Raw genomic sequence first — 72089 nt, forward strand, 5'->3', positions numbered from 1 at the left:
GTATTTTCAAGGGGCTTTGAACCAGTCTGGGAATACTATATCCTAATCCCTTAGTACTTGAGAGAGACTAGGATAGGATTTCAACGACTAAAAAGGGTGTTTTTATCAATATAGTGGGTTGTCAACATCGTTGAGTGAGAGCATATACCTTGGTATCTCATTCTGTTAGGTTCCTTTGACTAGAGATAGCGGGAACACTTTAGGGAAACCCTATCGAGTAAGTAAAGATTGGATAGCTTAAATCTACCTGAGAGATAAGTTTAGCATCATAAAATCAATCCCTACTATTCATTCTAGTAGAAACTTGTCGTGTGAGGATTATCTACTTATCTTTTATTTGTTATTTATTTACTGTTTTTACCATTTTTCATTGCCTGGACATTACAACATTTTCAACACTAAACATATGTTCTTGCCACTGCATTTCCATTTGCTACACCATCAGACCATTCATATACATCCACCTTCATACACTTTTCATTTGTCGTGACATTTGTATATATCAAGACTAACTATACTTATATAGAATAGTGCATTGCTTTGGTTAGACTTTTGTAATTTTGCCCAATCCCTGTGGAGACGATACTCATCACTTTATTACTTAACGATTGTGTATACTTGCACATTATTTACGTATAATTTTATAGTACTCACAACACCCAACAACAATCGACCTTACTTACAAAATTAAAATGGTTTCAAATCAAAAAGAGCTTGTTGGTCTTGATGTTGTTTTAATTTACAATTGGAAGGAAGAATCGGTCTGTGGCAATTCGACTTCTTGTGAACACACTTACCGGCGGTCCGCTAATGAAAATTGAGATCGAATTCGATTCTTGACGAGACAATATAATCCATGTTGGGCCTTTCCAGTGTTTAATTCTCTTTGTTCAACGACAATAGCTATGGTTAGCCCATTCAAGAATCGACTTTTGAAGACTGACTTGGGAAGATCAACTACTAGAGTTAAAGACAAGTTAAAATGGGTTGGGCATTGTAGATTGTAACCGACATGAATCCTCGAGCAAATATCCATTTTTGATGATCTATGTAATTGAAGCAAAGCTAGCTTGAGGTGTTTTCTCATTGATATTTTCTCAATCTTATTTACATTAAAGTATTTTTCCTTGATTTTAGTTTTCATTTTTGTACATTTCTTTACTTTATCCCATTTTCGCCAAACCCACATTTTTACTTATTTTTCTTGCAGTTGCCTGGACTAAAATCGACACGAATTTGCATAAAAAATTACTGAGTACCTAGGGATCAACCCTATTTCATTATACCATTCTCAATTTTATTTATTTTATTTTGAAGAGGATTTATTTTATTTTGACGAGTAAAACAATACTTGTCAAAATTGGCGTCGTTGTCGGGTACTTCAACAAATTACTGATCTATTTTTTTTTAATTTATGACCTGGAGAAATCTGAGAAATCTAGTAGAACTTGACTCGAAAATTGAAGTGAGAGCACATAGAACCCACAGCCAAAAGCTTTGACAATAGAAGCAACAACGAGAATAAAGCGAGCAACAATCAAATCTGGAATCCATCTCTGAGACACCATCTCGCTCTCAGTCCCACGAAGAATCGATGGCTGATTCCACTCTAACTACTCTAATAGTAACTCCAACGCTAGAACCAGAACCAATATTGAACCAAACAATCAAAGAGTAAGCCACAACACTCGTCGTTAAGCAACCACTTTACATCACTTTTCCTAATGGCAAGACTCATTTTCAAATAAAGACGAGATTAACCCATCTCCTTCCCACTTATCACGACCTTACTAATAAGATTATGCATAAACACCTCATGAAATTTCACATGGTTTGCAGTAGCATGATGCTCAGGGAGTTTTAGAGGATCAAATAAAACTTAGAGAATTTCCTTTTTCCTTAGTCGAATCAGCTAAGAAATGGTTATTTTATTTACAACCAAATTCCATTACTACTTAGGCTAATTTATCTCGTGTTTTCCTTGATAGGTTTTTTCCAGCGATGAAAATGAGTGAACTAAGGAGAAGCATTTTGGGAATTCAATAAAATGAAGGAGATACCCTCTACAATTATTGGGAGAGGTTTAACAAATTATGCGGTAGTTGTCTGTAGCATGGCTTATCTGAACAAATACTCCTTCAGTATCTTTATGAAAGAATCCTTCCAATGGATAAAAAAAGTAGATGCCGCCAGTGGCAGCATTCTCTTCAACATCACCCCGGATGTAGCAAGAACGTTAATCTCTATTATGGCTACCAATTTATAGTAATTTGGCTCCTCAAGTGACCCCAGCCGACGGGTTTACGAAGTAAGTGTTGTTTCAATTGAAAGAAAATTAGATAAATTAAATGACATAATTAATTCACTCATTTCAAGAAATATTGGACTCACAAAAGTTTGTGGTGTTTGTACAATGTCGGATCACCTGAAAGACCATTGCCCAATGCTACAAGAGGAATTCGATGCACAAGTGAATGCCCTAGGAAACTTTTCAGGACCTCCCCAAAGAGCCTATAACCCTTATGGAAACACCTTTAATCCGGGATGGAGAGACCATCCCAATCTGAGTTATGAAAAATAATCAAAGTATCAACCCGATTTATCAATCGAGACCTCCTCCATTTCCTATCCAAAAGCCACAAAATTCCTCCATTGAAACAATTATTGAAAATTATCCTTGTCCCAAGAGAAATTATAAACTCAAACACAAATCTCTTTTCAAGAGATAAAAAAAAAGCTAATTGGCTTAAGCAGTTGGGCACCTAGAATCTCAAGGCCAATTACCATAAAAAACATAGCAAATCCAAGGGAAACGTCAGCGTGATAACTCTCCAAAGGGGTACCATCATTTCTCCTGAACCTTCGAAGGATAGTGATGCAACACCCAAGAAGAAAAAGGAAGCTGAAATGCAGTCACCTAACTCATATAATCATGCCTCATCTTCTTCTTTTTCTTCTCCTTACGAAATTTTACCTCATTTTCCTTCTAGATTAATGAAAAAAGACAAGAAAACATAGGAGAAAGAAATTTTATGTAACACCCATAGCCCGTATATATCTCGAAATATGAGCTAAAAATGTCACATCAACTTTATAAGCATTCACATAATCTAAATGCTTAAAATTTTATTTTATTTTAAAACTTTCCTATTTTAAATTTTAAAACTACTTCAATAATCACATAAAATAATGCAATAGTATTTAAATGTTGAAAATGATTCTTATTTCAGGCACCAAGTAGGTAATTTGGTGTTATTTCATAAACTACTTAAAATTGCCTAACACTGCTTATCTTCAAAATTATCTAAAATATAATAATATCTCTAATCTATTTATTCATAAATATGGATATAACTAATTTAGTCAAAATAAAATTACCCTAGTTTATTATTACAGACCATATTAAATAAATTTGATAAACAGACTAACACATATTATATACATACCACTAATAGTCAAAAGTAACATAAAAATGTCTTACTGATACAGATAATATATATATGATCTCCAAAACGATGCTCGGGAGGCTCCTCATAGCACGTCCTACTCTTTATCCGAACCTATGCATGAAAATCATCACACGCTAAGTATAACTTAGCGAGGCAATATAAACTCAAAGTGAGATAAAACATAATAAATGTCATAAGTACATTAAAACATTTAAAAATAATTCAAATAGTATCTTAAAACATTCAAACCTATTTATTCAAGCCATCCTTTCATCAGGAACTTGAAAATAATCATCTTATGATTTTATCAAAAATCATAAAATTCAATATCAGACAGAATAATCATGTAACATTTATTTCTATTCATATACTTTTCAGAACTTTCATACGTTATTTTCATATCCCAAAGTATATTTAAGAGATTGCAAGGTACGTAGTCAGAAGAGTGTGCGCAATAATCACTTCAGTGCTATCATCAAATCAGAGTATGCACTCTAAGTGCAATCACCATCGGTGCTACACATAATGTACACAAATGTATCAAATCAGAATTAGAGGCACTCCACCTCATGGCATGCCAATTGTACCTATGACTCTCAATGCAACATACAATGGGATTTTACATCATATCATAACCATTTAATGATCAACATGTCAAATTCAGAATCATTTTAATTAATTATCATAAAACATAAACTTGGGCATTTCATACCCTAAATCATTCCTAAAACTTTATACAAATATTATAGAAATAATCCATAATTAAAAATAATAATTTTTACTTTGAAATAATATGATATTGACTTATCACAAGTCGTCCTTGATCAGAATAATTAAATAAATAAACTGCACTCACCTTTGCCTCACTACCGAACCTTTATACAATATTCTTACTCATCGGTTTTTTTCTTCCTCTCGAGTCTTTTGGATTGTTAGATTTTTCGTAGTCTTGGAGAGCAATGTTGTTTCGTCCTAGGCTTGTTCAAGAATTGAAAATATGTTTAATTTCTTAATTATTCTAGTATTTATCATCCTTAACGAATGGATTAATAATAATATAATTGAATTTAAAATTCCATTAATGAGAAATCCCAAAATTGTCATTAATGAAACTTGATAATTATAATATTCCATTGTAATATCTTCCATTAAAATAATCCTTAGTCAAAGATGAATCAACTTGCCATTGACTTTCTACTTTGGCCATGTAATTTTTGAAAAATTTATTTTAGCACTAAACTTTCCACTGTTCGGCTAAATCTAAAATATTACACTGATCTGTGTTAAATTTATCTGATCTAAAATATGAAAATAATATTTCCAGCACTTATCTAGCATCCTTATTTTTTTTTTTGTAAAATTTCGATTTGATTTGACTATCTGATTTATGTACTAAACTTTATCGCTTTATAGCTTTTAACACAAATCTCGTACCGCAAATCTGATTACCCAAAAATTCTTGTTTTAGGCTAAACTATACATATTCAGGCTAAAATATATAACTTTTTAAAATTATATTTTTGGTCCCTAAACTTTTATAAAGTTTATACTTTAGCAATTAAACTTTCAAACTTATGTTTTAGTCATTAACCAAAATTAGGGGTATTACTATTCTTCCCTCTTAAAAAAATTTGTCCTCGAATTTTCCATACGGATCTACATCCTGGAGCAAAAAGATGAGGAAATTTTTTTTTCATATCTTATTCTCGTTCCCACGTTGTTTCCTCAACTTTATGATTCCGCCAAAGAACATTCACCAGTGGAATCGTTTTTTTTCTCAGTTCTTTAACTTTGTAAGCTAAAATTGTACTATTTCCTTCTCATATGATAGATTCGACTGAATCTCAATTTCATCCGATATAATAACATGTGAAAGATCTGGTCGATAATTTCGAAGCATCGATACATGAAACACATTATGAATTTTATCCATCTCCAAAGGTAAAGCTAACTGATAAGATACCGGATCAACTCCCTTTACAATCTCATATAGGTTGATGAATCTTATACTCAAATTTTCCTTGTGCCCGAATCTCAGAACTTTTTTTCCATGGTGAAACTTTAAGAAATATTTTGTCACCCTCTTGATATTTAATCTATTTTCTCTTTAAATAAGCATAAAATTTTTGGTTGTCAGTAGCTATTTTGAGATTATCCTTAATTACTTTCACTTTGTCTTCCACTTCCTTGATCATATATGGACCAATTATATCTCAATCTGTTAGTTCATACAAGTTCAATGGCATCCGACATTTTATTCCATATAATGCTTCAAAAGGAGCCATCTTGATACTCGAATGATAACTGTTGTTATAAGCAAACTCCGCTAAAGGCAAATACTTTTCCCATTATCCTTTGAAATCAATAAAACACGCCTTTAGCATGTATTCAAGTATCTAGATGGTTTGTTTAGATTGACCATATGTTTGAGGATGACAAGTTGGGCTGAAGTTCAGTCGAGTTCCCAATGCTTCATGCAGAGACTTCCAAAATCTCGAAGTAAACCTTAGGCCTCTATTCGAAACTATTAAGACATATACTCCATGAAGTCGTACTATCTCTCTGATATATAATTCAACATACTTATCCATCGAGTAATCCTCTCGAACTAGAATAAAGTGTGTTATTTTAGTTAATCTATCCATAATCACCTAGATAGAGTCTTTCTTACTGCGTTTCAAAGGTAAATCTGTCACGAAATCAATGGTAACTCGTTCCTATTTTTACTAAGGAATGGAAATAGGTTGCAACAACCCATATGGAACTCGATGTTATGCTTTTACCTTCAGATAGGTTAAACATTTAGATACAAACTCAATTATGGCCCTTTTCATACCTTCCTACCTAAAACGGCTCTTCAGATCTTGATACATTTAAATTCCTCCCGTATGCATAGTCAAAGGACTATAATGAGCATTGGAAATAATTTATTTTTCAAATGTTCATTATCAAGTATACAAACTCGACCCCGATAATCTAAACCTCTATCAAACTTGATTTCAAATTCTGTCTTTTTACCTTTCTTCACCTGTTTAGTTTTTTCTATACATTTTTTTATATTTTCTTTGAAGATCTTTGATTCGATCTAATAGTGCAGGTTTCAACCTCAATTATGCAACAAGTGCACCACCATTCTTCATTGATAATGGAGCATCCAAAGCTTGTAAAGCATAAAACATCTTTTGGCTAAGTGTGTCAGCTACCACAATAGCCTTTCCAAGATGATAATTAATAATCACGTCATAGTCTTTTAGAAGCTCAATCCATCTTCTTTGCCTTAGATTCAATTCTTTCTGAGTAAGCAAATATTTCAAAATTTTATTATCTGTATAAATATAGCATCGCTCACCATATAAATAGTGGCACCAAATCTTCAAAGCAAACACCACAATTGCCTTAGGTTTTCAGGTCGTAAAATCATTTCCAAGCTTGTATGATGATCAAACTTTCTAGAAATGCTTTCATGATGTTTCGGCCTAAACCCTAATTTAGGTAAGTTTGTGTTTTGATGAAATTTGATTAGCGGTTTTATTGTATATATTTTAAAATACTGAATCGAAGTTGAATTCAAGCTCGAATCTAACTGAAACTGAATAAAAATCATGAAAACCCTAGTCTTGGATTTTTAAAGCATTCAACATTTGGGTTTTAAATTAGGAATAATTGTGTAAAAAATCCCATGGATTAGAAATGATATATGGAAGGTTCTACAGGCTTTAGAAAATTATATGGGTCAATTTGAATTTTTTTGAAAGTTAGGGGACCTATTTGAAAATTATGGAAAAAGTTGTGGGTTAATGTGTATATGTGTAATAGTTGATGTATTATGCCTGAAATTAATGTTTGAGTGTTGAAATTAATGTTAGAATGTGAAATTGGATTATTTTGGAAATTTGGTAAAAGTTGATATTCAAATCATAAATATGGAAAGTTTGGAGGTTAAGTGAAAATTTTATGTGGAATTTGGATAAAATGGAATTTGAATGGTAAATTAAAAATTGTTAAGGTCAAAATTTATGTTGTGACATGGAATTAGTATTGAATGAGCATCAGAAGATTTTAGGAATTTATTTTCTAATGTGTGCCTATGTTAGTAAGATTCTAACATGTGGTTTGAATTTGTATATGTTTTGTAATGATGCTCATTTAGATTCTGTGCTTGAAATCAAGATTAAACATTATTAAAGATAAGGAGAAGCTTAAGGAAGAAGTGTGAATCTATAAGGAAGGTTTGCAAGCTAAGTACACCATGTGAGTGCAAATTTAATTTGTACTTATGTTATCGAACAAACATTGGCTTGCGATTAGCCAGTGACAGAGTTAATGGTAAGGAGTGACTCCTAAAATGTTATTTGATTTTTGATGCATGCACATATGTGAATTTGGTGGCTAATAGAATTAGTGACAAGATGAAAATGCAAATTGGTGAAGTCTGTTTAGAAATTTGGTTCTCGACAGTAAGTTTAGAAAATCACCATAAATTATAAAAAATTTATTAGTGGATGATTTTTATAACTTTTATTCTTATGTCAGTTTAGTTTTGTTTAGAACAAACGGAAACTGATTTTGAGGTATATACAAAAAAGATATTAATTTTTAACCGAGGATAGAACAAAAAATGGATTAGCAGATTCTGCTCAAAACATATTATGTTTGTCAACTTTTAAAATTTTCTATAAATTGTACAAATTGAAGTAGAATAAGTGCCTTATATTGTTAGATTTTTATTCAAGTATGGTTTCCATTGGTATAGACGAAATAATTTATACGTGTGTAAATTAATATAAAATAATATTTCTTTGAAGGTAGTGCAAACTGCAAGAATATAAAATTGTGTTAAAAATTTGGGATAGAACAAAATCAAAAGCAAGGGATCAAGCTAAAGCTTAGTGAGGCTTATATTTTGACTTGTATATAATTTTAAAGTGAGTGCAATCATGCATAACATTATACATGGATGTTTTATACATCATCGAGTAGGACTTGCAATAAGTCTACCTTATTCATGTAGACATGATATTTATGTCATTTATCATATATTTGACGTATTCTAAATATGTCAAAGGTTGAGTATAAAATGAATGGACCACTTGTTATTATATATGATGTTTATCATGCATATATATATATGATGTTATTTCAGGTATGAATTGCCCAATGCTAAATTAAATTGATATACATTGCTATGGATGTAATAAAGTAGACTATAACCCTAAGTAAGTCATTGAAGAACATGGTATAGTTGGCATGTCATAGAGTCTAGCAGTTGCATATTAAACCATACTAAAGGATACCTAGTGTGGGTCAGTACTAAAGGATACATAGTGTTGATGGTGGGCACAACTTTATGTGTCATATTAGGGACTGTACTAAAGGATACCTAATGTTGTTCAATACTAAATGATGCTAGTACTGATGGCAGACACGACCTCCCGTGTTATATCGATTTAGCATTTCGGTGCATATTTGACTCGAGTACACAGGGTCTTCATAGGATTACGTTTGGGTTATGGTTTATTGATTAATAAATTATAAATAGGTGAATAAGCTTATAAGCTTATGGAATACATGACAAGTATATTGGTAAGAAATTTATATGTGATTCATATCATGTTCATATTAGTAGCATGATTGGAAATACATGTAAAGTGATCATAATGCATTAAATATTATTATTGTTTACATTTATGTGTTGCATTGCCTTGAATATATTTCTATTGATTACCTCACTAAGTATATACTTAGCGTATGATTATTTTCATGCATGGGTAAATTAAAGCGGAAGGGGTAGGGGGTTGAGCTTGGCATCAATCCCTAAGGAATATTTACAGGTAACAATAATGACATCCGACTATGTTTCAAAATTTTCTAACTGGAATGTACACGAGTAAGAAGTATCTGGAAACTAGAAGTATAATTAGTATTAAATATAATTTAATATAAATAGATATTACAATACTAAACCATGCTTTAAAAGGTATTTTAAATGAGATTTTAAATTAGACAGTTTTATTTATTATATGAACAAAGTAGAATTGCTTGTTACTACATGAGATCGTATTTGAATTAGAAGTTGAAATATTATATTTTTAATTCCTCTAATTATTTATTTTATAATAAATGCACAAATATGGAATTTGTGAAAGAAACCAGATTTTACCTATTTTGGGTTAAGAAATGTTTTGATTATTTGATGTGAGATCTATGAGTCGTGTACGGGGACGTATACAAGAAATGGGTGTTATATTTATTGGTGTCAAAGCTACAGATTTAGCCAATTATAGGACTAAACCAAGCTTGTTTTGTGTCAGAATGTGCATGCCACTAGGATGTCGTTGTTACTGATATGATGTTTGTAAGATTTGATTATTGCCACTCCTTACTCATAATGGTGAATAAATGTGGTGTATGTATAAGATGTTTGTAATCGAGGGTTTGAAGTATGTGACAGAGTAGGAGGTTCAAAATGAGCTAATAGCGATAATAAAAAACTAGCTCCAATTCTCTTGTTTAGTCTAATAATGATGATGCATCAACACAATAGGAAGTCCTAATGTAAGTTTAAGAAAACCCTCCTTCATGCATAAGAACAATATTGATTGAAAAATGGAACATTCTGATAGAATTGAACCTAAGTGATATGTGTACGACTAACCGTTTAGGCCAGAGTGCGACGGTGAGTTATATTTATAGACATTAATTATCTGACAAAGATTCAATGTGTTGATTTATAATAGACTTGATAGAATTACCTTTTCGAATGTAATTTTTGGAATGGATTGATTACCCCTACCATGTTTCAATGAATTACCTCTTAGAGCGATTGAATTTTATAATCGAAAAGTTTCGAGATATTTGTGGTAGGGAAAAAGAGTAAATTTGTTTTCTAATATGATTTTAGTATCAACAACTATAAAGTTATTGCTACTACGTTGTCAAACCTTCTTAGTAAAGGAGGTGGAACTCAAACTTTCTTAGTTAAGTTGGAAGATATCCCAATTGTTTGAGGGTATCCAAATTTGTATCTGTAAAAGCTACATGGATTACCTCTAGATGAGAGGTATAAATTAAAATATAAATGCCACCAGGTATTACGTTTATTTTTATAGCCCTGTATCGAATGGCTTCGATTGAGCTCAGAGAAATAAGGGCATGGTTAGTAGAATTGTTAAGATCAGGGATTTATAAGACTAAGCATGTTATATGGGACATACCAATGTTAATTGTGGAAAAAAATGAGACTATGCAATTATGCATGGATTATTGTCAGCCAAAACGAGATAACAATAAAGAATAAGTATCCTTTTTTCAAGGACTGACGATCTTTTGATCGGTTAAAATGTGCATTAGTGTTTCCCAAGATGAATCTCTTATCTAGATATTACCAGTTAAAAGATTAAGGAAGAAGATCTTCCTAAGAAAGCTTTCAGGACTTAAAATGGAAACTATGAGTTTATGATAATGTCATTTGGTTTATCAAATGCTCTAACAACATTTATGGACTTGGCAAACTAAGTATTTCTGTTATACTTGGATTAATTGATAGTAGTGTCCATTGATGATATTTTGATCTATTGTAAAACAAAGAAAGAACACGATGCATATCTTTGTATAGCTCTTCCAATTCTTCGGGAGAAAAGTTGCATGCTAAGTTGATAAAGTGTAAATGTTGGTTGTCTAAGGTTGTATTCCTTGGCCATGTGTTCTCAGTTCAAAGGATAAGAATATATACATCTCTCAAGGAAGCACGAGATGTAATCGAATAATAAACCCGATGAATGTTTCTGAATTTTGAAGTTTATTGGAACTTGTTGATTATTACCAAATGTTCATAAATAACTTTTCAATGTTTTTCTCCCCTTCGACCAAACTATTGAGAAAGAACATGCCATTCCTTTGGACTGTTAAGTGCCAATAAAATTTTGAGATGTTAAAAGAATATTGACATAAGCTTCAGTGTCGGTGTCATCCAATTTGGAAAAGATTATGTTATTTAGTAATGTGTCTCATAATGGTTTGAGATGTGTGCTCATGCAAGAGGAAAAACAAGGGCTTATGCTTCAAAGAAACTAAAGAATCATGAAAGAAATTATCCGACTCATGATCTCGAGTTGGCAACAGTTGTGTTTACTTCATTGATATAATGTCACTATCTATATGGTGAGTGACACTATATTTATACAGATCTCAAAAGTCAAAAAGTATGGGTTAACTCGAAGGAGTGAAAATAAAGGAAATAGATTAAATTCCTTAAATAATGATGATGTGCTTATCGACTAAAGGCTGATGTGGTGGCTGATACAATAAAGCCAAAAGATATTTCTATTATGAGAGTTTTGAATACGTGATTGTTTTTAAAGACATATGGTGCTTCGAATGTAGAAATAAAGTGCAAGCCTATATTGCTAGATGAAATAAAGCATGTCAAAGAAAAGATTAAATATTCTTCAAAGACAGAATAAGTGAAAAAAAGGGTGAAATCAAAGACTTTGAAGTTAAGTCTGATGGATGCTTATATTATCGAGGAAAGAGTTGATATTAGTAGAAGGTATGAAAATAGCTATCACCGAGTTTGTTTCTAAATGGCTAAAATATCAACGAGTTAAAGCAAAGCATCGAGTGCCTACTTGATTGTTGTAACTAATTTCCATCCCTTAGTGGGAACAGGAACGAGTTACAATGGACTTCGTAATGGGTAAAGATTATTTAAGATAATCTCAAGATAAATGTCGATTAATAAAAGTCTTATTCGGATTAAAAAGAAAATAAATATTCTATTAAAGTGGTGATCAACGATTCTTAAAATATCGATCAGATCCTTCTCATGTTATCACACCGAAGGATATTAAGAGTCATTCAGAATTTAACTTATGAAGGAATCCATACTTATTAAAGTTTGTTAGAGAAATCAAAAGTTCAAAAAAAGTAGTATCCTTATCTTTTACATCAGGAACTAACTAAAAATTCGAGGAAAAATTTTTCTAAGGGGAAAGAATTGTAACACCCCGTAATTTTGGTTAGTGACAAAAATATAAATTTTGAAAGTTTAGTAGCCAAAGTATAAAGTTTGGAAAAGTTTAAGCATAAAAAAGTAATTTTCAAAAGTTTTGGGACAAAAAGTGTAATTTTAAAAAGTATGTATTTTGCCCCCATAAATGAATAGTTCAGCTCCAAGAATGATGTTTTGGCGGGAATCAGATTCTTGATCCAGAGATTGTGTTAAAAGCTAGAAAGTGTTAAAGTTCGGTAAATCGAATCGAATAGAAATTTGATAAAATTGAAGGATATTAATTTAATATTCGAAATATTATTTCCACATTTTAAAATGATGGAAAATAATATGGATCATTGGATTTGAGAATTAATTTCCATGTTTAGTTTGGACTGCTAGATTAAAGTGGCAAGATTGAACTTTTTGGAAAGTTGCATGGATAAAATGGTAAAGCATATAATATTTTGTCCATCTTTGACTTTGGAAAGATGATAAAGGTTATGTGGCTTGGTATGGTTGTAAATATGAGGATTCATTAATGGTAAAATTATCATTTATCATTAAATGAATTTTAAATTCATTAATGGTAAAATTGTCATTTATCATTAAATGAATTTTAAATGACAAATTAACATGAAATTATAATTTCATGAGACAAGATCATCTTCAAACCTCCATTTTGTTCTCCCCATGAACTAGGTAAGAATTTGTTTTTTACTTTTCATTTTTGAGCAATTTCCTTTGGATTTTGGATCGAGCTGTGAAATAGAAAATCATTATATTCGAAAAACACTATCATTTGGTACCATTATTGCATGCTAATTTTCCTTGAGTTCAAAGATCCTAAATTCTAAGGTTTATGTTCATATTAAGGTTTATGGAATTGATGATAGATTTTGAGGTTTTGAGGTCATATAATCATTTTCAAGCTTGTATGATGATCAAAACTTCCTAGAAATGCTTCTATGATGTTTCGCCTAAACCCTAATTTAGGGAAGTTTGTGTTTTGATTAAATTTGATCAAGGGTTTTATTGTAGAGGTTTTAAAATGTTGAATCGAGGTTGAATTCATACTCGAATCAATTTTTTGAGTAAATGTGTAAATGTGTAATAGGTGATGTACTATGCTGGAAATTAATTTTTGAGTGATGAAATTGATGTTAGAAGGTAAAAATTGGGTTATTTTGAAAAGTTAGTAAAAGTTGAGGTTCAAATCACAAATATGGAAAAGTTCAGAGGTTAAGTGAAAATGTGTGAAATTTGAATAAAATGGAATTTGAATGGTCAATTAAAAAGTGTTAAGTTCAACATTTATGTTGTAACATGAAATTAGTATCGAATGAGCATCGGAAGATTTTTAGGAATTTATTTTCTAATGTGTGCCTATGTTAGTAAGATTCTAACATGTGGTTTAAAATTGTATAAGTTAACGATGCTCATTTACATCGTGTGCTTGAAATCAAGATTAAACATTATTAAAGCTAAGAGAAGCTTAAGGATGAAATGTGAATCTCTAAGGAAGGTTTGCAAGCTAAGGACATCAGGTGAGTGAAAATTTAATTTGTACTTATGTTATCGTACAAACATTGGCTTGCGATGAGCCAGTGACGGAGTTACTATGGTAAGGTGTGACTCCTAAAATGTTATGTGATTTTTGATGCATGCATATATGTGCATTTGGTGAGCTAATAGAATTAGTGACAAGCTGTAAATGCAAATTGGTGAAGCCTGCTTAGAAATTTAGTTATGAACAGTAAGTTTAGAAAATCACCATACATTATTAAAAAAATATTAGATAATGATTTTTATACTGTTGGATTAGTATATCAGTATAGTTTTTATGAACAAATGGAAACTGATTTTGAGGTATACACAAAAATAACCGAGGATAGGTCAGAAAACGGGGCAATAGATTTTGCTCAAAACAAATTCTATCAGTCAACTTTGAAAATTCGCTATAAAATTTACAAATTGAACTAGAAGAAGAAACTTATATGGTTAGATTCGTATTCAAGTATAATTTCCATTGGTATATACATAATAATTTTTAAGTGTGTAAATTAATACATAATAATATGTTTTGAAGGTAGTACAAACTGCCAGAATATGAATTGTGATAAAATTTGGGATAGAACAAAATTTAAAACAAAGGATCAAGCTAAAGTTTAGTGAGGCTTATATTTTGACTTGTATATAATGTCAAAGTGAGTTCATTCATGCATAACATTATACATGGATGTTTTATACATCATTGGGTAGGACTTGCGATAAGTCTACCTTATTGATGTTGACATGATATTTATGCCATTTAACATATATTTGACGTATTATAAATATGTCAAAGGTTGAGTATAAAATGCATATATATGATGTTATTTCGGGTACAAACTGCCAAATGCTAAATTAAATTGATATACATTGCCATGGATGGAATGAAACAGACTATAAACTCAAGTAAGTCATTAAAGGATAGGGTATAGTTGGCATGCCATAGAGTCTAGCAGCTGCATATCGAACCGTACTAAAGGATACCTAGTACGGGTTAGTACTAAAGGATACCTAGTGTTGATGGTGGGCACGACCTTATGTGTCATATTCGGTATCGTACTAAAGGATACCTAATGCAGGTCAATACTAAAGAATACCTAGTGTTGATGGTGGACACGACCTCCCGTGTTATATCAGTTTAGCACTTCGGTGCATATTTGACTCGAGTACCCAGGATCTTCGTAGGTTTACATTTGAGCTATGGTTTATTGGTTAATAAATGATAAACAGGTGAATAAACTTATGAGCTTATGGAATACATGACAAGTATACTGGTAAGAAATTTATATGTGATTCATATCATGTTCATATTAGTAGCATGATTGGAAATACAAGTAAAGTGATCGTAATGCATTGAATATTATTATTGTTCACATTGATGTGTTGCATTGCCTTGAATATATTTCTATTGATTGTCTCACTAAATGTATACTTAGCGTGTGATGATTTTCACGCGTAGGTAAATTAAATCAAGAGTAGAGAGTTGAGCTTGGCATCAATCAGTAAGGAATATTTACATGTAACAATAATGACATCCGACTATGTTTCAAAATTTTCTAGGTGGCATGTATACGAGTAAGAAGTATTTGCAAACTAGAAGCATGGTTAATATTAAATATAATTTAATATAAACAGATATTATGATAATAAACCATGCTTTAAAATGTATTTTAAATGGGATTTTAAGTTAGACAATTTTATTTATTATATGAACAAAGCAAAATTGCTTGTTACTATTTGAGATCGGATTTGAATTAGAAGTTAAAATATTATATTTTGAATTCTTCTAATTATTTATTTTATAATAAATGTACAAATATGAAATTTGTGAAAGAAACCAGATTTTAACTATTTTAGATTAAGAAATGTTTTGATTATTTGAAATGATATTTATGACTCGTGTACGGGGATACATACGAGAAATGGATGTTATCAATCACCATAGTGGAATAAATGGTAATACCATCGTGATTTTTATCCATGAGATGCTGAACAGGAATTCGGAATCGAAGATTTGCAAGAACGGACACGAAACTAATACCGTGGCGGATAAACTTGCCGGGATGGCTAGGGGCTGCCCGGTGGGAACAACCGCCTACAGTGCTCCTCCAAGGGAGGTGCTTATGCTAGTAGATATGGAAAAATCTCTATAGCCAAGCTGATCTCATTCTGTATTACCAAAAAAACAAAACTTATTTCTGTTAATTGACCACATTACAAGTGTTGAATAGTCATTCATTGAATCTAAAAGATAAAAAAATATTAATCATTCAAAAATTTATAAATAAATTAAAATTTAATAAATAAATTAAAATTTAATAAATAAAAAAATAAAAAAATATTACAAACATATTATTTACATATTAGGAAAAAACATTCGGTTTTAAAAAAAATACAAATAATTCAAAATAAAGTTTGAAATTCAAGACTTTATTAAAAAAAATCAAACAACTATTAAAAATTACAAAAACAATAAATCATATAATATTCAAAAAGGTGTAAGAGAGACAGAAAATATATCAAAATTTCTAAAATAGTACGAAACAATATGTAAAGTAAAAGTTTTTTTTTTAATTTTTTCTGTAATAAAAATTTTAATAAAAATCAATTTTTTTTTTGTATAGAACCTTTTTTAGATCCTAAAAATTTTAATAAAATTTTGGGTTAACACCAAAATAAGGGCTCAAATTAGACCTAAATTCTCGAATAGGTGCCTAAACTATTTTTTGACCCATCCAGTTGCCTAACATTACAAACGTTACCCATTAGGTGCCTGGGCCGTCAACGACGTTGATTTCTACGTTAAGTGACACGTGTCACAATCTGGTGATTTTAAAAATTTATTTAACATTTAAAAAATTAAAATTATATATATATATATTAAAGAAAACATAAACATTCTGAAATAACCCAAAAACTTTGAAAACCGTCATTTCAACCCTTTAAACGCACGCCGGCCATCACCCTTTTCCGTCGACGAAGCTCCACTCGACCTCATCTCCCCGGCGATCAAAACCCCCATGAAAGCGTGACCGATCGACGGTCAATCAACATTTTTATACCCCGCAGACCCTAGGATGAAAATTGCGATCCCACGCTATCTCGACAGTTAATCGATGGCAACTACGATAGTGTATGACTAGGAGGATGGCAGGACTACGTCGACGGCGGTGGTCGTAGCCGGAAAGGGGCGGCTTTTTTTATAATTTAAGAGAAATTAAGTTTTTTTATAATAATATTAAAAAAAATTTCAAAATCATCAGATTGTGACATGTGTCACTTAACAGGGAAAATTAATGTTGTTAACAGTCTGGGCACCTAAATGGGTAACGTTAGACACCTGGATAAATCAAAAAATAGTTTAGTACCTATTCGAGAATTTAGGTATAGTTTGGGCACTTATTTTATTATTAAGCCTAAAAATTTTGTCAACCATCCTAAAAAATATAAAATTCTGTAAAAAAAATCCATCAGTTTTGTGAATATTTAAATTTTTTGCTGTTTTACTGAATAATTTTACTTTTTAAATGATTTTAAATTAAAAAAATTCTTTTAAAATACTTTTGCACATTTTACAAGAATAATTCTTAAAAAAAATATAATTTGCTCACGTCAATACATTACAGAGTTCAATACTTAAAATAATATTTGTTTTGAGCATCAATAATCATAATCAAATTGACATTTTGTTTGCATCATCATCATCGTGTGATATAACAAACTTAATAATCAAATGACATGATTAAAATTAAAACGAAATTCAATGTTTATAATTAAAGAAATTAAAAAGTTTAATTATATAAATTACAAGTCTTAAAATTCAATTCAATGATATTTGTTATATTTTACTGTACAATTTTTAAGGGTGGTAGCTGCAACTAATTGTTGCACCGTTTGGCTATAATCATTGCATATATGTAAGCATGATTCATGATTTCATCAGCAGCGTCATCAGCATATTATATCATCAATATCATGTTTAAACATAACACGTTCCAATGTTTTTCCTTTATTATTGTTTGATCACATGCACATATTTTATGATACATTAATTGACAATCAAAAATCAATTTCGAGTTCAAAAAATGAAATTTGATCAAGTCTCCATCTTTGAATAGGTTCAACTCAACTCCAGATAATGCAATGCGCATGTTTTGGCATTTCAATAAAATAAAATAGTTTCCCGCTACAATATTACGTGCAACAGTATACGTACTTCTTTAGAACTGACAAGCCTTGCCTTAGTCCTTGTATTTCATTTTTTCCTTCTCAAAACCGATGGTCAGAAACTGTTTCGCATACTCCTCGACTTCTTTTCGGAGCTTAGCGATTTCAGATTGAAAGTTCGTATCTGATTCCAAGGTTGCTACAAAATCCTTCAACTTTGTTCCTGGATTAATAGTAACTCAAGGGAAATATGGGAGCATATATTCCATTTTAACAACATATAAAAATATTTCCCTTTAGGCGATTGACAAAACAGAAAAGTATACCTTTCGTCTCGGCCTTGATTTTCAAGGCTAATTTGACATCTGCATCGAAGAAGTCAGCTATTTCTCAAAATCTTCCTCGATAAAACCCCTAGATGTGAGAGCTGGGGTTCCTGAATCACATGAAACCACAATTTAAGATCCAAGGGACCTAGATAATCACCATAACAAATATATGGCTTCATGATCAAAGGTGTGAATGGTCCCATACCCATGCCGATGCCACCGGGAACCATAGCAGACACATCCCCTGGAACAGTGTTTTTTATTGGCTGCAATATGAACTGATTCCAATACCTTCTAAACTCTTGAGTCATCAACACCCTGTTGATCACCGTTTCAGAAATAATATAGACTCACTCTAATTACCAACAATTACCAATTAAATAGTTTGAGAGTATTTGAAATTGGAGAAAATGATAACAATCCATTTATGGATTCTAATTACTAACTTACTATCAGGTTATTCTATAGGAATTCTCATGACAACATAAAAGGTATGATAATTTTTGGTAAATCAAGTTTGAAAGGAACAAGAATTCAAGAATCACATACCCTGTTTGGCAAATTGACCAAGACTAAATCGTTCTCGGTCCCACCAGATACTAGATCATAGCCGTTCTTTAGCAACCTCTACAAAAACAGAACACATAGAATTGCAACCATCACAGTTAAATCAATCGAGAGTGTACACGATAAGGCCAAGGTTCACACAAAAGCCAAGTACTAGTAGTGAACTTGCATCAATAGGAGCTGGGTCATTCAGTTTACCTGAGCAAATTTCGAGCAATTACTGAGAACTTGCTCTTGGTAAGGCTTGTACTCAGGTGTTCTGACCTATAAACACGTATGTCAAACTCAATAAATCTAATACTCCGGGCTAACTTGTATCAAAATACTGTATGGCCTCAACTTGGATTTGCATATTTCACTTGCATAAACACTTTTCTTTTATCAAAGAATACCTGCTTCAATGCAACTGCTAAACCGGATATGGTGTGATTATGCGGTCCACCTTGAAGTCCAGGAAAGACAGCTGGATTAATTTTTTCTTCCAAATCATACATGACCTGTAGGATGGAACACGAGAAATTGAACAAATCAAGTTTTCCTTCTCTTTTCCACTCATCCAACTCAGAGACAGAGAGAAAGAGAGTAAGCATACCAAAACTTAGATCATACTTACCTCTTTCCCTTGTTTGTTAATCTCTTTGACCCCTTCCTGAAGAAAATCATAGCACCACGTGGACCACGAAGTGACTTGTGGTTGTCACAACATCAGCATATTCAAAAGGAGATGGAATAACACCTGCAGCAACCAACCCACTCATATGTGCCATTTCTGCCAACATAATTGCTTTCTCCTTGTCACAGACCTGTCCGTAAACGTAAAGCAGTAAGAGTTGGTTTCTCAACGTTGAGCCAATTTTCATTGATATATGATAAAATCTACTGACATCAAGAAAAGAGGCGAGTACCTTGCGGATACGTGCATAGTCATAAAGGAGAGCATACGCACTGGCTCCAGCAACTATATGTTTTGGTCTGAAAAGCACGGCACTTTTCTCTAACTGCAAATTTTATTCATCTAATTAGCTCATTTAAAGATACGTTGAAGTTTCACCTAAAATTTCCAAGAAAATACTTGCAAAGAGTTCATGGCATGGATAAGATCTTTAGTTTCTATGTCACAGTCGAATTTGATTTAAGATGCGTGCAAGTTTCATACATCTGAAAATTCAAACCGCTCAATTGAAAATCTAACCATAAAGATATAAATATTTCTTTTGTATGTCAAATTATGCTTAAAAGATGCAGCAAATAGAAAATATTCCACACAAGTTCCAGCTGTGCATCCCTGGTTTTGTACAATATACAGTTTCTCAAGTGTAGATACGTAAAACAGAATGAAAGTGGAGCTACCTGATCATAGTCAATGTAACCAGTACTCTCATCCATCTATATGGCATTGTTTCAAAGAATATGTACACAGCAGATATCTTCTTAGTGTCAGTCTGTATAAAGCAAATAAGAATTGAAAATTTGAATTTGAAACACAGTAGCACCAGTTGAATAGCCTCAAAGTATTGTTAACACCAGATACGTTATTTCTTTAGAAAATAAATGCAGAAAAAATAAAATTAAAATTAACAATAGAAGACAAAAATGCAACCAAATTCAATACAAAAGCTCTTAGTTAATGGAAATGATAAGCACCTGATAACCATGTGAATGATGTCCACCATGGGGTAAATCTAGTGCCATAATTCGTTCATGAGGTTTCAACAATGCAGTATAAACTTGAAAGTTAGCAGGAGATCCAGAAAGTGACTGAACATTGACTGCAATAATGAAACAGATACAGGATAAGCTATATGATGCCTAGAAAGTAAAATATTCCGTACACAGAATACTTCATATGCTCAAAATAAAGTGTAAAATAAACATTCAACTAAATATGAAAGATATTGGAATTTTGATAACATCTCAACATGTAGGTCACAGTATATTCATCTTAGCTTATAATGGAGTCAAAAAGAAGACGTGCATAATTCATTCACCTCCCCACTTTGCCGGATCCAACTCAAAAGCCTCTAGGGCACGCTTTTGACACAAGGACTCAGCCATGTCAATGTATCTGACCAAATAAGAATTAACAGCATCAGACCTTGGTTTTAAAAAGCGTAAAGCGCCCTAAAGCGCCTAGGGTCCTAGACGCCGAAGCGCTAAATGCTAAGCGAAAACGCTCGCTTTATGCACACGAAGCGCCAGAAAGGCCGAAACTCACAAAAAATACATAATATTTATAAATTATCTTATAAATACTTAAATATCAAAGTGTCAATGAATATATTCAAAACTTATAAGTAATTAAACACCAAAATATAATTCTCAATTTACTTATAAGTTATAAATACTTAAATACTTATATATCATTAACCATTCGACTATACGAGCATATTAATCTCAAAAGATGGTCTACACCAAAAGCAATCTAAAGTGAGATGAACAAAAGTATTTTTCTAAACCCTCAATTCCTTATAACTAAAAATCCTCTAAATCGTCATCGTCATCAACTCGGACAACACAATCTCCTTTATCACTAGACACTCCAATATCTTCTTCCATCTCATCTTCATCAACTAAGCATCTACGAGATGGTCTACTAGAGATAGGATTATGAGCAAGAGATTTTCCTTTATCATTTCTCGATGGTCCGGCTCCATCATTCACTACTTTTGATGCTCTAGTTAGATAACTAGGCTCATATGCACCGGAAGCGTTAGCAATATCACTCCATGTCAAATCCTCACCAACAAACACCGCCTCATCATCATCTTCATCATTTTCCATTCTTCCCATCAACCACTCATTGCTCTCATCAATATCTTGCAAAAGAATAGGATCGGTCTCCTTACTTTTAGCTCGGCGATCCAAGGCACGATTGAATTTCACAAACACCATGTCATTCAATCTAGATTGTGCCAATCTATTTCGTTTCTTAGTGTGAAGCTACAAGAAAAAAACCAAAACTGGATGTTAGCAACATTATGCGTATATATATATATATATATATAATTTCCAACAATATTATTAAGAAAAACATGTAAAAATAACTTACTTGTTGAAAAACACTCTAGTTTCTCTCAGAACTTGTAGCACTACAAGTGAGACTAAGAACCCGTATAGCAAACTTTTTCAAGTTAGGAGCCGAAGATCCATACATTGTCCACCAATCAGCTATAAAAAAATGTAAAATGAACATGAAGCATAAATTATATTTGAGAGAATAATTAATATAATTTAGAACTTAAAATATAAAGTATCATTTTTTTACCTGGTGATTTTGTTTTCCTTTGCCTAACAGCCAAGCTAATACCAATGAGACCTTCTGCCCTTCGGTATTTAACTAACTCGTCTGAAATCTTGTCTTGAGTTTCTTGGTCGCGAACAAGCCTCAACATGCATTCATAAAAACCGTTTTCAACTTCTTCACAAAGCACACCACCAACTTCGTCATAAAAGATCCTCGGGTTCAAGAAATGTCCCGCAGCATGCAAAGGTTTATGTAGTTGACATTCCCACCTATGATCTATAATTTCAAAAGCTTTCTTGTAATCATCCTCTCGATTCGGAAAACTATCATGAATCGCCTCCTTAGCTCTATCCATTGCCTCATAGATGTACCCATGGCTGGATTTTTTTCTCCATCAACTAGTCTAAGAACTTTCACTAAGGGGCCCGTCAACTTGAGAGAATAAAGTACATTCCTCCAAAACGTTTCTTGCAAAAAGTAAGACTTTATTTTCTTACTCGTGGGTTCTTTAGACCACTTGCTCGCTTCCCACTCTTGAGAAGTCACCATCTTCCTCAAATTGTTTTTTTGTTTGTGGATCTGGGCAAGAGTGATGAAGGAAGTAGCAAATCTTGTGATGGCCAGTCTATGCAAGTTTCTTTGGTTTGTGAACTTTCTCATCAAGTTCACCAAACCAACATGACTATATATATATCCATTTGAGTAAATGGCCTTTTTTAAAAGCATTTTGAACCCTAGGAATGTGTTTGCCAATATCCTCCAACATCAAGTCTAGGCAGTGTGCAGCACATGGTGTCCAATAAAGATGTTGTCTTTTAGCTTCCATCAACTTCCCTACAAAGTTAGAGGAATAAGATGAGTAGATGACATTAGACAAAAGATTATCAAAAGACTAAAGTTGCAACTCAACTCTTACCTGCCTTCACATAAGCTGATGCATTATCAGTCACCACCTGCACCACATTCTCTTCACCAACTTCCTCCACCATTTTATCAAGAACATGAAACAACAAATCAGCATCCTTTGAAACATCAGATACATCATGTGACTTCACGAAAACCGAACCCTTTGGGGAGTTTACCAGGAAGTTGATATCTTTTTGAACAACGGAATCACGCCATCCATCCGATAGTATTGAACAACCTTTTTCTGCCCATTCTTTCTTATTTTCCACAATTTGGTTTTGAACTTCCTCTACTTCCTTGTTAAGTATAGGAACTCTTAACTCGTACATACTTGGTGCTTTCATCCCGGGGCCAAACTGTCCGATTGCTTCGATCATTATTTGAAAACTCTCATATGTTGCGGCATTAAAAGAAATGCCTACATAAAAATATATTTCCATCAGCATAAACAAAAAAAAGACTTCCAGCAACTTAAAACTAAAAAAACATTAAATATTTAATTATTTATAATACCTGCATCGTAAAACCACCTCCCAATCTCATGACAAACTTTATCCCTAAGGTCCTTTCGACACGTTTAATTGATGGTTTGTTGTCTCCCTTCCTTCCTAGCTTTGATTGCTTCTTGAGGATTAGGAGTGAAGTACATGTCCATAGGACCTTTTTGCCTTGGTTTTTTGGGTGGGGGCATCTTGCTACTACGGCCGCCTATTTCAACAACATCTTCTTCTTCACCATCGTATTCATCATCTTGTTGTTGGTGCATCCATTTTTTTGCTTGCATATGTTGTTCTGCCTTTGTCGTTTGTTTCTTCATCATGAACACATTTAATTCTTCCCGCACATGCTCCGGACAGTTTGGACATTTACGAGCATCCTTAAAACCACCAATCATATGCAGTTTGATCCGAAACACACCTCCCTTAAATGTTTGTCCACAAAAAGAGCATGTAAAGCTGATTTTATTATTCGGATCTTGTATTGTATATTTCCTAATCGGGTCTTCTGACCCGTTCTTTGGAGAACCTGCGTTACCCGCTGTTGAAGTCATTCTATAAAAGATAAATTAAACATAAGGTCAAACTAAAATAACAAGTCAAACTAAAATAACAGAAAGCAATACCAGTAATCCAGTATACAAAGTTACAAACTATACCAGTAAGGCAGTAACAACTAACAACTATAAAACAGTTTAACAAGCATTTTGCTTGTCTTAGTCTACATGTAAAATTCAGCAATACTAAGTACTTAAAGAAGGAGAAAGCAATAAGCTATAAAGAAGAACAATATTCTATAAATTATAAAACACAATTTTGCAATAAACTATAAGTATATAAACAACAGAATTACGTACCGGTTGATGAAGTGCAGCAGCAGCGTGACTCGAGTGAGATGAGAGGAAGATGATGATCAAAACTTGAGCTGTGACTCGTGAGTCAGGAGTCGTGAGCGTGAGGCGAGAGGCGTGGAAGATGATCGCTCTGGGAATTTTTTACCGCTCAAGCTTCTCTGTCGCTTGTTTCAATCACATTTTTTACCCTAGCCCGCCTAAACTAAAAGCCAATCTAAGCCTGATAATCTAATAGCCCGCTAAACCCTAAACAAGCCCAAAAATTGTATCTCCTAAAGCCCATAATCGTATCTTCTAAATTCGCGATTAAGCACCGATTAGCGCTTTGCTAAAAGCGCCGATTACTATCGCTTAATGAATTCGTAGTGTTTTGCCATGCTAAAGCGCCAGAGGCCTCGCTCGAGTCGCTTAGCGCTTTAATCGTGCTTAAGCGACGCTTTTTTAAACTAAGCATCAGACACTGACCTTAGCCTACTAAGCTATGTTACTCGGACTCCATTGCGAGTGTCTGGCATGGGTAAACAAGAAGGAAGGAAGAATCTGAGCAACATAGCCATCAAGAATTTATACTAAAATATAAAACCACAATATAACATGCATCTTATTTTCTGATTCGACTTCCTGAAAATTACAATCAGTCTGAAATCAATTTATAAAGGAACCCATATCTTTCTTTCTTTCTTTTTTCTTTTTTTATAATTGATATTAAAATTTAAAATATAGAAAAGCAAAAATAGATTTGCTTAACTCATTTCCTCCATAGTATGTAGCACCAGGATACCCTTCACTGTTCTTATTGGTCATGACAGAGCCTACTGCTTGCATCACTGAGACGGAGGAAAAATTCTCGGATGGTATAAGCTCTAGTCCCTATCACACAAATAAAATGAAAACCAAATTGATATCTGAATCAATCAATCAACACTTGAATAAAGTTAAAGAAAATAAAAATATATTAAAAAAATTAAAAACCAGAAATGCGAGAAAAAATGCCAAGATATTTGAATTTTATCAAAATACCTTCCATTGCCTAGCTTTCTCGAGTTCGATTATGTTATCAATTTCAGGATCGATTTCCTCAAGTGGAGCATTCAACTGATGTACCCACTACAAAGGAAATCAAAATCACAGCAAAAAGATTAAATATCTAAACTCCAAAATCCAAACCTTGTTTGAATAACAATAATTTTAAGAAAATGAGCTTTCATTAGCACGAGCTTTCTCTTTCTCTGCGGCAGCTGTTGACTGAAGCAAATGAAAACAAAGAAGAGATGGAAATTAAATAAAACATTAAAGAAGCAAAGAAAGAAGAGAAGAAAAAAGGTTTGAGATATAGGAACCATGTAACAGAGGGAGGTGCGACTGAAGAGAGGTCTGATCGGAGACTTGAAGGAGGAAGAGAGCCTGCGAAAGCTCATAGCCGCCGTCATTGCTCGGCGTTTTCAGGCGTTCAACAAAAAAGGAATGAGAAGGTGGGAGTGGGTTGGTGGAGGACCAGAATTGTTTGTTTTTTTGGGGCGGCAGGGGTGTGCAAAAATATTCGAACAGAATAACCTGATCCGTTTATCCGATAATTCAATCTGATTTTTTTCGAATATTTACGATCGAATATTCAATAAAAATTTTAATAATCGAATCAAATATTAATCAAGAAAATATTAATTTTGAATTATCTGAAAAATAAATAGGCCTTTAACCCATTGCCAAAGCTGTCGAGCTTAGAACTTTACATGCAGATCTGAGATACCCATCTTCTTCTTCCTATGTTTCACGCCCTCTCTCTCATTTATCTGCTCAATATTACCTTGTTTTCACCCTTGTAAATTAATGTTTCTCTTCCTTCTAAATTTTTATCAATCTGAATGAGTTGCTTAAATTATGTATCTATTTTTGGTTAAATCAAACACATACTTTGTTGCTATCCACTTGTTGTCTGCATTATTTACAGAATCAATGACATTTAAAATATAATTTAATCCACAATCTCTTTAAATTGATTTTCCTAGAATCACTCTAGAATTTATGAAAAATTAAACAAGTTGACATTGATTTACTCTCTGAATTTCATATATTAGGATGTTTTAATCCTCCAGTGAACTATCAATGGTTATACTTATGATTTATCGTTTTTTGGAAATATTTGACAAGAGTTATGAGGATGAAGCATTATCCGGTTATCATACAAATAAAATATGGCCTAGAAGCAGGAAATGACGCCGAAACTGTAGTTTTAGATATCTACTGCCCAAGTATTTTATTTAATTGTTTATTATAAAACTCAGAGAATGTTTTTAATCTTGTATTAGAAATTACAATGTTTTCTAAATATATTCTCTTTAATGGATTAACTTTAAGCAAAATAATTTATATGTTCCGATCGGATATCCAAATATCCGATCTGAAATTTTGGATAACCGATAATTCAAATATTCAATTTTTTCAAATCAGATTCGAATTACTATTTTAAGTATCCAAAATTTCGGATATTCAAAATTCGATATCCGAATTTGCACACCTCTATCGGGCAAGATAGGTTCGGTGTAATCATTTTAAAGTGATGGTGGTAGGTGGATTTCATCCAAACGATGCCGTTTCAAGTTCAGAAATGGAGAATTTCAACTAGAATAAACCCACCTAGACCAAGGTTAGCCCATTAAAGGGAAACCCAACCCTATATTTAGTCCACCAAATTGCAAATTATAACAGAATTCTTGTACAAATTTGATATTTACCCTTCTTTTATTTTATTCAATTTCAGTTTTCTATCTCTTTCTAAAATAAAGCAATTTTAATTTTTGTGGAGCTCAAAACTCAATATTGCATACATACCCTTTGTTCAACTCATATTTGAACATTTCAAACTTTCCAAATATATGAAAAACTTATTTTTTTTTAAAAAAACTATTACATATATTCATTTTAAAACACACGCTCATATCCGAAATTCATACTAAAATTCCATTAAGCATGGCACCATCTGGAAAATGGGATTTGGTTTTGACAGATGGAAAATGAATGAAATATGGCCTATAAAATTTCCAAATGCATACTGTTAACAATTTCAGCTCTTACATCCAGAATGGGTTTCTCTTAAAAGAGGTAATCTCAGCACGCAAATGTACTAGACTCGATGAATAGGACGAGAAAACCTCGTGTATATTAATAAAAAGGCAACTATGATATATGTACATATAAGAAAGTCCTTAAAAATTGACCAATGAAGACCTAGTCGACACAATGGCCGTATTGACACAATCAGTGCTCACCAATTAGAGCTGGGCCATCACCATTTGAGAAAGGAACTACATTGCTCTGTGTGGGGATAGCAATTCTAGAATCTGAATTATTTGCTTCACTTTCTCCCTATATTACAAAAAAATGCAAACCCATGATTACGTCATCGAAGAATAATGGATAAATTAGAACTGCAAACCAAGAAGCCTGAAAATGAGTTTAGTGCTGAGAAACACACCTGTTGAACTGGGATAAGGGAATCATGCACTTTCTTTGGAATATCCCGCAAAGTTCCCTGCGTGGTGCAATTGTTTAAAACTCAAAATATGTAGCTTGCAGAATGTTCAGCAGTGAGGGACTGTTTATAAAACGACAGTGCACAAAAACTTGGCAAGACTCCGATACTGGAAAATTGTAAACAACGGGGGAGAGTTTAGTGGGAGGGAAATGCATTTGTCCCTACCAGGCTACCACATTAGCAGACCTTTCCAACACCCCATCCATGAATACATTTTACCGGTCCCCAACAGTGAGTGCAATACTTTTCTTGATGGAGAACTTGATGTGTGCATGGATAGTAAACTTTTTAGTTAAAACACTAGTCGCAATCATCCCAAAGAGAATCTTCAAGGAACAGTTAAAAGTGATTTGCTCATCTAAATTTACCCAATACATGAAAAGAACCTTGATGGAAAATGTAGCAAAAGAATCACGGGAAGCAATTTTTCTTAATTGTAAATAAAAAACATGGGTAAAATGAAGATAACAGCAGACACACCAACCTTATTTGCCCAAAAAAGTCCACATGCATTGCATAGAGACCTTGGACCTGATGGACCACGTCGCATCATTGGGGTGGACTTTGAACTAATGCCACAGTGCATACATCTGGACAAGTGTGAAAATGACATTATGTTGAGAGTTTACCAGGAAATGTTAAAAATGATTCTACTGACTAATAAAGGAGATATATGAGAAATCTATTGCAGTACGTACAAAGTTTAAAAAATATATTTACCAGATCTTCATAAAAAGATGCAAAGAATAATACTCTGGAAGATGGTACAAAACTCACATAGCATCTGCAGGGTTGTCATCATCCTGAGAAGAGCTTTCACATCCTTCAGAATTCTTGGAAGATTTGGCAGATGTAAATTGACCCTTATTTCGATTCATCCTGGAGCACTCAGATAAATCAGAAACAACTTACCATTCACAGGATATTTAAAAAAGCTGTCAATAAGGATAAATCATCTTTTATGAGTTTCTAGACCTTTTCTCAGTTGCAAAACATTTATATGCTGGATTTTAAGAATTCAATTTCATATATGTTCATTTTTTCCAAATATGCTGTCAAATTGTTAATCATTATATAAAATCCCCTAAAAGGGTAAAATGTGAATCATCTCCCCTTAATCCACAAGGTTCTATTGAAGCACCGATACAACCCAATTAAAACGGAAGGAAAAAAAAAGATTTCTATGCTATTGTTTGAATTCTTTAATATTTTTTCCCTTCAGCAGGATCCTCATTGCACTTCATCCATTTCTCGTACATTAGAAGTATGTCTAACTAATAAACAGTTTAAAAAGAAAGAAGTTAAACTTGCTTGACTATAATAACAGTTTAAACATTTTGTTTCCACTTTTGAGACATAGGTCCCCTAAATCACCAATATTTTTTGATATAACGAGCTATCAGTGGATTGAAATTGCATTACGATACACCATCCTCACTATAGGTGATGGAATTACAATATTAGTTCATATAGATTCCCCAAATGAAAATATTAAAAAATTAATGGCTCCTGCTGATTAAATAAGGACAAGATGAACTTATAGTCGTTTTAAAAGTGACATGAATAGAAAAGTCAAACGAGGACAAAGCATAAACCTTACAAGGCTAATCCCTCTTGGTTATTAAGATGTAACAGCTAAGAACAAGTGCAGTTACATACCAGTAAAATTGCTTCAACGTTTGTCCTCACACCCTCTTTCATATAACTGCAATTAAAAGGCCCTAGCGTGAAAAAAGTAGAGAGAGAAGTTCTAGCTTCTCTCTAACTCAGGCGATTTCAAATTTCAAATTTCCAGGGGCAGAGGGAGAGAGAGAATCTGAGGGAAGTTTAAACAGCCTTCACTACCGTCATCCGTCGTTAGCCTTCCACCGTCCGTCGCTTGTCGTCCTCCGTCCGCCGTCCACCGCCGCACTCCGACCTCCTTTTGACGCTGTTTTTCTCAAGGATCATCGTCTACCCACAGATTTTCCATATTCCTTGTTCTTTTTGATAGATTCCACTTCAATCGGAGCAAATCTACTCGCCTTTCTCCGCCGATTTTTCCACCAACAGTCTTCCGAGTTTCGATTCATCCGTTCCACTGTGCACTTTTCCCACTGACTAATAAGCAATTACTTTCGTCGTCTTGGAAGAGAAAGGTTTTAGGACAGATGGCTCAAAGCTCAGGGAAGGAAGGCGAGATAGTAACTTTGTTCGTGCAAAACATTCCACCTAGATATCACTGGAGTGGGTTGAGTCAACTATTCAGGAGGCATGGAGATGTGATTAGTTCTTATATAGCAAGGAAAAATGATAGAAAAGGAAAGCGCTTTGGGTTTGTTATATTTTCCAACAGAGATGACACAGTTAGAGTAGTCCAAAGATTAAATGGATTATGGTTATTTGGATATCGATTATCAGTCAACGAAGCTCGGTATGGAGCTAAGAATCAAAATTGGAAACTGAATTATCCATCAACTTCCAATGCTACAACCAGTGTAGAACAAGGAAAAAGCGTAAGTGGAGAAAGTCCGGAGGAACTAGCAAGAAGGACTAGGCTAATACAGGGGTATGTAGATGAGGAAGTTGTTCGAAAGCTCCAAACGTCACCATCGTTCCTAGCAAGAAGGACTAGGCTAATACAGGGGTATGTAGATGAGGAAGTTGTTCGAAAGCTCCAGAAGTGCCCCGTAGGAACGATGGCGACGTTTTGCTCTTTGAGTCAGGTGGAAGGCAGATTAAAAGCAGGAGGTCTAGGACATATTAAGACCAAGTTCCTGGGAGGGAGAGATTTCTTATTGCAAATAGATGATGAAGAGTCATACAGAATGTTGAAGGAGTAGAACTGGTCGATTTTAAATGAAGTTTTTCAGGAAGTTCAACCTTGGTCAGAATCATACAGAGCGTCCGAAAGAGTAACATGGATTAAACTGTTTGGAATGCTGCTTCACTGCTGGAACCATAGCACCTTTAAGAGGATAGCACAACAATGGGGAGAATGCTTAGCGCTGGGAGAAAACACACTTCAAGAATTGGGCTGCGAGGAGATGACTATTCTGATAGCAACTAGTAGGAAAGAATTAATTGATGAAGTGGTAGACTTGGCAGCAGGTAGAGATATATTTAGAATTAGAGTAGTGGAATTTCCATCAATTAGTAGTGATTCATTGTTTCGAAAGCGGGAAGAAAAAGAAGGTGCGGTTGTAGTCGATTCTAAATCATCGGCAGGAAGAAGTGTGGACTCATTGGAGGAGAAGAATTCCGAGAGGTGTTATGAGGAAGAAGACAGACAATTATGTTGTATGGGGAACAGAACTAGAGGCAGCAGCTTGTCGGGTGAGGACGAGGAGGAAAGGAACATAGGGGAGGAAATAATTATGGGGCTGAGGAATATTGTTGCTGGTCAGGGGAAGGTTCAAACGCAAATCGAGGAAGCGATGGAACACGAGGAAGTGTTGGATCATGCGGAGAGAGAGGCAGAAGATGACAACAGGAAAATTTGTAAGCCTGCACATGTTAATGAGGGAATGAAGGATAATTTAATAGATTTGCCCATTTTGGATGGTCGATTAGAGTCAAAGGTGGAGGAGGATGTGATTGATATGGGCCTTACAAATAATTGTGCTATCAAAAGATCAAAGGGTGAGGAAGTCCAACAGGATGGGGCTGTGGTAGACCGGGTGGATGGAAAACCCAAATCGAGGATAGTATGTGAGGATTTGGACCAGAGCCTTTGCTTGTCAAAAAAATTGAGGGACGATTTTTTCACGCACAATTCCAGGCAGGAACAGAGAGCAAAGGATAGAAAAACAAAAAATATAGCTCTCTCCATATAATTCAAGAGAAATATACGGCTCCTCAAAGGAAATCTAGATACTGCCGAAGCAAGAATAATCAGAAGAAGGTGCGCGGGGAAGATTTGATTGAACTTGAAGGCAGATCCTTATCTGATTCTGACTTTCAAGCAAGATGGCAGAGACAAAAGAAGGAAGCCAAAGAAACTTTACAGATCGGGAAAGAATTGGGTATAGTGTCTAAAGGATCAGAAGTGGTTTTGGTTTCGGAAAATTATAGACCAGGCAGGAACACAGAGCAAAGGAGAGAAAAACAAAAATATAGCTCTCTCCATATAATTCAAGAGAAATATACGGCTCCTCAAAGGAAATCTAGATACTGCCGAAGCAAGAATAATCAGAAGAAGGTGCGCGAGGAAGATTTGATTGAACTTGAAGGCAGATCCCTATCTGATTCTGACTTTCAAGCAAGGTGGCAGAGACAAAAGAAGGAAGCCAAAGAAACTTTACAGATCGGGAAAGAATTGGGTATATTGTCTAAAGGATCAGAAGTGGTTTTGGTTTCGGAAAATTATAGCAGTGGAAAAATTGGAAGGTGTGTCACATTCCCTATCTATTGAATTTTAGCTGTTCTCAGAGGAAGTAGGTCGAGATGAGGATCTTATCTTGGATCATACGAGGGATGGGCTCAAATGTTTATTTTTCTGAACTGAGGAGGATTGTTGGATGTACAAGTGTGAGATTGTGTTGATTCAAGAAACAAAATGAAGTGAATAGTTTCAGGTGATTCGCATATGATTATTCATAATGGAGTTGGAGGTTCGGATGGTCTTCGACGACAAGACGAGCAATAAGTGGTAGAAAGGCGGATAGAGTGATTTCAAAGCTTGCTTTTTTGTACTCTTATTGTGTGGAAGCTCATGGCTTTTGTGTTAGAATTTGGCTTCTATGAAATGAGTCAGTTGATATTGAGGTTGGCAAGATGATGGGTTCTTTTATAGAATCTGCAAATCCAGGCCCTCCAACTTTGCTGGAGCTTATTGCCATCAAGATGGGTGTACTTATCTTTCAGCCTATTCTTCAGAGGTTTAAGAATTCGTGGATTGTTGAATCTGATAGCATCTTGTTGTGGATTGGGTCAAGAATTTAATTAGCTATCCTGGTGCTTTTCTTCATCTAGTGATAGATATTGTTGTTGATAAGAGTTTTGGAGGGTGCTATCAGAAGGGTTGACTGAAGAGCTATAGAAGCTGATTGCTTAGCTAAGACCGGTATTGGGTAGTTATTGTTGGTTGGATTAGGATGTTGTTTTATTGAGTGAAAGATGTGTTGTTAGGTGTGTTTTGGGTTGTTATTGTAAGGGGATTGTTTGTTTTAAACTTTATGTAATCTTTTACTTATTAATGAATTTTGAGGCACTCTTTTCCTCCTTCCGTTGATTAAGGAACACCGATTGGTGTTCCGTTAATCATGATGGGGTTTTTTAACGAGGCCTCCACTTCCTATAAAAAAAAAGATTTGTTGTTTCATTTGATACTTTAATAGCAAGATAAGAAAACGTAGAGGTCAGTCACAAGTAATATGGTGGAAAAAATCATCCTTACACAATCTAGTATTCCAGTATATATTTTGTTTTGACTTTTGACACAGATTTGCTGACCTCAAACCACTATGTTACTCCCTAGATCTTTGAGAGTTTTCTAACAATTTTATAGTACATCAGACTGTGTAACCTCTAGTACTTTGGTCGAACTTTGTATTAATGTTTGGAATCCTGAATAAACCCGAGGTACTCTTTTTCCCCTTCCACTACCTATTGGCCACCTTGTGATTTGCCAAGAAGTATGAAGGGGTTTTTTAGCGAGACCTATTCTTAACCAAAAAAAATAGTACATCAGATTGTAAACTAGAGGACTTCACAATATATCATTAAGGCAATTAGCCAATTATTAAAAGCTTGTCTATCAGGGCTATACCAGCATGCAACTTTACCTATTTATCACCCTTTAGAATTGGACAATAGTTTATTTTTCTTGTTTTCTAGTACTGAAAACTATTAGAAAGATCGTCGGTTTATAATTAAGAACATATGGCATTCAGAAAAATAGTGAAATAATGTAGTGTTAATGATGTATTCAATGATAACAAAAGAAGAGTGGTTAAAATGAAATAAATTTTTTTTTGATAATAATCATACTTTGTTAATCCAGTATAGCCAAACTATTTCTCATAGTATAATAATCCATACCCTACATGAAGTCCTAATTCATAGTAATTCCTCAAAACTGAAAAGCCCACCAATTTAGTTCTCAGTCTAAGTTTGTAAGCATCAATCATAAGAACAACATACTGACTTTCATAGTTCAAAAATTCACAAGCATATCCAGCTAAAATATCTGCATGTAGGAAGGAAAATGCACACCTAAGAGCGACTTCTTGACGAACACCATATCTGACTTTTTTATCAAAGCATCGCGCTTTTCTCTTCTTACGAAACCTATCTAAAGAGGCTGCCCTATGAGGTTGATTAGATCCTCTCGAGAAGTCCAGAACACCCTAAACATAAAAATGAATGGCTAAACTAAAAATTATAAAGAGAACTCAAATTTCTACATTCAACATATTTAAGAGAATTACCCTTTGGTTCTGAGCAGGCATATCAACACCATGGGGACCTGAAGTCAGTTCACACCCACCAAGCTGTAACAATACCGCGCGGAACTGCAAAAATTCGACAACATAAAAATTCTTTAGGGTGTACATTTCATTGAAGTTGATATAGAAAAGCGAAAGAACAAAAGTATGATTTTCAAGTAGCACTTTTGGTTCGATAACTTAAAATAAGAGGAAACGAAATCACATCTCTCTACAATTTACGCCATCAACTTTTGGTTCTTCCAAAAAAAAAACCCTAATTGCCATAATTGACGAAAGCTGAATAAGAAAAGATACAAGATGATTAACCTTCTCAGGAGTAATAGCATCGAATACGTAGACCTGGCCACGAAACGAGAGAGTGAGTTGACTGGCAATGTCGACTCGTTGAACGGCGGCCAAGTCAGAGGCGGAAGCAGCGGCGGAAGTGCCGTAGATGTGATCGGTTGAGAGGTCCTCGACTCCAACACCGTCGTCGAGGGGATGCGCATCGTAAGCAACCATATGGTGGTGGTCGGCGGGGTCGGAAACATCGTTGTCGGCGATCTGGCCAGGGATGTTCATGGGCTGAGATTGTACGTACATTGAGGGAACCGAGGATGTTGAAGCATTACAGTGAACCCTAAACAAATAATGAGAAGTATAAAAAGTGGGGTGAAAATTGCGTATGCTTTTTAGGTTTATGGAAGAATTTAAGGACGTCTTGAGAAGTGTGAGTTTGAGCCAAGGACTGTACACTCTTTTCTTTTCCCTTCCTTTTACCGGTCCGAACGAAACAGAAAAGGCCTCTGCCCAGACCAGTTTCCATGTCAAATTTGGGTTTGGGCCTCTAGCGTATGATCCCTTCATAATATTGTATTTCGGGGTAAATACAAGTTTCTAACAAAAATTTGACTTGATTTAAAAATTGGTCATTTTGAATTGACTTAGGGTGCGTTTGTTTTATTTAAAATTATTTTTCAAAAAAAAAATTTGTAAATTTTTTTGAAAAATATTTTACACTGTTTGGAAGAGATTGTGTAAAATATTTCTCATCAATTGGTGAATTTTCTAGAAATTATTTTCCATAAATATTAAATACAATAAACAATATTATTTATTATAAAAATTTAATATTATTATTTTTGAAATATTAGAATAATTTATTATTTTTTATTATTAAAATATTTTTTTTTATAATTTTATAAATAAAATCTTAAGATTAGTATATTCTCTTGAAATAAAAATATTATAAATTATATTAATTAATATTATATTAATAAATATTTTTTTGAATATTTTTATTACAAAATTACTAGGTTATTATATTAATATCAAATAAATAAATAATATTTTTCATTATTAATAATTTAATAATATTATTAAATCATCTAGTAAACTAGGACATAGTCTGTAAACCAAAAGCAACAGGTGATTGGTTTACGTAAAACTAGAATGACGAATTTAATAATTATGGCGAAGAACGTATAGAAGATGTTCAGGAACCATGACACTCTTTGGTGCATAAATTTTAAAGAGAAATACCTCAAAAAGTCGAATTTTATGGAAGTGGGTAACCAAGCTAGAAACTCGTTCACTTGAAAAGGAATTTTGAGCACATGAAATGATGTGAGCGATTGGTTTACGTAAAACTAGAATGATAAATTTAGCAATGATGGCAAAGAACGTATAGAAGATGTTCAGGAACTACGACACTCTTTGGTGTAGAAATTTTAAAGAGAAATACCTGAAACAGTCAAATTTTATGGAAGTGGGTAACCAAGCTGAAAACTCGTCCACTTGAAAAGGAATTTTGAGCACACTAAATATGGTGAGAAAGGGTTGTAAATATCAAATCCACTACGAAGAACACACCAAATTCTGGCATGGCTGGTGGTTGGGTAAAACAAGCCTTCTAAAAGATTATCCAGGCAGAGAACCTGAGGTCCACGACAAGGTGGTTAAATTCATTTAAGAGGAAAGAGACTGGGACATCAACATGCTACAGAACATTCACTACAGCGGAACTATTCTACAGCGACATTTTGAGAGTAAATGCCACAAACTTTAAACATATAGCAGCGTTTAAATTTCAAACGCCACAAAATGGTAACTTTAGCAGCGTTTTTATACAAACGTCGCAATAGGGTTGATCTATAGTGACGTTTTTTCAAAAAAAAGCCGCAATAGAATAATAATTCGGCGGAGTTGTTTCGAATGACATAATAAATCAAGTTAGAAGCGTTTAGATTCCTTTAACTTTGGGTACATGTGTAACACACATTTCCCGTATCTGACCCCGAACACGAGTCAAAGATGTCACTTGAGTTTTAAAACATTTTTGTTGAGTTAATCGATCGACGGAATCGGCCAAGAGGGGGTGAATTTGCAATTTAAAAAATTGGTGGAAGCTTTTGCAGAAAATTGAAAGTAATTGCACAGCGATTTAGAGTGGTTCAACTTTCTCAACCAAATTCTACGTCCACTACCTTAGCTATCCACACTAAGGATTTTTCAACAAATTCACTAATTTGTTCTTTCTTTTGAGGACAAAGAGTAACCTTACAACTCCCTCAAGAATTATACCCCAATTCTTGAGCACACTCATTATCAAAGAGAAATATACAAATTTGCAAACTTACAAGGAAAACCTCACAAGGAAATATGTTTGCACAATTCTAGAACAAGATAAGAACACTCAAAGATAATTACAATCGAGCACAAATTGTGTTCTTGAAAGCAAAATGAATATTGAAAGGAAATTTGGCTTGGATTGCACAAACTTGATGTTTGATGCTTTCTTTCTTGTTTCTCTATGATTTATTCTTGATTGTTGTTGATTAATGGCTTCTAGACTTGTTTAAATACTCCTTCAAATGATTCTGAATGCTGGGGATGGTTAGTGGAGTCAATATAGTCGTTTAAGTGTGAAAATAATTAATAAAATCAGTTGGGTGCGTCTGTGCATCGATGCATACCCATGGTGCATCGGTGCATCAAGTGTAAAATTCAAATATTTTGATCGTTGAACCCTTAGTGCATCGGTGCACTAAGAGTGCACCGATGCATAAAATGCATTCGATGTTTCAAAATAGCATGAGTGCATCGATGCATGGCTGGTGCATCGATGCATCAAATGCATTCAATGTTTTCATAAAACTCTGAGTGCATCAATGCATATTATGTGCATCGATGCATGAAATGCATTTGATGTTCAATTTATTCCATGGTGCATCGATGCATGGATTGGTGCATCGGTGCATCACTTTGAAAAAATGATTTTAGGCTTGATTTTGGTTCAAAATACTTTGTGAAAATTCTTTCAAAAATATATTAAGTATAAAACACAATTTTACACATTTAGTAAGGTTTGAATTTGATCTTGAAAAGACTTGGAGTAATTGATTTGATATTCGATTAATTGAGTCGAATATACTTATAAAATTGTTTGTAAAATCTTAAAATTCATTTAACTTTAATTTGTTATATCTAAACATCAAAAATGTTTTCAACAATCTCCCCCTTTTTGATATAACAAAACATGTGTGTAATTTTAAGATTTTCTTTGAAAATAAATTTTGAAAAACAACTTTGAAATTACTTCGCCTTACTTGAACACTTCTCCCCTTTAAAATATTTTAACACTTAACACTTCTCCCCCTTTTTGTTAAATAAAAAGACTCAAAAACCGATTTAAACAAGGTTTTGAAAAACATAGCCAATTGATTATAAGTAAATAAGATTAAGATGCTAAGATCACAATCAAAAGAGAGATTAGCCATTAGTTTCATAATCAATATTCATAATCAAACTGTGAAATGGCATAATTGGTCATAATGCAACTAAATTGTAAATGATGCAAAAATTAATAAACATTAAGCTCAAAATAAGAAAGATAAAATCAAACCAAATATATATAATAAGTTTAGTCAACCAAGCATCCAAATCATAACTCCTAACAAATTCAAACATTTAAGGATCCAAAATAAACAATCCAGAAACATCAAAAAGAAATATTAATCCAAGTTTGAAATCCAAGAAAGCATGGAAAAGGTCTAATCCATCGGAGGGTCAGGAGGAGGAGGATAATGAGCTCGAACTTCAAGAGTGAGAGCGTTCATACGTTCACGCACCTCATGCTGAAACTCAGTAATCTGAGACTCCATGGAAGTAAACCTCAAATCAAATGACTCTAAGAAAGATCAAAAATATGGTGGCGTTTGATCTTCTTGCCGTGCTGGTTCCGGTGCCGGAGGAACATCATCAGGAATTTTTTCATCGATATCTCGCATGAGCTGCTAAAATTCTGGATCATCGTCTGCAGCTGGTGCAGGAGGAGGAGGAGCATGAGAAGAGCTAGGAGCAGCTCGAGAAAAACTAGCTCCTAGAGTTTGCTTAGAGGGTCAAAAGACCCATTAACCAGTTACCTCGTCTTGTTTCCAATCTACTTTCTTCAACGAGATGAGATTGATTGGGTTTTGGAGAGGAATGAGATTGTCGAGAGAGACGTCTAGACCGAGTTTGATAAAAAGGTTACTAAGAAGACATCCATAAACTAATGTTTCGACATGTTTTGAAGGAACAATATTTATGATATCCACTAGTTGACTAAAAATAATGTGGGGCATATTTATTTTGTTTTTATTCTTGATACAGTGCATCCACCATAAATCCCTAGCACGAAGAGTGGAGTACCTACCTCCGAATGGTCTAAACCACTAAGAGATCATCAAATGAAGAAAACGATCGTGATGAGAACGTAGAGTACTAACACTAGCGTTTGGAACATAGGGATAATCCAAAGTTTCATTCTCATTAAATAACCCATCATCATCTAGCCCAAAACAGAAAGCTATAGTCTCGGGGTCAATATTAATATATTGGCCTAGAAGATATGATCTAATTGCTATAGTCTCACATTGAGTTTGGTTTTGAATGCATACTGCATTGGAGTAGAAAATGCGGACTAACTGATGATAGACGATAGGTTTGAGGTGAAACATTTTATCAAACTTCCAAGTTTTAAGAATCAGAAGGTATTCGAAGTCAATATATATCATGGCTTGAAGAGAAGGAATACGCTCTTCCCGGATTCTATAGGATTGGAAAGAATTTATGTACCTAGAGTACAAGTCGTCTCTACGAGATTCAGGCATATTAAAACAGGATCCTATAAGACTATTATGTGGAGGAGGAACGGGATTAGGAGGTCGAGTTGAACGACTCGATAAAGTCCTATGACGTTTAGGATTGGACATGGTTAAGGTATCAGAATAAGGAATGAAACTTGCAATTTAAAACACATGTATGCACAATAATCAATCCCAAAACTCAATTGAGTCCTCAATAATTCAAGGTTCTCTAAACCAAATCCTAATGGGCAAGGTTTTAAAAACTATTTGAAAATACTTTTTGAAAAATCATAATATGTATAGTTTTCATGAAAACAACATAATTAAATCAAAAACATCAAATTTAAAAATAAAATTCAGATTTTCGATTTTTTTTAATTTCAAAAATTCAAAAATTCATTGAAAATTTATGATTTTTTTGATGAAATTGGTTGTAAAATCTAGTTTGAAATCATCAAACAATCAATGCCCGATATAATGTTCATCCTAGAACTAATTAAAACTAGTCCTAAGATCAAAATATGATAAATTAGAAGTTTTTAGAAAAATACCTTGAAAATTTCATATTGATAAGAATGGGATGTTGTGTTGTACGATTTAATGATAGTAGCATGATATAAAGATGAAAAGCTCGAGGATTCCGACAAATATTTGTTGATTTTGAGCAAATAGAGATTTAGGGAGAGAGAGGGACGAACGACGCAAGGGAGTGTTTTGAAGAGTTTTTGAGAGAATGAAGAATATAAGGGTTTTTATCCAAAAAAACCCGACAGATGCATCGATGCATGGCCTTGTGCATCGATGCACATTCAAGGCGTGCATCGGTGCACCTTCATGGTGTATCGATGCACATTCAAAGGGATGCATCGATGCACTGTTAAGTGTATCGATGCACTAAGCACAAAAATGTCAAAAATCCGTTTTAAACACTCAAAATGCTAAATTAATTAACTCTAGTGGTATTGACAACTCATATATATTGAAAATTAATCATGTTCAATCAATCAATTTAATCCATAAACTACATTTTAACATAAAATTAATTTTCACCAAAGAACATAAACTCCCCCTAACTAATAGCAAAGAATGCAATCAAAAATTATTATTATAAGCATTTTTCATTTATTCTTAAAAGTGCTAAAATTATTTTAAACACTAAGTGAAGATAGGTCAGTTAAACCTAATTCTCTCCTAAGTGTCCAAAATCTTTCCTTGTCTAAAGGTTTCGTAAAGATATCCGCTAATTGGTGCAAAATATCAACAAATTCTAGAACTACATCTTCTTTAGCGATATGGTCTCTAATGAAGTGATGTCTTATTTCAATATGCTTAGTTCTAGAGTGTTGGATGGGATTTTTAGTGAGACAAATAGCACTAGTATTGTCACATTTGATAGGAATGGTACCTGCTTCAATTCCATAATCAAAAAGTTGTTATTTAATCCATAAAACTTGTGCACAACAACTACCAGCTGAAATGTATTCTGCTTCAGTGGTAGATAATGCTACATAATTTTGTTTCTTTGAAAACCAATAAATCAACATATTTCCAAGGAATTGGCAAGTACCAGAGGTGTTTTTCCTATCTAATTTGCAACCTCCATAATCCGCATCAGAGAAGGCATGCAAGCTAAAGGTAGAGTTTCTAGGATACCAAAGTCCTAAACTAGGAGTGTCCTTAAGGTATCTAAAGATTCTCTTAACATCTAGTAAATGTGATTCCTTAGGACATTATTGAAATCTAGTACATAAGCAAACACTAAACATAATGTCCGATCTACTTGAAGTTAGATAAAGCAAAGAACCAATCATTGACTTATATAATTTAACATCCACACATTTACCTCCTTCATCTATGTTAAGCTTTGTTGATAAGCTCATTGGAGTGTCATGAGGTTTCCCATTTTCCAGTCCAAACTTCTTGAAAATATCTTTGACGTACTTAGCTTGATTGATGAAGATACCATCTTTTCTTTGCTTGATTTGGAGTCCTAAGAAAAATGAGAGCTCCCCCATCAGCTTATCTCGAATTCACTTTGCATTAGCTTAGAAAATTCTTGACAAAAATCCTCATTAGTAGAACCAAATATTATATCATCAACATAAATTTGAACTACTAATAAATCTTTACCTTTATGCTTTAAAAACAATGTAGTGTCAACCTTCCCTTTGGAAAAACCTTTTTCAATTAAAAAGTTTGACAATATTTCATACCAAGCTCTAGGAGCTTGTTTTAAGCCATAAAGCGCTTTTGTCAATTTAAGAACATGATTTGGAAATTTTAAATCTTCAAAACCCAGAAAGTTGTTCCACATACACTTCTTCTTTTATAAAACCATTTAAAAATGCACTTTTAACATCCATTTGATATAATTTAAATTCATGAAAACATGCAAATGCTAATAACATTCTAATTGCTTCCATCCTAGCTACGGGAGCATATGTTTCATCATAGTCTATGCCCTCTTCTTGAGTATACCCTTGAGCAACAAGTCTAGCCTTGTTTCTCACTATATTACCACTTTCATCAAGCTTATTCCTAAATACCCATCTAGTACCTACAGTAGATTTATTACTAGGCCTTTCAACTAATGTCCATACTCCACTTCTCTCAAATTGATTTAACTCTTATTGCATAGCCATAATCCAATGCTCATCATTTAATGCTTCTTTAATATTCTTAGGCTCTATGCATGAGATAAATGCAACATAATTATCAATATTTCTAAGAGAAGATCGAGTTGTTACCCCTTTGGATGGATCACCTATAATTTCACTATCCTTGACATAGTTGTACTCTCTTGGGAAAGATACTTCCCTTTCTTCAATGGTTGGATTATCGAGAGGATCATGAGTTTCCTCATCTTTTGTTTCTTCCTTTGATGATGGTTCTCCAACGTCATGTCTAACGTTATTTGTATTTATAAAACCTACATCATCATTCAAACAAGAATCCTTCCTCGGAAGGAGATTATCATCGAAAACAACATGTATAGACTCTTCTACAACCAAAGTTATTTTATTAAATACTCGATAAGCTTTAGAATTTAAGGAATAACCCAGAAAAATTCCTTCATCACTTTTAGCATCAAATTTGCCAAGATTGTCTTTACCGTTGTTTAAAACAAAACATTTACATCCAAAAGGATGGAAATAGCTAATGTTAGGCTTTTTATTTTTAAAAAAGTTCATATGGAGTTTTCTTCAAAATAGGCCTAATCATTACTTGATTAATAATATAACAAGCGGTATTTGTGGCTTTTGCCCAAAAATATTTTGGCAAATTGTTTTCACAAAGCATGGTTCTAGCCATTTCTTCTAAAGTTTGATTTTTCCTCTCAACAACTCCATTTTGTTGAGGGATTCTAGGTGCTGAAAAATTATGGCTAATACCATTTGAATTAAAAAAATCGGTAAATCTAATTCAAATTCAGTTCCATGATCACTCCTAACACTAGTTATAAAGTAACCTTTTTCGTTTTGGATTACTTTTGAAAACGTGATGAATTTTTCTAATGCTTCATCTTTAGTACTTAAGAATAGAACCCAAGTATATCTAGAATAGTCATCTACCAAGACAACTGCATATTGTTTTCCACCCAAGCTAGTAGTTCTAGATGGTCCAAAAAGATCTAAATGGATCAATTGTAATACTCTACTAGTTGATACACCATTAATGGATTTAAAAGAAATTCGTTTTTGTTTTCCTTTAGCACAAGCATCACAGATTTTATCATTATCAAATTTTAGTTTAGGCAGCCCTCGAACCAAATCTCCTTGAATTAACTGTTGCAAAACACTCATACTAGCATGTCATAGTCTCCTATGCCATAACCAACTATCATGCTCATCCTTAGCAACTATGCATAAATTAGTTATTTCTATAGAGTCTAAATGCACCATGTAAATGTTTCATATTCTATGACCAACAAGCATAATCCGATTAGATGCAATGTCAATAACTTTTCAACCATTGGTTTCAAACATGACATTGAATCCCTTATCACATAATTGACTAATACTCAGAAGATTATGCTTTAATCCATTCACATATAAAACATTATGCAATGATATTATAGAGATTAAGTGCATATGCATAAAGTTTTAAAGATGTTATGCATTAAAAGTTGATATCATTGAAAATTTGAAATCTATGCATAAACATTAAAACGTTTAAGGTCAAAAATTTGTAAAAACCAAAGTTCTTGAAAAATCAATATCAATTGTTAAATATATATCAATTATATTTTAAAAACAATTTTGACCAAAAATTAATATGATGAACTAGAGTTTATAAAACATTACCGAAAATTACTATGTTCATCATACAATATCTTTAAACATACATGAGATAAAACATAATAATTTAGAATATTTAAAACCTCATGCATGCATAAACTAAATGAGCAACCAAATAAAATAATTACATTAAGTTTAGAGGTTACCCATTATTTTTTCATGTGTGGCTAGAGCATCTTGAATATCATCATCTTCATCACTATTGCTCCCACACACCTACAGGAGACATTTAAGTAGATTTTGGTATCCAAATTGCTTTGGATCCGTGAATGTTAGTTTCAATGCCCCTTGTTCCTTTTGGAACCCATACTTGTATAATTTTATATCTTTTTCCTTTCTTTAAAGGACAAGTATGTTCCTTATGACCATGATAATGACAATGTGAACATATTGTCATTATTGAACTAGATGAATTATTTAAAATGATCTCTTTTTCTTTTGTTAAGCATTCAAGCTTAACTTTCAAATCAAAATTTTCTTTTTCAATACTTTCAAATTTCATTTTTGAAAGCTCTAAATTCTTCTTCAAGAGTTCATTTTGATTTTCAAAATCCATTTTCGTTTCTAGAAGAAGTTTGTTTAATTTGAAAATTTCTTTTTCAAAGTTTTCAGATTTTAGTTTTGAAAGCTCTAACTCCTTTTTCAACATTTCATTTTGCTTTTCCAAGTCTGTTTTAGCTTTCAAAAGAAGATCATTTTTAGCTATAAATTTAGAAATCAAATTCTTATATTTGGAGTTCATGGTCTCAAACTCCGAAAATAATTCATCATAAGCATCTTGTAACTCATTAAAAGATTTTGAATTTAATTTATTTGAGTTAGAAGATACCTTTGGCTCTGTGAGAGCTAATAGAGACATCACCTTTATTGGTTCTTCTTCTTCCTTGTCTCCATATATCTCCTCAAGCTTATCCTACATTTCCTTGACATTTGAACAAGAAGAAACTCCTTTATATACATTAGGATCAATTGCACAACACAACATGTGAATAACCTTTGTATTTTGTTGAGCTTTCTTCCGTTCTTGATCACTCCACTTCTTTGCCTTCTTTGTAAGAGAGGAATATCCTTTCTCGATTATCATCCAAGCTTCCATATCAAATTATTGGATAAATATAATCATAAACCTCTTCCAACGATGATAATTTGTCCCGTTGAAGTGTGGAGACACGTCAATTGGTATGGATTCTTCCATGGAGAATGAATCGAAGGTGGACGCCATCTTTATTGATTTAACTCTTCCCGAATCGACTCAAGAGGTGGTTAAACCTTCAAATGAGTGAGGCTCTGATACCAATTCTTGAGTTAATCAATCGACGAAATCGACTAAGAAGGGGGTGAATTGGCAATTTAAAAAATTAGTGGAAGCTTTTGCAGAAAATTAAAAGTAATTGCACAGCGATTTAGAGTGGTTCGACTTTCTCAACCAAAGTTTACGTCCACTACCTTAGCTATCCACACTAAGGATTTTCCAACAAATTCACTAATTTGTTCTTTCTTTTGAGGACAAAGAGTAACCTTACAACTACCTCAAGAATTATACCCCAATTCTTGAGCACACTCTTTTTCAAAGAGAAATATACAAATTTGCAAACTTACAAGGAAAACCTCACAATGTAATATGTTTGCACAATTCTAGAACAAGATAAGAACACTCAAATATTATTACAATCGAGCACAAATTGTGTTCTTGAAAACAAAATGAATATTGAAAGGAAATTTGGCTTGGATTGCACAAACTTGATGTTTGATGTTTTCTCTCTTGTTTCTCTATGATTTCTTCTTGATTGTTGTTGATCAATGGCTTCTAGACTTGTTTAAATACTCCTTCAAATGATTCTGAACGTTGAGGATGGTTAGTGGAGTCAATATAGTCGTTTAAGTATGAAAACAATTAATAAAATCAGTTGGGAGCGTCTGTGCATCGATGCATACCCATGGTGCATCGGTGCATCAAGTGTAAAATTCAAATATTTTGATCGTTGAACCCTTAGTGCATCGGTGCACTGAGAGTGCATCGATGCATAAAATGCATTCGATGTTTCAAAATAGCCTGAGTGCATCGATGCATGGCTAGTGCATCGATGCATCAAATGCATTCGATGTTTTCATAAAACTCTGAGTGCATCGATGCATAGTATGTGCATTGATGCATGAAATTCATTCGATGTTCAATTTATTCCATGGTGCATTGATGCATGGATCGGTGCATCGCTTTGAAAAATTGATTTTAGGCTTGATTTTGGTTCAAAATACTTTGTGAAAATTGTTTCAAAAATATATTAAGTGTAAAACACAAGTTTACACATTTAGTAAGGTTTGAATTTGATCTTGAAAAGACTTGGAGTAATTGATTTGATATTCGATTATTTGAGTAGAATATACGTATAAAATCATTTGTAAAATCTTAAAATTCATTTAACTTTAATTTGTTATATCGAAACATCAAAAATGTTTTCAACAATTTTCTATAATTGAAAATTTGTAAAATTTTATTTCTTTAAATAAAACAGTTTAATGTTATAATATATAAAATGTTCTTTGACGGATAATTCTATAAAATGACGTTTAAGTCCATCACATAGTAGTTTAAGTTTGAACATTATATAATAATACAAATCAGTTATCAAATATCCTACCAGAGCATCATAACATAACTAAATACATGCTGACTAGTAATATCAAAAGAACATCTAGAGATACCATACTGTTACTGATAAGGCAACCCTTGATAGATGATATCAATTGCACTCCTCAATCCGAAAGTACGCTAAAACCTACATGTGAAACATAATAATACAAACCAATTATCAAATATCCTACCAGAGCATCATAACATAACTAAGCACCTGCCAACTAGTAATATCAAAAGAACATCTAGAGATGTCATACTGTTACAGATAAGGCAACCCTTGACAGATGATATCTGTTACACTCCTCACTCTGAAAGTACGCTGAAACCTGTGTGTGAAACAATCACACACTAAGTATTCACTTAGTGAGGCATAATAAAGTAAGGCATTTTAGAAACATAAATAATCATAATAGATCAAAATATGATTTTACTTCGTATAAAATATATATAAACGCATAAAACTGACTTTATAAGCCAAGTTTCCGTCATATAACTTGCGAAATATTATTTTCATATGCATAGCATACTTATCAATCGGTGTATTCAAAAATCCATTCACAACACTATGTATGACAGATGTGAACGCAAGGTAACAATTAACACCTAAGTGATATAATGACGTATAAGTACTATAGTACACAGTGATACTATACTAACAATTCTGGAGTGGCAATTTATTATGAATACCATCCTTGCACACATAGTGCATAGTACAACAAATGTACTACTACAAGAAATTAATAATGCATTAAACAATATCAAACGATAACCACCTTATTCAATGTATTACAATTGTACTTACGACTCTTAATGTACATATAATAGGCTATTATATCCAAATTGCAGATTAAACAAAAATTCCAAAACATTAATAGACGTTAAATAATGTGGTTTTAGGGCAATTCATACCCTAAAATTATTCAATAAAAATCATTTTCATAAAACTTTATGAAAATATTTAAGCACAATAATAACACTCAAAAGTACTACTATTTTCGAATTCTTCTAGAATTCATCTTAATTTTGCCTTTTTACTCATAATGATCCCTTGCCATTATTTCTTCATTCCAAGTCCCAAATAGCTCAAATAAAATTCCAACATTTAATTTCCAGCCCAATACCTCTACAATGCCATTATTACAACTTAAGTCACTAATTTTCTCAATATTTACCATTTGATGCTCAAACTTCGGTAACTTCCCAAAATAGCCCAATTTCACATTCTAACAACAATTTTAGCCCTTTAAAATAAAATTCCAGAAATGTACATCAACTATTAAGTAATTACACATTTACCCCATAACTTTTCAAAATTACATAATAGGTCCCCTAACTTTTGAAAAATTATAAAATGATCCTAAATTTTTTTAAGGATTGTAAAACCTTCTAAATATCATTTCTAAGCCATGTGAAATTTTTCACAATTTCCCCAATATTTTCCTTGGGGTTGAACCTTATAGGGGTTTAAATTCAATGATTCTCACTTGATTTAAGCATGAAATCAACATCTAATCAATATTTCAAAGCCTTTATAATCAAAATCCTAACTTAATTTCATCAAAACACAACTTTTCCCCAAATTAAGGTTTAGGCTGAACCTATTATAAGCATGTATAGGTGGTTTTAATCATCAATCAAGTTTGGAAATATTTCTACAACATTAATAACCTCAAAATCTAACATCATCTCCTTAAACCCTAACATGAACATAAACCCTAAAATTTAGGATCTTCGAACTCAAGCAAGATTATCATGCAATATTGGTACCAAATGATAAAGCTCATCGAATAGAACAATTTTCTAGTTCACATCTTAATCCAAACACCTAAGGAAATTGCTTGAAAATGAAAAATGAAATTTTCTCTTACATAGGGTATGAAGGAGCACAAAATGAAGCTTGAAAAAGGCCTTATTTTCATGAAATTTCATGTTAATTTGTCATTTATTAAGCTTAAATGAATTTAAAATTTATTTAATGGGAAATGACAATTTCACCATTAATAAACTTGATAATTACCTCAATTCCAAGACACATAACACTTATCATCTTCCCAAAGTCAAAGATGAACAAAAATATTTACCCTACACAACTTTACCCATGTTATTTTCCAAAAACTTCAATCTTGCCATTTTTATTTAATGAACCAAATTGAACATGGAAATAAATTCTCAAATCAAATGATCCTCATTATTTTATACCATTTTAAAATGTGGAAATAATATTTCTAAACTTAATTTAATATTTTCAAAAAATTTCAAAATTTTAGCCATTTATAGCTTTAACACAAATTTTGTATCAAAAATCTTATTACCACCAAAACATCATTCTTGGTGATGAACTATTCATTTATGGAATACTTTTTGAGAAAATTACCACTTTGGTCCCTAAACTTTCCCAATTTTATACTTTGGTCACCAAACTTTTAAAATTTACGTTTTGGTAACTAACCAAAATTTTGGGTGTTACAATTCTCCCCCTTAAGAAAAATTCATCCTCAAATTTTAGTACGTACCTGATGTAAAGAGATGCAGGTACTACCTTTTCACGTCCTCATCTCTTTCCCAAGTAGCCTCCTCAACTTTGTGATTCCGCCAAAGAAACCAGAGGGATTGTCTTGTTTCGTAGTTATTTGACTCCTCGAGCCAAAATCTCTATTGGTTATTCTTTATAGGTCATATCTGGTCGAATCTCTATTTCCTCTGGGTAATGGCATACGAAGATCTGATCGATACTTCCTACGCATCGATACATGAAAAACATTATGAATCCCGTCAATTTCTGGAGGCAATGTTAGCTGATAAGACACTAGTCCAACTCATTTTAGAATCTCATAAGGTCCAATAAATCTCGGATTCAGCTTTCCTTTGTGTCCAAATCGTAATACTTTATTCTAAAGTGATACCTTGAGAAATGCTTTATCACCATCTTGATATTCAATATATTTACTCTTTAAGTCTGCGTAAGACTTCTATCGATTATAAGCTATATTAGGTTATCTTGAATAATCTTCCTTCACTCTTTATTAATTGGCAATTAACTTAGCTTGGCATTTTCATATATGATTTTTCGCATATTGCGAGTCCTATAAATTACACGTAAAAATGTGTAAGTATACACAATCGAACAAGTAATATAATAGTGAGCGAGTATCGTCTCCTCAGGGATGGAAAGGATCTTGAGTAAAGTTTATGCACTACTCTAAAATAACTAAGTATAGTTAATATGATGGTATGAAAATATGATAATGTTGTGTCAAGATGAAATGTATGGAGGTAGAATCTCAGTGGTAGTATAGAAAATAGCAAGCGGAAATGCAACGACAAAATGAGATGTATAAAGTGTAAACAAATAAATTAAATTGAGAATCTGAGAATGAATGAGATAGCACTACTTCTTTTAGTCGTTGAAATCCTATCCTTATCTCTTAGGTGGATTAGGTCTTAGTTGGCAGCTAAAACCCATTGTTCACATTGATCCTCCCTTAGTTTCTCTCAAACACTAAGGATCTTTCACCTAGTTTCTCTCAATGACTAAGTGTTCTACCTAAGAAATGGCTACTCTCATAGCTCTTACTATCCTAATTAATTAAACACAATGAGAAAAACAAATAGATAAACATAAAAACTCAAATCATTCATCAAAACAAACACTTAATCATCTATAAAAACGTACACCAAATAAGGTTTAATTCATGGTGGGGTTTGAAATATCTAAAAGAATAAAACATTCGTTACAACCCAAGTAATCGGATGAAAATAAAAGCATAAGGGTGGATGAAATTCATAACGCGCGCTATCGGTTGTTCCTCGGACTACCACGAATGACACAAGCTCCTCTCATACGCTTAGCTCGCCATTTCCCTAAGCTTGGATATGGAGGTTACCACTAAGAAGATGAAAAGGAAAAAACGAAAACTTTCACTCCCATTTTTACTCTTGCCTACTGATGCTACGAAAATGTTATCGCATACAATGCACGTGCATCACAAATAAAGTAATAAAGTGAAAACTATGAGAGTTTCATATGTTGAACCCACAGAGAGCATATTGTTTTCATTAGAGTTTTTAGTAGCATATTGTTTTCATTAAAAATTTTAGTAGCAAAATGTATCAAGGAAACGAGATGCTAGATAGAAAGTAATGAAATCAATCACGAGAAGTAGCAGTTCATGCTAAAACATTCCAGAAAGCAATTGGTCAACTATCAAATAAAAGAATATGATATTATGACTTCCAAATGTTATGCAAACATGATATACTTAGTCGATGTGATCAACATTGATTAAAACCATTTGAACTAATTTAATAACTTTCATTAATTAAAGATTCAAACTATTAACAATGCTAATATAATGGCTGCACAATTTTCAGTGTACGTATGCTACTCAGTAACACCAAACCTCCCAAATGTATATAGCAATTCAAATGAAAATATTTCCAGATTCAAACAAAAACAATATATATATTTAATTACAAAATATTTCTACTTACAATCATGAAGTTCAAAGCTCATAAACTAAATACCCAAGTAAACACAAAATACAAAGTTCATAATAACCATCTAACAAAAGTTTAACCATTCAAATCACTCCCTCTCTCAATACAAGGCATTGGACTTGATCTGCTAACTGCTTAAGCTCCTTAGCAAGCTTTCTTTGTGCTGCGACAATCCCGGGCAGGGGATTTAGGCATCCATGGCTTGAGAAGAAATAATGGGGAAATTGTACTTTGGATCTCTCCCAATCATCACACTTTTTGTACCAAAGTGCTCCCCTTTTATAGCTTGAACGATAATTCCAATGCCCGATAGGAAATATCCATGTTTTAGGTATTGTCCATCCACATGACAGCTACCCAAGCCAGCCATCCCAATCCAGAAGGGTTTTCCAACCGTCTGAAGCTTAGACGACTATTACAGCATCCGATCAGTATTTTCTACAGTGCTACAACATCAGTGCAACAATTTGCAACAACAAAAATTATTTTTAACCCTTAATAACCCACGACGCTCCTATCAAGCAGAATGTCAAAAATTAAGTAAATTTAATGCTAAAATGCTTCTAAATATGCTTAAGTTCAAACTAAACCTAGGTAATTAAGGCTACCAAATATAACTCTTTTAGAGGGTTATACATACTTTTTCCCTCAAAGAATCCTCCTTTGAATTTTACGGCCACCTTTTCTATTTATACCAGGGGAATAACCCATGTTTGAGTGAAACAATTCCGATAGTACCCTAAGATACATTCCCTTCACATGAAAATGGGTACAAAGGTAGTAGTGGTCCCCTCCAAGATGGTTAACAGCAGAAAACATGTGAGTGCTGGACAGCTGAAAGTTCCCATAAAAATATATTCTTTATTTTTGTCTTTTTCTATGTAAAGGAGTCATCCCAAATTGCCTTGGCAATTCTCCTTTGCTCACCATCTGGGAATGTTGCGGCAATTCTCCCTGCTCACCCTTTGCTTTATCAACCTGTACATCAATAACAAAACACAATCTTTCCCATAAAATAACACCATTTACAAAATAATATGTCAAGGCAAATCTTTACCACCAGATGTAATTATATTCTTCTAAATGCATCTAAATGAACATACATGCACCATAAGAAGACCAATAACTTAAGTGAAAAGGCTCTAAATTTAGCCTTTTTTACAGAGATACCGCACCCCCAAACTTAAGCTTTTACTTGTCCTCAAGCAATGAACAGTAGCTAGCAAGAGAAAAAAGTCATGGCAAAGTTTAGTTTCAGGACAATCATGTGGGATAGAGTTTCAACCCTCATAAATGTATTATAAACAACAAGTTAGACAAGTGGAGATTTCAAGAATATTACCAAGGACAAGGTCTTTTGCGAGTGTGTATGCATGACTGTATCCAATCTATGCTTAGTCAAGTTAGAAAGATTATAAAGAAAATCTACTGTTCTATAGTAGCATGTTTTCACATTTAAGCACAAGTTCATTACTCCCATTTCCTTAACACCTAATTATTTTTTTTTTAAACTACTATGAGGGGAGTCAGTCTATCACAACTACCCTTTACTTATGATATTGTTGCGATTTATTTGAATGTGGTATCTAGGTACTACAACACATGGCAAATGTATAAAGTCATCTAGTGACTACTTTCACTCAATCATATACTATGACTGCCATTTATTGAAACGATGTATCCAGGAAATGCCATAGCGAAGAGGAGTGTCTCTTTACAGTTATGCCGAAGCATTTATTTGCAATTTACCACAATTCATAAACATAAGGGAGTTTAATTTAGCCTCTAAGAATTCATTCTCATTAATACACACTAAGGCATTCAATCTTTCTTTCCTAAAAAATTTCTAAAGTTCCTAAGCATAGAGTCTAACACTCATTTCCTGTATATGTTTCCGTACACAAGTCATAGGTGTCACATGACTTTTAAAAACATTCACTTATTTGTAAAACCCATAAAATTTTGTTTCAAAAATACAACAAAACATTTTAGTATAATAATAAAACATTCAATGAAACATATTACAAAAATTGAAAATTTAATACATTCCAGAGCGTTTTCTTAAGTTCAGATACATGCCATCTAATTACCAAAAAGAGACATAATTGTCCTACAGTTACTGATGAGTCAACCTTGAATTGATGATCTTTGCTGCATTCTTTACTCTGCTAGTCTTATCTATTTCCTACATGAGAAATCAACACACGCTAAGTATTTACTTAGTGAGGCATAATATGGTAAAGAAACTGCAATTCATACATAAGTATATCATGACTATCAAAATCTGAAATAATTCTTATACTTCACGAGAATCATTTTAAACCTTTTCAGTTTAACCATGAGTGGCACCTTTTATGCGAAATGCACTGTTATGTATTTAACTTGCATTAGTGGCACCTTTCTGCAAAAAAACGCAACGTTATACCTTTATCTTGCATTAGTGACACCTTTCTGCCAAAAATGCACCGTTATGCATTTAACTTGCATTAGTGGCACCTTTCTGCCAAAAATGCACCGTTATGCATTTAATTTGCATTAGTGGCACCTTTTTGCCAAAAATGCATCGTTATACATTTAATTTGCTTTAGTGGCACCTTTCTGCCAAAATGCACCGTTATGCATTTAATTTTCATTATAAAGCACTTCATACTCTAAAACTTATTCATAATATCATTTCCATACACGTTATAAAAATATATTAAATACTGTAAAATATACATTAAATCAAAACATTAGAGGTTGACTCATTGCGAGTCTTCCTCATCCCATATAATTATAATAAATGCACTCCCCTAATATACCTCCCTAGTATGTTGTAATGACGTCCAACTACTCGATAACCTTATCCTTGCATTTTTTCTTACTTGACTCTGGAGCTTGGTTATGATCTACACAAGCATCCATTAAGTACACACACCATACCAATGTTAGTATACTCTCTAACATTTATACTTTTAATAATACTCAAAAGTACTATTATATGCAATTTCTATTAAAATTCCTCATATCTTAAATTTTCCAGGCTCAGTAGTATCGGTACCCCTACCATGGTATCGATACTTCTATAGTATGGTTCCGATACTCCTTTTCAGTATTGATATCTTTTTTGCATTCTGGAATCCATGGTATCGATACCTTCCTCTTAGTATCGATACCCATAAAATATTGATACTAAGTACATAAGTATCGATATTGTTCATCGTAATTCTTTAAATTTAAACCTATAGTATCGGTATTGTTATTCCAATACTGATACCCTTACCCATATTTTCCATTTTTCAGCCCGATTTTTATCAAATTTTTGATTAAATCTCTTACTTTTACCTCAAACAATACCCTTAAGCTTAACATCACTTCACCCAACTAACTTTCCTCAATTTAGCTTTATATAACATCTAATTTCTCCAAAGAACATCCCAAACCAAGAATCATACTACTTTTTCATACATGTTTTTGATCACATCCAATGTTTCTAATCTTTTTTTTACATATTTGACAAGTCAAATATACAAACATCAATAAAAACTCACATTTCAACATATCATTCAAAAACTCTTTTTCTTCAATCTCAAATAAATCATTCATCTCTTAGTTTTAAATCATCTTTAACCCTTCCTTAAGCCTCTATAACACTTAAGGTTTCAATACCAGCCATTAAACTAAAGGAAAAACCAACTTGGAGGAAACTTACCTTTGGCTATGGAGAGAAAGACACACGGGAAGAAGGAAAAGAGGAGATAACCTAGCTTATTTTTCCTCTTTCCCGCTTTTCCTCTTTTTAAATACCTTAATTAAAAAAGCATTTTAAATCCATTTTCCTCTAAAGGACCAAAATACCCTTTCATTATTCCATTATTACTAATTGGTCTTCAATACAATTTACTAAATCTTTTCTTATACTTTATCATTTATTCAATTTATTACTCAAAATTTTAAATCCTATCAATATAGTCACTGACCTGATATTTGGGGTATTATAATTCTCCCCTTAAGAAAATTTGTCCACGAATTTAAAGAAGTACCTGATACGAAGAGGTGTGGAAAATGCTTACTCATGTCCTCATCTCTTTCCTAAGTAGCTTCTTCCACCTTATGGTTTTGCCGAAGCCCTTTAACTAAAGGAATCTTCTTGTTACGCAGTTCCTTGTTTTCTTTAGCCAAGATCCACACTGGTTCTTCTTCGTAAGTTAAATCTGGTCCACTATTTCTTTGGGTATGATGACATGGGATGGATTTGATCGGTACCTTATAAGTATCGACTCGTGAAAAACATTATGGATCTTGTCCATATCTGGAGGTAAATCTAATTGATATGCTACTGGTCCGACCCTTTTTAAAATCTTATAAGGTCCAATAAATCTCAGATTTAGCTTTCCTTTGCGCCTAAATCACAATTCTTTCTTCCAAGGTGACACTTTTAGAAATACCTTGTCTCCCAGTTGAAATTCAATTTCTTCTTTTCAAACCTGTATAAGACTTTTGTCGATCGGAGACTATCTTAAGATTATCCTGGATAGCTTTCACTTTCTCTTCCATTTCTTTTATCAAATATGGGCCAACTAAGTCTCGCTCTTTTAGTTCAAACCAATTTAATGATGTTATGCACTTCTTTTCATACAAAGCTTCATATGGGGTCATCTTAATACTTGATTGGTAATTGTTATTATAAGCAAATTCCGCTAAAGGAAAATACCTTTCCCATGATCCTTTAAACTCAATCACACATGCCCTTAGCATTTCCTCCAATATCTAAATAATTCATTCTAACTGCCCATCTGTTTGAGGATGAAAAGCTATATTGAAATTCAATCGAGTACCCAATGCCTCATGCAAAGACTTATAGAATCTTGAAGTAAACCTTGGGTCTCGATCAGTCCCTATCGATACAGGTACTTCATGCAGTCAAACTATCTCTTTTATATACAAATCTACATATTTATCCATCGAGAAATCAACCCGAACTGGAATAAAGTGAGCTGTCTTGGTTAATATGTCTACAATTACCCATATCGAGTCATTTTTACTTGGTGACAATGGTAGCCCTGAAACAAAATCCATTGTAACTCGTTCCTACTTCCACTCAGGAATGGATATTGATTGTAGAAATCCGGATGGCACTTGATGTTCAACTTTCACTTATTAACATGTCAAGCATCTCGCAAAAAACTCTGATACAACTCTTTTCATACAAAGCCACCAATAATGACTTTTTAAATCCTGATACATCTTATTCCCGCTTAGATGCATCATCAAAGGACTATAGTGTACCTTGAAAAGAATATCTTTCTTCAATTCATCATTATCGGGAATACAAAGTCTTCCATGATAATATCAACATCCATCATCCCTCATTTCGAAGTCTTTGGCCTCTTCTTTTTCCACTTGCACCATTCTCGCCAAGCATTTCTCATCTTGACCTTGTAGCTCTTTTACCCGGTCCAAAAGCATCGGCTTTAACTTAAGTTTAGAAATCAAGGCATCATCTTCCTTTAAAGACATACGCACATCCAAATCCCATAGAGTGGCAAAAGTCTTTCGGATAAGTACATCCGCTACCACATTAGCCTTTTCGGGATAATAATCGATGATCAAATCATAATCTTTTAAAAGATCGATCCATCTTCTATATCTCAAATCCAGTTCTTTTTTAGTCAGCAAGTACTTTATACTTTTTTGATCCATATAAATATGGCGTTGCTTACTGTACAGATAATGATGCCAAATATTCAAAGCAAACACAACCGCTTCAAATTCCAAGTCATGTGTCGGGTAATTCCTCTCGTGATTCTTTAGCTTTCTTGAGGTATAAGCCACAACTTTTCTATATTGCATAAGAACACATCCTAACCCATTACGAGATGCATCACTAAAGACTACATAGTCTTTACCCGACTCAGGTTGCACAAGTACTGGGGCCTCTGTTACGATTCTCTTTAGCATTTCTCCGACCAAGCAAAAGGCACATCTTTCTGTAATAACTTAGTTAGCGGTGAAGCTAACATTGAGAAGTTCTTCAAGAATCGTCTATAATAACCAGCAAGCCCTAAGAAATTCTGAACTTTAGAAACATTCCTTGGGGGTTGCCAATCCACTATAGCTTGAATCTTTTTGGGATCTACTCTTATGCCTTCTACAAAGACTATATGACCAAGGAAAACAATCTCAGCTAACCAAAATTCACACTTGGATAATTTGGCATACAACTTCTTTTCTCGAAGTTTCTGAAGAACCACTCGAAGATGAGAATCATGTTCCTCTCTCGAGTTGGAATACACCAAAATATCATCTATAAATACCACCATAAATTGATCCAAATAAGGTTGGAAAACTCTATTCATCAAGTCCATAAATGTTGCAGGAGCATTAGTCAATCCAAATGGCATCACCTCGAACTTGTAGTGTCTATACTGAGTTTAAAAAGCTGTATTTGAAATATCATCCTCTTTATATCTTTAATTGATGGTACCCTGACCTCAAGTCTATCTTAGAGAACACTGTTGCACCTTTCAAATAATCGAAAAGATCATCAATCCTCAAAAGAGGATGCTTATTGTTTATTGTTACTTTATTTAACTGACGGTAGTCGATGCATAATCGCATAGAACCGTCCTTCTTTTTTCACAAATAGCACAGGTGCTCCCCAAGGAGAAACACTGGGTCTCACAAATCGCTTATCGAGTAACTCTTACAATTGGGCTTTTAATTCTCTTAACTCTGTTGGAGCCATAGAAACAGGTTCGGTACCTGAGTAAACCTCAATCTTAAATTCTACTTCACGATCTGGAAGTAAACCAGATAATTCTTCTGGAAAACCCTTGGGAAACTCCTTAATTGTTGGAATATCATTTAATCTTACTTCCGATACTCGAGTGTCTATCACATTAGCTAGGAAAGCTATACACCCTTTTGATATCATTTTCCTTGCAGTCATGGCTGATATTATGTTGTATGGTGATTTCGCTTTTTGCAAATCACTACAATTTTTGGACCTTCCACATCTTTTAGAAATAATCACTTCTTCTAATAGTCAACCCATCAATGACGTGGAGACAACCAATCCATACCCAAAATGATTTCAAACTCATCGAAAGATAACTCTGTTAAGTTTCAGAAACATAATCCCTTAAATCTTTATAGGGCATTTTCTATATACCTGAGTTACTCTCGTACTGTGACCCATAGGGTTTACCACTATCATCTCACTAACAATTGGTTCTAAAGGAATTCTTCTAGCTCTAACCAACTTTGTACTAATGTATGAATGTGTAGAATCAGGGTCAACTAAAACAAATACAGGCTCAGCAAAAAGATGGAATGTACCTGTTATGATCTCTAGGTCATCTCAATCCTCATTGATCTTAATGTTTTAAATTCTTGCGAATCCCCGAGTCTCTTCTCACGACATTGATTCAAATTATCCTCTGGATCTACCTTTTCCTCTGCTTCTTTTAGAAGCCACCACTGATATATCATATTGCACTGAATTATCCTCGGATTTCTTAGAACAGTTCCGGGCAAAGTGACTAGTCTCACCACACTGGAAACAAGCTCCATTGAGTAATGTGCATACTCCATAGTGCACTTTACCACATATCTGACATGGAATTCTCTCTCCAAATTCATCCTCGAACTTTAGTACATACCTAATGTAAAGAGGTGCAGGTACTACCTTTTCACGTCCTCATCTCTTTCCCAAGTAGCCTCCTCAACTTTGTGAGTCAGACAAATAAATCAGAGGGATCGTCTTGTTTCGTAGTTCTTTTACTCCTCGAGCCAAAATCTCTATTATTTCTTCTTTATAGGTTAAATCTGGTCGAATCTATATTTCCTCTGGGTAATGGCATACGAAGGATTTGATCAATACTTCTTAGCATCGACATATGTAAAACATTATGAATCTTTTCCATTTATGGAAGCAATGCTAGTTGATAAGACACTAGTCCAACTCTTTTTAGAATCTCATAAGGTCTAATAAATCTCAAACACAACTTTCCTTTGTGTCCAAATCGCAATACTTTCTTCTAAGGCGATACCTTGAGAAATACTTTATCACCCTCTTAATATTCAATATATTTCCTCTTTGAGTCTGCGTAAGACTTCTATCGATCGGAAGCTATATTAGATTATCTTGAATAATCTTCACTCGCTCTTTATTAATTGGCAATTAAGTTAGCTTGGCATTTTCATATATGATTGTTCGTGTATTGTGAGTCCTATAAGTTATGCGTAAAAATATACAAGTATACACAATCGAACAAGTAATATAGTAGTGAGCGAGTATCGTGTCCACAGGGATTGAAAGGATCTTGAGTAAAGTTTATACACTATTCTAAAATAACTAAGTATAGTTAATATGATGGTATGAACATATGATAATGTTGTAGTAAGATGAAATGTATGGAGGTGAATCTCAGTGGTAGTGTAGAAAAATATCAAGCGGAAATGCAACGGCAAAATGAGATGTATGAAGTGTAAACAAATGAATTAAATTGAGAATCCGAGAATGAATAAGATAACATTACTCCTTTTAGTTGTTGAAATCCTATCCTTATCTCTAAGGTGGATTAGGTCTTAGTTAGCAGCTAAAACCCATTGTTCACATTGATCATCCCTTAGTTTCTCTCAAACAATAAGGATCTTTCACCTAGTTTCTCTCAACCACTAAGTGTTATACCTAAGAAATGGCTACTCTCATAGCTCTTACAATCTTAAGTAATTAAGCACAATGAGCATAACAAATAGATAAACATAAAAACTCAAATCATTCATTAAAACAAACACTTAATCATCCATAAAAACATACACCAAATAAGGTTTAGTTCATGGTGGGGTTTGAAATATCTAAAAGAATAAAACATTTTGTACAACCCAAGTAATCAAATGGAAATAAAAACATAAGGGTAGAGGAAACTCATAACACGTGCTATCGGTTACTCCTCAGACCACCATGAACGAAACCTTATAGATGCTAGCTCATCTAAGATGTTTAGCTCGCCACTTCCTTAAGCTTGGAATGGAGGTTACCATCAAGAAGATGAAAAGAAAGAAAACAGAAACTTTCAGCCCCCTTTTTACTCTTGCCTACTAATGCTACAAAAATGCTATAGTATACAATGCAAGTGCATGCATCACAAATCAAGTAATAAAGTGAAAACTATGAGAGTTTCATATGTCGAACCCACAGAGAGCATATTGTTGTCATTAGAGTTTTTAGTAGCAAAATGTATCAAGGAAATGAGATGCTAGATAGAAAGTATTGAAATCAATCACGAGAAGTATCAGTTCATGCTACAACATTCCCAAAAGCAATTGGTCAACTATCAAATCAAAGAATATGATATTATGATTTCCAAATTTTATGCAAACATGATATACTTAGTCGATGTGATCAACATTGATTAAAACCATTTGAACTATTTTAATAACTTTCATTAATTAAAGATTCAAACTATTAACAATGCTAATATAATGGTTGCACACTTTTTAGTGTACCTATGCTACTCAGTAACACCAAAACTCTCAAATGTATATAGCAATTCAAATGAAAATATTTCCATATTCAAACAAAAAATATATATTTAATTGCAAAATATTTCTACTTACAATCATGAAGTTCAAAGCTCATAAACTAAATACCCAAGTAAACAAAAAAAAACGAAGTTCATAATAAACATCCAACAAAAGTTTTACCTTTTAAATCACTCTGTCTCTCAATACAAGGCATTGGACATGATCTGATGACTACTTAAGCTCCTTAGAAAGCTTTTTTTGTGCTGCAGCAATCCCTGCTAGAGGATTTAGGCATCCATGGCTTGAGAAGAAATAACATGGAGAATTGTACTTTGGATCTCTCCCAATCGTCAAATATTTTGCACCAAAGTACTCCCCTTTTATAGATTGAATGATAATTCCATCGCCCAAAAGGAAATATCCATGTTTCAGGTATTGTCCATCCATAAGACAGCTACCAAAGCTAGTCGTCCCAATCCAGAAGGGTTTTCCAACAGTCAGAAGGTTAAATAACTGTTACCGCATCCGATCAGCATTTCCTGCAGTGCAATAATTTGCAACAACAAAAATTAGTTTTAACCTTTAATAACCCACGACGCTCCTATCAAGCAGAATGTGCAAAATTAAGTAAATTTAATCCTAAAATGCTTCTAAATATGCTTAACTTCAAACTAAACCTAGGTTATTAAGGCTACCAAATATAACTCATTCAGAGGGTTATTACCTACTTTTCCCTTCAAAGAATCCTTCTTTGAATTTTGTGGCCACCTTTTCTATTTATATTAGGGGAATAACCCATGTTTTAGTGCAAAAATTCCTATATTACCCTAAGGTAAATTCCCTTTACATGAAAATGGGTACTAAGATAGTAGTGGTCCCCTCCAAGATGGTTACCAAAAGAAAACATGTGAGTGTTAGAAAACTGGCAGTTCCCATAGAAATATTTTTTTATTTGTCTTTTTCTGTGCACAGGAGTAATCCCAAATTGCCTTGGCAATTCTCCTTTGCTCACCATCTGGGATTGCTGTCGTAATTCTCCATGCTCACCCTTTGCTTGATCAACCTGTACATCAATAACAAAACATAATATTTCTCATAAAATAGCACCATTTACAAAATAATATGTCAAGGAAAATCTAGACCACCAAATGTAATTATATTCTCCTAAATACATCTAAATGAAAATACATGCACCATAAGAAGACCATAACATTATATGTCAAGGACATGACCCTTGGAGAGCCATGGAACATGACTTTTGGGATATTAAGGGACATAATCATTCAAAGCAGTATGTCTTCAACAACCATGATCTTTGACCGTCTATCAAACAGGGAGTGCATTTTTATTTTAATTATGTTTAATCATATTTTTACTTATAAAAGTTTTCTTTCTTTATAGATCATGGACATTCAATGAACTTATTCAAAGAACATGAACCTTTTCATAAAGGTACCTGTTGCATCTATTGGATGAAAGGACACTAAAGAGAAACCACCTTTCGATTTGAGGACAAATCACTTAAAAGAAGGGGGATGATGTGATCCAATTCAGCATCATGTTTATCCTTGCATCTCCAACCTTTCATAATATTCAAGGGGGGAAATTTTCTATCTTTCTACGCAATGATTCATATTTTAATTATTATAACATAGATATATATATATTACATTTATAGCTATAATGATAATAACACAATCATTACTATATGAGGCATAAATTATCATTATATTCTATAGTCCACATCTTTATCATATACACATCCTTATTACTTTGTGATAAGTCATATACTTAACTTAGTTTATATGTTTTTAAATGTAGGTACATTCAGCCACAACTATAGGAGTTATTTTGAGCTAAATGGTGAAAGCAACAATATGGAAACTTATATGGGAACACTTAGGAAAGATAAGGAATATTTGGTGAAAAGTTGTTTGGAGACCAGTGAGCTCATAGCTGGGTTAAGATGAAGATTCAAGCTAGAAGATGACTTCAATTCAGATGGGGAGCTGCACTATCATCATCACCACTCAGGAAACTTCAAATAAGGCCTAAGTCAATTTTTGTGAAATCGTACCTTTTCACGAATAGTTTCCATTCCAAGAGGTGCCTTTCCACAAGGAGCTGCCACAACGCTCATCATGTTGCAGCTCACCTCCAGCTGATTCACCTTAGAACTGGCTCAAACATGAAAGGTTACCTTCCAACAATTGTGACCTTTCATGAATGTTGCTGTCCATGAAGATGCCCTTTCATCAAGGTGAATGTTGGTGAAGAGAACTTATCAAATGCAGGCTTATATCATAAAGAGATATGAGGCAAGCATCATGCCTATTCGGCCACTACATACATGCCTTGTACATGAAGACTTTGGTGCCAAAATGAACAAGTATATCACCATTCGGCTAAGGGGGATTGATTCATGCATGATTGAACTATCATGACTCCTTTGAAGAGATAGTCGAACCATCACCATGCCAAGGGACTTATTCTTTCAATTGAAGCATTATGTATTTTCATTAAAAACTATGTACTTGCCAATTCAATAGGTGCCTATTCGACCAAGCCCTCTCAAATTGATAATAAATTGAAAGGTTGCTTTCATTTGTAATGATCTCATTCATATGATAAAATAACTTCTTTGTGAGTTAGTCTCTCTTCTAATCTCTTTAAGAACTTTATTGATTAAGAAAGTATATTTATATACTTGTGGTTTCAAACCTTCCATCTTGATTATTATAATTCATAGATTTCATATCTAGTGGGTTTAAGACACCATTACCATCCCTCAAGCAAGTTAGTGAAGACCGGGGTTGTCCTCTCTCGTATAGCTTCTTCTTTGGCGTGTTTGAGATACACTTTTATCACCATCATCCATTCAACTTCAACACCATCAACCATTTTCCATTGAAGACCATAAACATCATCATATTCAATTCTGCATCTAACACTTTCTTATCTTTATTTCATCTTTTATTTTACTTATCCATTTCTTTATATCATTACTAATCCTCTTTACTTAACTTCTTTGCTGCAGCCATACTTATAATTCAATGGCATTGCTTTTGTCATTCATAGATCGGGAAACAATAAGGCTATCTATTCACTTCCATTGAAGAGTGTAGATTCGCCTTATATCAGATCCTTTTATTGAACATTAATTAATTTATTTCGAATTAATTGTTAGGGAACATTCCTTATATTTGAGAAGAAATCACAGGATTTGCACATCCTCCAATAGGAAGGCTATTTCATATATTTCTCATTTATATGAGAAATATCCCACTCCCAAACATTGTAAAAAATGAAAATCGAATATAAATTGAAGATCAGTAATTGCATAAAATAACTTACTACTTAAAGAAACATGCATTTCAAATTTGAATTAAAATAAAAATGAATTAATTAATTATAAAAATAAACTCGACTTATTTCAAGTTTAATTTTGTTCGAATGTCGTATCGAATCACACTACTTCGATCAAATAGTGCTTTTCACGCCCATTCTACGATAGAGTGTTCTTGAAAACATTTGAATAAAATATATAAAAAAGAAAATTAACATCAAGTACTAGAAATATAAAAATGTTGACAATTGGGCATTTTATAAAAAATAAAATAAATAAATAAGATCAAACAAAATAGAATAAAAATTAGTAATACGTATAAATATACAAGGGTCAAGGAATATTAAGTAAATATATACACACATATATATAAATAATATGATTTAACATATACATACACCAAAGACCAAATAATAGTAGTAACACTACAACAAAATAGATTTTGAGCGGCGTATTTTTAGTCATATAGCGACGTTTTAAGCGCCGCTAAAAACATTTATGGTGGAAAAAAATGTCGCCAAATACGCCGCTAAAACCATCACATTAAATGTTGGCAGCATTTTTCGTCTACAAACGCCGCTAAAGATTATGAGTTTTAGCGGCATTTCTTCCATAAACGCCGGTAAAGATAATGACATTTATCGGCGTTGTTAAGAAACGCCACTATATATCTTTTCCTTTTGTGGCGTTTGTAAAAAAAATCAACGCTAAATGTTATGACATATAGTTACGTTTGTTCCCAAAAATGACAGTAAAAGTTATGACATATAGCGGCGTTTGTAAAGTAAAACACCGCTATTAACTATTCTATAGTAGCATTTTTTGTATAAACGCTGCAAATGATCTAAAACTTTAGTGTCGTTTTTTCTAAAATGCCGGTATTGATTATGTATTTAGTGGTGTTTGTTATGCAATTGCTGCTAATTAACCTAGATTTTGCAACCGGTGTTTTCCGCTCTTCGGTTACCCAAATTTAAATTTTCAACCTGTAGCATTATCTAATAAACATGACATCTATAACAAAAAACTTTAATTCCATAATAACCAACTTTAAATACATCAAGATGGTGGACACTGAGGTTGACTTTTACGTATCATCTGCATCATAGCTTCTAGTCGATTTTTAAATTCTTGACATTTTTGTTGATATGCTGCTTCTCTCTCTGCTTCCATCGCTTCATTTTTGGCTTTCATGTTAGCCATTTTTTGATCCATTTAAACCAACTGTTGTTCTAAAAGACTAACTTCTAATTGGGAAGACTGAGTCTGTGATGACATGTACTGAGATGAACTGGATCCAAAATATTTGGTGGGATTAACGAATGATCCTTGACATCGAACCTGTCCATATCTTTCAGGACCCAAACCTTCATTAATAACTTGATTTTCGATGTCATCTGCATTAGCAATACCATGACTTGAAGTCATAGTAGTATACTCCGCCCCTTTATCCCTCAAATTTTCCTAATAATCAATTCAATAATTATTCCAAATAAGAATGTCATACTATAGATATAAATATAACATAATTCAAATCATTTGTCCAATAATTATACCATAATTTCTACAGCTTCAGTAGTCATATGAGTGCCATCCTTTTTTGTATATGTCATGTCGAAGAGTTTGATTCGTTCAACATTAGAACCATATGTATTTTCCTACAATGTAAAATAAAAATTTAAAATTTAAAAAAAAAATTAATTGCATAATTAATTTTAATTAGTATGTGCTACCAACTGTAATTCACTATTTTAATAATCTATAATACCTCATCATTAGCTATACAAGCAAAGCTTTTCGATCCAGCTGTGTGAGTAAACTTTTGTTGTTGTATCCTAGCAACACCAACATGCTCTCTGTCCTACAATTTGAAACAACCATTTATATAGTCAATATTATAATTCCTTAATATAACTTTTGAAAAATAAATCATATTTGTCCTTTCTGTGAACTCAAAAACCTGATTGTATCTTCCCATTGATACCTGAGCATTCTAGGTGGGACAATTTGTAGCTTCTCTTCAAGGATGAAATCATTCTTGAAGTATTTCTTTTTTAATAAACTCTTATGGTCTCTCCATCTCTTCCCTAATGCTTGCTTCAACTAATCGTCAGAGACCTCTAAAGAAAATTTCTCCTACACATAACATAAGTGTTCAAAGTAAGTATAAATTACTATTGAACTGTTATGGATTATCTATTATAATTACATTATTACCTTAACAAAATCCAAAGCCTGATTTTTGTTACTATTTGGCATTTCACATTTCACGCCATGACTCATAATTGATCGATAAAAGATTATCATTACGTGTAACCATGCCTAAGTAACTAGATATAAGACGTGCTTCTGGGCCAATAGGTTGACTGACATCGTTTCTTGAAACTTTAACACGGTGCCCAAGAGGAAGTTGGTATAATTCCTTCAATGTTGTATGTCCTCTAGTCTTGCATGTTCAAGCATTTTAAACTATATAAGAAATAATTAAATGTAAGTTTTCAAAATGAACCAACAATTAAAGAAAGTGTCGAACATTACATTGAATTTCTACATATTCTTCAACAGTAATAGGAACTTCTGAAGAGTCAACAATATTCGATTCCTCATTATTTATTTTTTCATACTCTTGAGAAGCTCGAAAAATCTGTAAATCACTTAATTCTCTCCCGGGCATGATATCTGTAATAAACAAACAACAATTTTAGTAAGAAAATGGTTTAATTAATGAATATATTGAAGGACAACATGTTATAAGTAATAATATTATAAATTAATAAATTAAGATATAAAATCTTACTACATTTTTATGTTATATCAATTCTCATAAATATCTTCATCCACGTCCTCCCGAACCCATTGAAATTGTGCAGTATAGTAATAGTTTCATCTAATTTTTGTGCTACAAAAGGTAAAGATTCTGATCTTGTTTCAATGTCATCTCAACTTCCATCCCCGATGTCTATCAACTCTCTGGGGTATTACGAAACACAATATACCAACCCTCATCCATTGGATCATGACAGCAAAAAACCTGTTTCAACTGAGAAAAAAATACGTATGACTCATCCATCAATCGTTGACCAGTGTGGATTAATCGAGAGAAATTCACCATTGTAAAAGCAAATTTATCTCTTCTTATGCCTCGAGTAGTGTTTACATCAACCCAGTCACACTGAAACAATACAAGCTTTCGTTTTTCTAAATAATCTAACTCAATAATGTATGTAAGAATTCCATAATATTCTACATCTTCCTCCAAAGGATGATTGTCCCTGGCACTAGCATAACTTGTAGTTGAAGAAGTAACTACTACTCCATAATTTTGTGTCCTCCTTAATCTTTCATAAGATTTCATGTGGAACCTGATCCCATTAATGAAGAAGGCATTATATCATTTAACAATTCTATTCAGACCTTGAGAAAACCATTTAACATCTTCACTAACTTTTCTCATACTCCAAACCTATTACACATGAAAGGTGAATTAATTTGCATTTATGTCAATATAAACAAACAAGACTTATATATTATTTACAACTATGTGCAATGATTTAGTTGCTTACCGTCTGCCCTAACCATTCATGAAAAGTTTCTTTGAATAACTTATGTATCTCTCGCTGATGTAATCTTCGTGATCATGCATGAGATCTCAAGACGTCTTTAAACTCACTATAAAGTATATTATGTCGTTAAAGAATTATAAATATAAAAGATTAAGTCAATAAATTAGGATTTAGTCCTTAAAACTTACGTGCAAAAGGGATCTATTGAATCGTGATGGAAAAGAACATATCGGTGTGCTTGTACCCAAGACGTATCATCTATGTGTGCAATTTCAACTTTCCCAAGTGGGTCACCATAACTTACAAACAAACAAGTCTGAGCTAAGTCGTTAGTACTGAATACATCATTTTTATTTGGTCTATTCAATCTTGTTTCAACATCTTCCAAATATCTAGTGCAAAATGTCATACATTCCTATTCCAAATACCCTTCAGCAATTGATCCTTCCAAATAACGCTTATTACGACTGTAAGACTTCAACTTGCACAAGAACCTATACACAAAACAAAATACTATGTAAATAGGTTTGATGAAAAGGTATAATCACTAGTCATTTAATACATATAATTCAATTATCACCTCTCAATTGGGTACATCCTTTGATATGCTTTGTAAGGAAGATGAATTAATAGGTGCACCATAATTGTGAAGAATGAAGGCGAAAATATCTTCTCCAAGTTGCATAAAGTCAAGGCGACTCGATCTTGTAGTTTCTAAAATTCTTCAATCATTAAAACTTTTCTACACACAACTTTCATTATATTAGAAAGTTCAATGATACAAGACGTCACCTTAGTCAACATGAAACCACATATATCTACTGGCAGTAAATCTTGCATTAATATGTGAAAATCATGTGACTTTAAAGAATAAAGTCTTCAATCTTTAATACTGACACATCGAGATATATTTGATGCATACCCATATGGGACCTTTATATCCTTCAACACCGTGCAAAACACTTCTTTTTCTTTATTCGAAAGAGCAAAAATATAAGGCAGTAAGAAATATTTTCCATTACGATGTAATTATTGATGAAGATCATGACAAATTCTGATGTCGACTAAGTCAAGTCGACTCTTTAGATTATCTTTAGATTTTCTGTCAACATTGAGAATGGTCCCGATAATATTCTCACAAACATTCTTCTCAATGTGCATTCATTAAGATTATGTCTTAAAATGTGATCCTTCCAATAAGGAAACTCGAAGAAAATACTCATCTCTTTCTACAAATCTACCTCATTTGGATCATCCTCTTCGCCAGACTCATCATCACTCTGTTGGTCAACATCACATCATACACCTGCTTTTCCTTTTTCTTTGATCGTGTATTCAGTGGTTGATCAATCTTTCCATAAGTAAACTTGATATGTTTCAACATGGAGAATATATTAGACCCGGTTGTGTACTCAATAGCTTTTCGAAATTCTTCTGTACCATCAAACATATTATTTTGACTTCTAAATCTATGATTATCTGCTAACCACCAACGATGTCCCATATAAGAGAACTTATTTCCATTAAACAACCACTTCGAACATTTTTGTGCAGCACAACAAGGACAAGCATAACAACCTATGGTGTTCCAACTAGATAAATTTGCATATGCATGAAAATCATTAATTGTCCATAATAAAGTTGTGTGTACATTAAACTTCTTTTTCTTCAACACATCATATGTTCCGGCCCCTTCCCATAACTGTTTTAGCTCTTTAATAAGCGGTTGCATATTAATATCAATATCATTTTCAGGACCTTTCTCGCCAGGTATTATCATGGATAAGATAAAATATGATTGTTTCATGCAAATCCACGGTGGAAAATTGTATGGAACAAGTATAACAGGCCAAGTACTATACGAAGTACTCATGATTTTGAAAGGATTAAACCCATCAGTTGCAAGACCGAGCCTGACATTTCGAGGATCTCTTGCAAAACTTGGAAACTTGTTGTCAAATGAATTCTAAGCTAAACAATCCACACGATGCCGTAATAATCTGTTATAGATTCTTCCATCATGATGCAACCTCATAGACTCAGCAGTCTTGGAGGATATAAAAAGTCTTTGTAGAATAGGTATTAGAGGAAAATATCGTATAATCTTTATCAGTTTCTTTCTTAATCGTGATTCAACTTCATTCTCACTCACATTTTCTACGTCCCTAGTCATCCATCGAGATTTTTCATATACATGACAAGACTTTTGATTTTTCGATCACCCCAATACAAATACAATCATTCGGACAACTATGAATTTTCTCATAACCAAGACCCAAATCTTATATTATTTTCTTCATATCTTTACATGATTGAGGGATTTTTGCAAAAGGAAACATATCACCTAGAAACTCTAATAACTGTGTAAAAGAGTTACCAGTCCACCATCCCAATCATTTTCTCTAACAGATTGAAGATGATTGTGCATATTAAATGCATGTCGCAACAGACCTTTCATGTCATATTCTCTAACAGATCGATGGTGAGAAATATAAGGATAAATCGAATAACTCGTGGAAAAAGATCTATGAGATGTAAACTCGCCATGAAATATCTATTTTCTATACCCACGAACAAATCCAAAAACATCTAGATGCTCGTAGATAACTTCACGAACGTGCCAATTAATGTTAGCACACTTCTTACAAGGGTAAAGAATCATACTCTCTTGGCTTGCATTAAAAAAGCTAAATTTTTAAAAAATTTGACTCTATTTCAAAATTCGTCGCTTACCCTTGACAAATCCATCCAACTCTTATCGATTTCGTATTTCTGGAATATCAATTTCTAATGTTAACTTCTAATATTATAGAGAAAGTAAGCAACTAAGCATAAGTATTACATTTATGAGCTTTGACAAGTTTACAAGCTTTGCACAAAACATGTTTATTGATATTCATAGGAATAACATGTTTAAACAAGTTGACCAACAAGAAAGATATGCATTAATGGAAATAAAAAATGTTGAGGAATTAAGAACACCGACCATTTTCTAATTATTATTATATTCCCTTCTACTTTTGGCTGAAATAACTCTGGACAAAACCTTATGATGAACTCTATGTCAGCAGTAATCAATTATACATAAACATGGCATAAACATACGCATGCATACACATTCGAAAGATGAAGATTCGACATAAACTTGAAAGCATAACAATCCTTCATATATAAACAGAAAAACAGATTAACAATTCAGCATACACATTCTGATATATGCAACAAACATGCAACTAATTTTTTTTTCTGGGAGTATTTTTTGTAGTACCACAAGGTTTGATGTTCAATCAAAAAAGTTAATAAATGTAATACCCCAAATAATAGGAAAATTATTAAATTGAAAGGAATTAAAATATGGAGGCCTAAATTGATTAATTGATAAAGATGGGAATGAGTGGGAGTAGTAGTCTAGACTAAATTGTAGTGCGAAAAGATTAAAAAGGGTATTTATGGGTATTTGGATATAAATGAATTTAAAGTTCATTTATTATGGTAGATATATATATATATATATATATATATATATATAGAGAAAAAAAGAGAGGATGAAAAAGAAAGTCAAACACTCTCTTCTTCTTTCTTTTTTTTCTGAAAAAGCCTTCAACCCTAGCTAAAGGTAAGTTTCCAAATTAATTAATTATTCCTTTAATTTTTGTTAGTTATCAAATCCTTGCAAATGATGGAAACTTGATAAAGGTTTGGCGGAAATTAAAACTAAGTTATGAATGAAATATTATAGATTAAAGAAAATGGGTTTGATAATGATATGTTAATATATGAAGGTTTATTAATGTTTGTTGGTAAAATTGACTTGTCATTAAGGTAAATGAAACATTAGAAGCATTGGTTGAGTGAAATAACAAGTTAGAAATTGTGGGTTAATTTTTAGAATCAAATGCTCTTGATGAATATTGGATGTTTTAAGTGTCTAAATGAAGGAAATGAAGTAGGGTTAAGTAAAGAAGTGTTATATAGTATTGTTAAAGGAAAATGATAGGAAAATTGGCCAAAGTTGGGTAAATTTCGGGTGAAGACTAGAAAATCTAGGCAGAGGTATCGGTACCTAATAAAGTGGTACCGATACCGTAGGCAAAATTATACAAAATTATATGAGAAGTATCGATACTGCTTCAATCAGTATCGGTACCTAATGAAGTGGTATCGATACATGGTGAGGGTATCGATACGGGTAAACATCAAATCTAATTTTGGTATCGATACCATATAGGGGTATCGGTACCATAGTATAGTGGTATCGATACCTATGGTAAGGGTATCGATACTGGACCACATCGAATCTAATTTTGGTATTGATACTGATAGGGGGTATCGATACCGTAGTAGGGTAGTATCGATACCATAGTAGGTGTATCGATACTGAAAGGCCAGAAAAGGTAATTTGTGTTGATATTGTTGTAGAAAATTTAAGAATTAGTATTTTGATTAATGTTTAAGCTATAAATTGTTAGGAAATACACTAACAATTGATATTACTCATGTATTTAATGAATATGGGATAGATCAAAATCAAGCTCCTGAAGGGCCAAGTTCCACAGTAACCGTCTTTACTTTTGGACTTTGAGAAAGGATAGCCAAGTGAGTACATTTATTGTATG

At 33.2% G+C, this 72089-nt stretch overlaps 2 protein-coding genes, 1 long non-coding RNA gene and 1 pseudogene across 3 annotated transcripts; 1 reads left to right on the forward strand and 3 right to left on the reverse strand.

The window, feature by feature from the left end:
- Positions 1 to 18093: 18093 nt before the first annotated feature.
- Positions 18094 to 26093, reverse strand: LOC120152613 (annotated as a pseudogene).
- Positions 21426 to 25004, reverse strand: LOC120152615. The gene is made up of 6 exons (XM_039164811.1): positions 24557 to 25004; positions 23733 to 24254; positions 23213 to 23620; positions 22318 to 23130; positions 22102 to 22220; positions 21426 to 21992 (listed from the first exon to the last, which is right to left on the reverse strand). The coding sequence occupies exons 2-4, from the start codon at positions 23743 to 23745 to the stop codon at positions 22979 to 22981; spliced, it is 573 nt and encodes a 190-aa protein (XP_039020742.1). The 5' UTR covers positions 23746 to 24254; positions 24557 to 25004; the 3' UTR covers positions 21426 to 21992; positions 22102 to 22220; positions 22318 to 22978.
- Positions 25918 to 37429, forward strand: LOC120152616. The gene is made up of 4 exons (XR_005518691.1): positions 25918 to 25991; positions 35526 to 35530; positions 36572 to 36575; positions 37419 to 37429. It is a non-coding gene; the product is annotated as an uncharacterized LOC120152616 (long non-coding RNA).
- On the reverse strand, positions 27759 to 35228 carry LOC120152614 (GATA transcription factor 25-like). The gene is made up of 7 exons (XM_039164810.1): positions 34823 to 35228; positions 34496 to 34579; positions 34281 to 34414; positions 28863 to 28964; positions 28570 to 28675; positions 28026 to 28082; positions 27759 to 27916 (listed from the first exon to the last, which is right to left on the reverse strand). The coding sequence occupies exons 1-7, from the start codon at positions 35096 to 35098 to the stop codon at positions 27809 to 27811; spliced, it is 867 nt and encodes a 288-aa protein (XP_039020741.1). The 5' UTR covers positions 35099 to 35228; the 3' UTR covers positions 27759 to 27808.
- Positions 37430 to 72089: the final 34660 nt, after the last annotated feature.

This window comes from Hibiscus syriacus, unplaced genomic scaffold (assembly GCF_006381635.1).
Source record: "Hibiscus syriacus cultivar Baekdansim isolate YM2019G1 unplaced genomic scaffold, ASM638163v2 tig00111095_pilon, whole genome shotgun sequence".
Lineage (NCBI taxonomy): Eukaryota > Viridiplantae > Streptophyta > Magnoliopsida > Malvales > Malvaceae > Hibiscus > Hibiscus syriacus.

Coding starts and splice junctions, on each gene's coding strand:
- LOC120152615 (XM_039164811.1), bottom strand. Junction 23,131..23,212: donor ATCAGCTTATGTGAAGGCAG/GTAAGAGTTGAG, acceptor CTAACTTTGTAG/GGAAGTTGATGGAAGCTAAA.
- LOC120152614 (XM_039164810.1), bottom strand. CDS start 35,098: ATGTACGTACAATCTCAGCCCATGAACATCCCTGGCCAGATCGCCGAC. Junction 34,415..34,495: donor TGCCTGCTCAGAACCAAAGG/GTAATTCTCTTA, acceptor TTTTATGTTTAG/GGTGTTCTGGACTTCTCGAG. Junction 27,917..28,025: donor CCCTTATCCCAGTTCAACAG/GTGTGTTTCTCA, acceptor TTTGTAATATAG/GGAGAAAGTGAAGCAAATAA.